This window comes from Phocoena sinus, chromosome 18, assembly GCF_008692025.1.
Source record: "Phocoena sinus isolate mPhoSin1 chromosome 18, mPhoSin1.pri, whole genome shotgun sequence".
Lineage (NCBI taxonomy): Eukaryota > Metazoa > Chordata > Mammalia > Artiodactyla > Phocoenidae > Phocoena > Phocoena sinus.
In genome coordinates, this window is record NC_045780.1 from 35,500,348 (window position 1) to 35,572,436 (window position 72,089).

The 72,089-nt window shown below is 40.3% G+C and overlaps 1 pseudogene; it reads left to right on the forward strand.

The window, feature by feature from the left end:
* Positions 1-1,775: 1,775 nt before the first annotated feature.
* LOC116742949 lies at positions 1,776-14,943 on the forward strand (annotated as a pseudogene).
* Positions 14,944-72,089: the final 57,146 nt, after the last annotated feature.

The following is a 72,089-nucleotide window of genomic DNA, read 5'->3' on the forward strand; positions in this document are numbered from 1 at the left end:
CGATAGGCTCAAAGATGTATTGTACAACACAGGGAATATAGCCAATATTTTGTAATTACTGTAAATGTAAAGTAAACTTTGAAAAGTATATAAATTTTTTAAAAAACGGAAATCATACTGAAAATTGGAAACAATTTAAATGTCCATCAACAGAAAAATGCACATATAAATTATTGTATTTCCCTACATGGGAATCCTACATAGTGAGGAAAGTACATGAACTAGACAGATCTTTACGTGTCAGCATGGATGAACCTAGCAAAGATAACACTAAAGAAAGCAAGTAAGAAGAGAAAACATAGTAGAATACTATATGAGGTTTAACAATACTTAAAAATGTAGCCTAGGGGCTTCCCTGGTGGCGCAGTGGTTGGGAGTCCGCCTGCCGATGCAGGGGACATGGGTTCGTGCCCCGGTCCGGGAAGATCCCACATGCCGCGGCAGCGGCTGGGCCCGTGAGCCATGGCCGCTGAGCCTGCGCGTCCGGAGCCTGTGCTCCACAACGGGAGAGGCCACAGCAGTGAGAGGCCCGCGTATCGCAAAAAAAAAAAAAAAAAAAAAAAAAAAAAATGTAGCCTAAACAGAAAGACATCCGTGACAGTGCTGGAGACCAAGTTCAGAAGAGTGGTTACCCAGGGTCATCTGGGGAGTGGCTGTGATTGGGAAAGTGGTCACACCAGGCTCTTCAACAGGAATGATAATGTTTTACTTCACACGCTGGCTGGAGGACAGAGGAGTGTCTGTGATGTTATAATGTGAGCACGCTGCATGTAAAAGCCATTGCTGACCGCATCTAGGGGATCTGATGCGCGGGAGCTGGTAAGTGGGTGGAGGCATCCAGGTGGTGGTAGAAGAGGAACGTTGTACGCATAACGCCTAAGGCCTGACCAGAGGACGACCACTGTTCTAGAAACGACACAAATCCAACTTCTAAGGCCAATGTTAAAAGACAAACTGAGGCATATTTAAAATGTTAAGACTTTACGTCAGCAAAAATAGATTCAATTCAGGCACCACGAAAGTGGAAGAGGTGAGGAGCACTCCAGCCACAGGAGCTGCAGAGATGTTTCTTTTAAAAGGGCAAGAAGCAAAGCAAGGAAATGACTGACTTGCTATAGCTTTAAAGCCTAGTTGGTGGTTTGTGACTGGTTGTCCTCAGCGGTTTTCGTCACCCTGAGGCGATGACAGGCTTAGATTTTGGTTGATTTACCTAGGCAACCGCATCACTAGAGCCACTGCAGGCTAACGGCCTCCTTGCAGGGTTAATTTACTAACACCAATTGTCTGAGTCCTTCCTCTTACTCAGTCACTTCACTTCCTACGCCTCAGTTTTTCTTCTGTAAAGTGGATATTCAGTAGTAAATTCTCTGTGGAGTTGTCAGTACAAAACAGAGTGATTATTACTAACCACAATCATGTCCTAAATGCACGGAACACGTCACCATTTGCCAAACACCGTGTCAAGTCAGCAGAAACTACAGAAATTAAGAGCTCTCTGCAGAAATTCACACACCCGTGCACCAGGTAAGGGAGCACAGGCAGACGTCCACTCAGACTTTCCTGTGTCCCTCACAGAGTGCACGCTGTCTCCTGGCGGGGCAAGCACAGAGACTTAGCGGGAGTTTACTTTTAAAATGCGTTCATATAACCATGTCTCACTTTTGTTTGGATGATTCAGCAAACGTTTTTTGGAAACGCCAAATTCTCCACACCTCCTTCCTGTCGCGCTGCCCTAGTCACAAAGCTCCAGACCCTACTCCTCAGGCCGCTTCACCATGGGAGACGGGGCTGCGAGAGGACGCGTGGCGAGCGTGCTGACGTCCTCGAGCCCCGCCCCCACGGCCCCGCCCTCGTGGCTTAAACCCCAGCCCCGCGGCGTGGAGGGTGTTGATGCCAGCGCTAAAACCAGTCCATGCGGGGGCTCCAGAGCGCGGCATGGAGGGGCTGGCCTAGCTGAGGCCCGTGACCCGATGTCTTCTGGCTGCGACGCCGGTCCTGCGTACACTGCGGGGCAGCAGCCGCCGGGCGGTGGGCGCCCGAGGGGCCGAGAGGCGAGCCGGGGACCCCAGGAGGGTGTGGGCATCGTGTCCTCAGCCAGCGTCCCCGAGGCTGCGTTCGGGCCATGATCATTAGGTGAAGCTGCGCCGGGACAGCCCGGCCGACTTCTTCTCGCGCTCTGAGGACCTGTGCGCGCTGCAGGGCTCGGTGCCTCTGCCCGCCGTGCGCGCTTGCCTGCGGAAGGCCCTGCTGGAGTTAAGGCCGACCGCCTCCGCGGGGAAGACTGGGTGCCGCTCCTGAGCACCCTCTGCCCCTGATCTGTATCTAGAGCTTCTTCCAGCCACGGCTTGGCGAGACAGGTTTGTATTTCCCGCTTCCGGGGGCTGTCGTGTGGGCGCTGCAAAGCGGGGTTTTAGATGGTACAAGGTGGAGGGTGGGCACTAGAACCGGTGCCCAGTGCCCGGGTATGCATGCACGAGACGGGGCATGCGGTCTAGGACTCCTGCCAGCTCGGTGACCCTGGCCGAGTGCCTTAAGGCTTCAAGGTCTCAGTGTTCTCATCTGTAGCGTGGTCTTAACAAGATCCAGTCTCTGGCGGTTACAAGGATGCACTGTGTTAATGCTTCTAGACTCTACAATGTAGAACACTTAGCACAGTTTGGAGCATCGTTAATGGTTGCACAGATGTTACCTGGTGTGTTGAATGACTTTGCCTGGTACAGACCAAAGCGATTAGGAAATTGATATATCCCAGCTTCATTTCCTTTCCATTAAAACAGGGCTCAGGAAAAAAAAAATTATTTCAATAGTCGTATCATACAGTGCAAAGAGCACCGGTGTGAAGGCAGCTTAGGGTTTGAATTCCCGGGCTTATGCTCTCTGTGGCCTGGGCAGGTTTCTTTTGCACTACAATCTCCACACTTGTAAAATGACATTAATAACCACTCTTTCTGTGGGTTCTTAGAATTAATTAAGCAGGTTATGTGTGTAAAGTATCCTGGCACTTGAATGAGTTGTCAGATCCAAGGGCTGCTGGAGACGATGCTTCTGCCCTAGGTAATCTTCCTTTCTACTGGGCAGCAAGTAAACACAAGCACAGTAGTCAGTGCTCTGGAAGAAGTGAGTTTTGGTGCTACAGAGCACAGAATCTCTTTTTTCTTTAATTTATATTTTTTATTGGAGTATAGTTGATTTACAATATTGTGTTAGTTTCAGGTGTACAGCAAAGTGATTCAGTTATACATGTATCCATTCCTTTTCAGATTCTTTTCCCGTACAGTTTGTTACAGGATACGGAGTAGAGTTCCCTGTGCTATGCAGTAGGTCCTTGTTGATTACCTATTTTATATATAGTCGTGTGGATATGTTAATGCCAAACTCCTAATTAATCCCTCCCCCCCATCTTTCCCCTCTGCAGAGCACAGAATCTTCAAGGGAAAGTTCAGGATAGGTTTCTTGGAGGAAGTGCCATCCTTTATAAGGATATGTAGAAGCTCCTGGGGTGGCAGGAGAGGGCAGTGTGTGTTAAAGTTTGAGAAATATAAGAAAATATGGCAAAACTAATGTACAGGACTGGAACTCAGGGTTTGGGAAAGAAATGAGAGTTGATACTGGAAACCTAGTGGGGACAAACATAAAGGGGCCTTGTTCGTCCTGTCAGAAGTTTGGATGTTTATCCTGAAGGCTGTGGGAAACACCAAAGAACAGTGAAATGGAATTCTGGTTTAGAGGCTTACTGGGACCTCCATGTGGAAGGCAGTTGATTCGGTGCAGGGTGAATTGTTATCTAAGGGTTCCACTTAAGTTATAAATGGTGGGACTGGGTTTTGCAGATCTGAGAGAGAATAGGTGAGGCCTGGTGCCCAGTTAAAAAAGGGAGGGCAGCAAGCGTGGGTGACAGTTTACAGCTGCACCTTTTTGAGAGATACAGAGCACAGTAGAAAGGGATTGGGTGTGGCGAGAGGATCTTACTTCATCTTCAGTGCTTTAGAGGGGCCTGGTAGAGAGTTCTGGGGCCAAGGTACAGATCTGGGCTTTTTGGGAGGACAGGTGTTTGAAGGCATGGGAGAGACTTAGGTTATCCACAAGAAGATCCAGAGAATCATAGGTCTGAGAGTTTTTTAAGTGGGTATATTTGAGCATGTTTATAAGCTGAGAGAAAGTAGCCAGCAGAGGAAGGGTATGAAGATCTAGGAGAGGAAATGATTGTTCATTTGTTTTCAAAAAGCTGAATACTTATCGTGTGCCTGGCCCTTTTCTAGGATCTGGGGTTCACACCATCTGTTATCTCTTCTGCACAGACAGTTCAACTCATTGCCTGGTGAAGAGAAGTCAGATTATTCTTTGCATCCCATTCAGGTGTAAGAACTGTTCTGTACCTCTGAAGGGACTTTACTTAAGCAGAGTAATAAGTTAGAAATCAAAAGATATTATAGCTGGAAGGGACCTGAAAGGCCACAGTACTTAATTTTGCCTAATACTTTACATTGAATGTAAGAAAAATTTATTGTACAGCCCATTCTCTTCAGAGTTCCTTCACTGAACTTTCTTTATGTCTTGCATCCAGTGGGGCTAGCTTGTAGATTTTGGCCTCCTCGTAAATTTGCTTCTTCATCCATATTACATTTTGCCCGGACTATGGCAGAAACTCCTGGGTGGTTTCTTGGCCCCTGGACTCAGTTCCTCTAAGTTCATCTGCCTACTCGGGTTAAGTGATCTTCTACCATAAAAAGATGTGCTTAAAATAATGTTGCTAATGGCTTGCCCACACAGAGTTAGTGCATACTAGCTGCCTAGCATGTGCTCTGCACAGAGGCCTGTAGTCTGAACTGTGTTCGGCCAAGCCTCATAGGGCTCTTTGCCCTGAGGAAGGGGAGCTTTTTGTGATCGCTCCCTTTATCCAATCGGTCCTTCAGCAGCGGGGTGCCTTTTTCTAATCAGCGGAGGCACCCTACTCAGCCAGTGGTAGTCCCAGGCCTCATCTCCTGTGGGATACAAGCCATGCTCTTTCCCAGGCTTGCTTTGGCCAGCATCTCTATTTTCCTTTCTATCTCTTCTCACACTTGGACCCCTGGCCTTTAGTCATCCCCACCTGCAGTATTTAATGTGCCCAGCAGGTGTCAGGCTTGAGTGTCTTTGCACAGATACTCCCAGTGCAGTTAATGCACATTGTACTCCAACTCTGCATAGCCTCATTTTTCTAGATTGTACTTCAGGGTTATCATGAAGCCGTCACTTAGACATAAGTTTTTGCCTCCATAGGAACCTCTGTGCATAAAAGTTATGTTTATTTATCTCATGTGATTGAAATTTTGATTTTATACATCTTCCTCCTTAATGAAGGCTTTAAGGGCAGGAGTCGGTTCTAATCCTTAGCAAAGAGCAGATGCTTGTTTTTTTTATTTAGATACTTTTTAATGATGATAAAATGTATGGTTTAAATCACTCATTTTACAATAATTTTGCTTTAGGTTGTGGCAGAAATAACGTTTACAGAAGTCGTGTTCCTGCAATAAGAAATATAGATGTGACCTTGCAGTTGTGTAAAGCTCTTAATTGCTGTGTAAGTGCCTCGGTGCGCTAAGGAACCGGAGCTAAATGGGCTAGTTCTGAGAGAGAGAGACTTAACTATGTTAACAAAGGTAAGCCTTCATTGTGTCCTGCCAACATTTGATAGTTGCTTTTGCCGCAAACTAAACCAATAAAAGTTTAAACTGTTCCTCCCCATTAAAAGGATTGAATAATTGCCTTCTTTGGTGCACCTTGTCTTGTGAATTGTCCACTTGGAGATGGAGGTTTAGAAAGTGAGTTTCAGTCTTGTTTAAGTCTCTTCCCATCATACTGGTCTCGTGATTTCCTACACACCATGTCTGTCTACCTTTTCCTGTCTACCTTTTCTTGGTGGTGTTCATGCATGGATTGTCTCCTATACCTGCTCAAACCTTGGTCCATTCTCATTTGTACCATGGAAGTTTGTCATGCTGGATACTGTCAGAATTAATCTTACTTAAGTTTGTGTTAAGCCACAAACCATGCGTTTTCTATATTTTCTGTTTTTTGTGTGTGTTTATATTTTTATGGTTTCTCTTCAAGAAATATTATGGGAAGGGAAATAGCAAGATGTAAAGAGCAAAAAAGTCATCATGATCTTTAAATTGTTTGAACATGTATCTGCAATAATAATTATAATGCACTGTGGTATGTGTTAAAATAGGAAATATATGTAACATCCCATAGGAACAGCAAATTCAGTGGTGTTAGTGGGAGTGTGTCATGGAAGTAATCACAAAACAGGTGACTGTTGCTTGGGGTCCTGAAATATTAGTGTGTGTTTTTTGTGTCCAGTAGTGGTCTGGAAGGTTCAGGAAGCCTGCCTTTCAGTTTGAGGGAACAGAGGGTTTGGGGTTCTCTCTCTTCTATTGCTCTAGTATACTGCATAGCAGCTAATAAAATACTGGGTTTATAGTTGACATTTACGTCACTGATTGATCATCAGGATTGGCATGTATCATTGGATCTGAAAATCGGAAGAGTCTTATGCATTTTAGGTTTTTCTTTTTTTTCCTTTGTCTCAAAAGTATGTCGTACTTTACTGAGTGGTTGGCAATAAAGTTTGCAGTATTCAGTGTATTCAGTTTTAGTACCTAAATAGAATTAAAGTGTTGCTGTAAACTGGAATAAGACTTTGTTACTGACAAGTTTTAGAATGTATCTGTTCATCAATTACCCCTTTGCGAAGATTGTTGTTAATGATTTTAAAAATGTGGCTGTAAACCTCCAATTAACTCAAGAGAAGCAAATAAGTCAAGATTGACAAATATATAGGCTCTTCATCTTACTGTGTGTGGGTTTTTTATTTTTCCTTTTAGTTATTTGTCATGGTATAAAGAACTCTGTCACTCTTAAGACAGTAAACTTCATGGGGTATAATCTGACATGGCAGGGAGCAGATCACATGGTCAAGATCTTAAAGGTGATTTTATGTTTAAACTTTCATGAAAACATGTGTGATTGAAGCACATTAACATATTGATACAGATGGCAGTTAATTTTTGTCTTTTAATACATGTGAGTGCAGCTTTTGTTTTGTTGAAAGAATATGACCAAATGGTAATGTGAATTGCTGTTGCATAAAGTATAGTGTTGAATCCCCAGTCTTTGCACTTAAGTTTAACAACTCTGTGGTTTTCTATCTTCTTCCTGAGACACTTAATCTCAGGTTCATCCTCATCACACAGAGTGGTAAATTAGAGAGCGATTAATATCACCATTTACAGAAGTTAGACTGAAATCTCAACCATCCTGAACATAGGAGCTGAAGGGGCCTCTCAGCAGTTCAGAGAGTCATTATGAAGCCAGTCGGTTGAATTCTGTTCACTTTTCTCCGTAGCAGAGCCTTCCCCGTCCTTCTTTTGAGCTTATTTATTTTTGTACACAATTCTATATGGATACTGTACATAATACTAAATAGTTGTATTAACTGGGTTTAACTGGTGATGTATTTACATCAAGATCTAACTTCGTTTTGTTGATATCTTTTTAGGGGCTTTGCATTCATCAAAGCTCGTGATGTATGTAATCAGTTGCTGGTGTGTAGCTATCATATTGATGATATATAGGACTTGAATTGGGAAAGGTGAGTGGTCATTCTTCTTGCTTTTTAAACTGACATAGCCTTACAAGAAGCATTTCCCTCTCTGAAATAAATCCATGTAAAACATGTTTGGTCGCTCTCCCAATGCAACTGTGTAGTTGTGTGGATTTGGCACACAACTGGCAGCCTTGTGGTTGTCTGTAAACAAGGAAGCCTGTTCTCCAGTCCGCAAATCAGCTGTTACCCAGTGAAATTAACTTGACTGCCATTTCTGACCCCTCACATGGAGCTGTCATAATCAAGAATGTTCATGTGTTTTCAAGAAACGTTGTTTGCAGGCTATATGTACAAATTCCTGATCTGAAAGCCAACATAAAGCAACATCTCCCAAACCTCTGCTCTCTCACCAAGGCCACACACATTCCCTCGCTTATGGCCTCATGGCAAGCTAATACTGTCAGTATCAGATTCTCCTTGCCAGTGGTTCTGGGAGACTGCATAGTTGCTCTGTGAGAGGCACCTCTGCTGAGGTTGAGAGAAGAACATCTTGGGTGTCAGTCCTGCCCTTGCATGCCCAGAGAGAGGGGTGTGTGCCTCATTCTCCTGTTGGGATTTTCCTGTGCTGCAGGTTTGCAGCTTGTTGTCAAAATGATGTCCTAGTGACTTGCCTTCTGCGTAGTTACATAATCCCAGCACACTTCTTTATGATCTGTAGACTTTTATGGGGTTGTGGCCAGGTCAGGTTTTAAATGTTAGGAAATGTCCAATTGAACAACATTGCAGTGGCAGTGAAGCTTGATAGAATTGTATTACTGTTACCCTAGTTTTGGCTTCAGGGTGATGAGAAGATGAAATTTTTGATGGGTCAGTTTTAGTTATGTATGTGTATGTGATTTACTTTTTAAAATTCTAACATCTATTATACACAGCTTAGATATGTTAACTTTCTGATTATTCTTCTGATTCTTTATCAGTCCCTTTACTGGTGTATTTTCCTCCAAAAAACTACATTTTCTTCCAGACTGTTTTTGTCTGATAGTGAAAAATAAATTTTTCATTTGCAGTCTAAAGTTGATCTGAGAAAAAATGGTTACCTTGGATCTTCACTTGGCTTTTGTGAAAGAAAAGAAAATAATATGGGCAATTCCCATTACTAATCCTAACCATGTACAACAGAGGCATGTACAGTAACATAGCAAAAATAAGTTACTGTACTTTTACTTAGTCATTGCCTGTTTTAGACTAAGGAGCAGTGAGAGACGTTTATAAGTAATGATATCAGATCACTTTTGTTAAATGTCCTCTAATATTTGGATATTTGGCATCTGGCTTGTGTTGTCTTTTATACAATCTTGTTTTCTTTCTTTGCACTTTAGTTTAACAACTCTGTGGTTTCCTATCTTCTTCTTGTGACACTCAGGTCCATCAGAATTTCCTGTGACTGTGACAGTAGAGAGTCCTTCCTCCTCAGAAAATGAAGAGGTCAATGATTCCTCAGAAAGTGTTCAGGAAGAACCAGAGAAAATCAGTTTGAAACAAGAAGCATTGCCGGTACAAAGTTATCACTTGAAAGCTATAGAGAAGATTATTTTTCAAACGGAAGCCTGATTGCAATATGGCAAAGCTTGTGTGAGGGTTCTGTTTTCTCTTCCCATCTGCATTGTATCCCCTTGAATGGTTCCTTAAGCTTAGACCAGGGTGAATGGTGGACATTTGAACTCTAGGAAATAAAAATCAAAACATGTCGTTAGTACTATATTTTCCTTTCCTTAGAACCTTAGTATATTAGATTTAGGGAGAACCTTAGTGATCATACGATAAAGAAATTGAGTTCTGAATGAATGTAGTCAGCTGATTCAGTGCTCTTGTTTTACAGATGAGAAAATTGACAGTTCTAGTTGAACTCTCTTTTTACAAGGGGAAAATATGGCCTCATTTTAAATAAAAGTAAAGTTGAAAAAAGTTTTCATGTTGATATTCTCCTTTCCTAAAATAAAAAATATCAAGAAGCTACATTCTATTACCAAGTAAACCTGACCTCTAATGTCATTCCATACTTTTGTTTGTATGGACAGAAAAGAAAAATTGATTTTCATAAGAAATTTTTGCATCTAAAAAATAATATATTTATTTTATTTCAACTTTAATGAAGAACTGAACATTTCTAGTAAATAAAGGAACACCATTTGTGAGGGACCTTGTCTTTGTGCTACAAAGTGCATGTTTACTTTTTAAAAATTATTTAATATGATTTTCTTTTCGTATGAAACATGAAACTTGACCGGTTTCAGAGCTAATTATCCCATTATTGTAGGACTATGGCAGTTAACTCTTTGATTTTCAAAAGTTAGATTTTTATTTTTTTAAGTAAAATTAATGATAATATAGAGAAATTTTAAGAAAAAAACTTAGAAAATTATGAAATGTTAGAGTAGGAGAAATCTATAGTTCATGTAGAGTTACCCTCTTTCATTTTATAAATGAGCACCTACAATTTGTAGCACATAAGTGGTTTATTAATAAATGGCAGAGTACGACAAGACCCTAGAGCATCTAACCGCCTTCCTTGTCATTTTAGATGTGCTGTATTCATTTCCTTCACGAGTAGACCAGGAGATTGTATTTCTAGTAGTAATGATAGACACTGGAGAAGACCAAGAAGTTTACACACTGGGACCACAGAATAGCAGATTCAGAATGCACTGAGAACCCTTTCAGCTCTTCTCCATTTTGACAAGACACTACAAGGATGGTATCAAAGTGTTTAAGTATATAAGCCCACAACAATCAAGAGATTTCAACATAGTTTTGAAAGACGGAAGACAAGTGGAAGAGTGTGAAACTGAAGCAGTAGAACAGAGGAAAAGCATCACCTAGAGCATGCACAGGGACCACCTGCAACTGAGGAGGATTCTGACCCCACCTGCAGAAGTAGCCCCATGCTCAGATGCGCATGTAGGAGAGAGGGTGGAGTTAGTTAAAAGTATGACTGAAATAGGGGAAATCATTGAAGGGTTGTGTTTGGAGGAGTGGACTCCCAGCCCCGCCCTCACGCTCCTGAAATGAGATGCTTTCATTTTGAAAACAGTGAAACTGGCGAGAACTAGGGCAGCTGGTGTGAGTTTTTATAACCTAGAAAATTGTGTTTGGGGGGGATCCTATTACAGTTACTCCCCGCTTCTTCCTGGATAAGAAACCAATCAATCGTTGACTTCAGGGAGCTTTCTGCACTCATTCTTAAATAGAAAATAACTGTCATTTGCCTGATAGTTGAGTAAAGCTTACAACATGAGAGAGGGGGAAAAAGTGTGAAAACATATCCTAGTAGGACCGGGGACAATTTAGGGAACAAAATAATTTAAGAAAAAACCCTAATTAGTATTCTGAGGCAGATTTAAAAAGAGCTAGCAACTATAAAATAAGACTAGGGTGTTAATTAAAAAGAGAATGGTCAGAAAGCAAGAGAGGTCTCTTGGAAATGAAAATATGGTTGCTGAAATAACTTCAGTAGGAATTTTTAAAATTTCTCATTATATAAAAAAGAAAGTCACGATGGAAAATGTGATAGCAATATGTTAGAGAGGCTGCATCTGGGAGATACAACATGTTACTATTAGAAACTCCAGACCCAGAAAAAAAATGGAGGGAAGCTGTCAAAGGGCAACAAAATTCCCCACAGCTGAAAGTAGACATCAGGCCTCAGATTGAAAATAGTTACTCAAGTTTTGAGCAAGATGAACAAGAATAGACTCATACCTAGGCACCCTTCATTATGAAACTTTAAAATACTGAAAAAATAAATTAACATAGAATAAAATACTGACAGGATACATCCATTCCAGAGAGAAAAGTACTGGTCACCTAAAAAAGAAAGTTAAAATCTGACTTTATCATACTTGTCATCAGCACCATGGATCCTGGAAGGCATTAGAAAGATACCTCCAAAGTTTTTCAGGCACATAATTTTCACCCTAGTGGTTTGTATCCAGCCAAACTATCAGTCATAAGTGGAGGCTGAAGAAGATATTTTGTACACAAAGAAATTTGAAAAATTGACCTCCTGTGCTACACCTTAAGCTATTTATAGAAATAATCCAGCAAAATGAGTTAATAAACCAAGAAGGAAGGTAATAGGGGATTCAGTGCAGAGAGCAGGTAGTCTAGATTGAAGAGGCTGCTATTGATTGTGTGATTGAGAGCTTAGAAACACCTTGAGGCATATTGTACTTACTAGGTATTAGGCACGGTTGGAAGGGAGGAGGGAGAGGAAGAGGAGAAGGAACTTGAACTCCAGAGGAGAAAAGGCTATACGGACATAAACCTGAAGCAAACTAAGCTATGGTTGATTTTTAACCTACCATTGGTGAGCAAGAGAATAATCCACTTAAACTTGACACTATAGATGTTCCCCTTTTCAGCGACACACATGGGTAATGACCTATCTAATCTGTTGTCCAAACCAGAACTTGTCCAAACTCCTTACACTTCAATAGTGTAAGGAGGCTCTCTAATGCTGTAACATCAGGACAACAGGTATAAACTGGAACAGCCCAAGGCGGCTTGGGGTATGTGGTCACCCTGCACCCTCCACACCCTGCACCCTGGCACAGTATGGAACGAGGTGTAGTCTGTACACAGAGACACAGTACATCTGCAGTGGGCAATATTAATTTCATTGTAATAATGGCAATACTGTCTTGGTTTGCAGCTTTTATTGTCAACTTGCATGTAATAACAAATAACTAACCTAAAATATACTTAGTATGTATTAGTATTAACTTGGTATGTACTGAAATGTATTGTGTACTATTATGTATTTAGTATATATTAGGCTCTAAGTGCTTTTGCATATATTAACTCATTTAATCCTCTGAATAGCCTTATGAGGTTGGTGCTAATATCATTCCCACTTTTGAGAAAAGGAAGCTAAGACAGGGAAGGAACTTGCCCAGGCTGTAACTAATTTAGGGTTGGATCGAGGCTTTGAGTTTAGGCTCTCCGCCTGTTCTCTTAAACCTTACTTCCTACTGACTCTCAAATAACGGTAGATTTAACTGCACATAGAACAGAATATAAATTTCAACTTTGACAACGTAAAAGCTAGGTTTGGAAGGTAGACAGGAGGTAGAAAAAAGGGAAGATGGTATGAATGTCCTCATTTTACAAAGCGTGACGTTGAGAGAGTTTATAGTTGATCAACAATGTAGGTTTTTAAGTATATCACTACAAGTCAAAGAGATCATGAGCAGTGGAATAACTAATGATGACATAACTTTACTGAGCAGTGTGGACATAGGAAAGAGTGTAAAGGAACTAAACCCTTACTTAGTAAAATAGAAAGTGAACAGATAATGCCTCAAATTTAGTGAGAAAATAGTCATGTAAGAGTATTACTTGTAAATGGAGAAGAATTCAAAATAACAATAGTTGGACCTCCCTGGTGTCGCAGTGGTTAATAATCTGCCTGCCAAGGCAGGGAACACGGTTTCGAGCCCTGTTCCGGGATGTGTCCTAGAGGATGAATCTGGGAAGGGCTGAGAATTTAGGGGAGAGAGAGGCTTGTAGTCTGGAGTAGGATGTTGGCTTTTAAGATTTTAGAAGTATTTCATGATTGTAGGTCTGGGGAAATCTAAACTGCTCTTATGTGATTATAATAACCTTTGTCTTTTCTCCTTTCCTCCTCTGGTCCAGGCTTGGGCAGCTGGCCACAATGGCTGGTATAGATCAGTCAGATTTTCATTTACTAGGTCATCCCCAGATGAATTCTACTGTTAGTAGTCCACGTAAAGAAGAAAAGAAGGCACTTGAAGAAGAAAAATCAGAATCAAAACAGGGTGCCCCAGGACAAATGCAAAATATCCAAGTAAGTGGACAGAACAGCACTTAATGATTCTAAGAGTGATTAGCAAAAAGGAAATGACCAAGTCAGGGAGAAAACAATAATGATCAGTCTCTAATAGTTCATATGCTCAGGAGCTAGAAGACTCTGGAATCCTTTCCAAATCTGAGATTAGTAAATGTGTGCCCATTTCATGATACTGTATTGTTGTAAATAAGGAGACTGGAAGTTCTTTAGAAAATTTATGAGTTAAAACAAACTATCCTTAATGAAGAAAGAAAACATTAGAGAAAATATTCTAGATTTTAAGTTGTATAAATGTCTATTCTATTCATATTTTATCTAGGTTTCTATTTGTATGCAGTCAGCTTACAATGAAGGAACACTAATGAAGGTACACATACTGATATAATTTTTAAAATAAGTAATCCAGACATAGCTAATAGGTAACATATTATAGTGAATCACCTGGTTATGGGAATGGGAGGGGAAAACCTGTCAGCTTTTCCTCTAGCCTTACTTGGAGCCCCCATCAACCAATCTCAGACTGGTCTTGGGAACTGACAGCTTGAGAACACAGTCTGGTCACAAACTATATACTGTTTGCATGTGCCTGGAGGATAGAAAAGAAATTATCTTACAGAGTAGGGTTTTATTTTTAGTGAGGGAAAGGAAACGGGTAATAACTACCCCAGTCACCAAAGTCTGAAAATGTAGCGGACATAGACTTGGATATAGCTAGGTTAAGCTGAGAATCACTTGGCAAGATATAATTAGAAAAAAACTGGCTCTGAAATCTTCTGAATATTGACTGTGTTAATAATAAGATTACAGAGTAACATTGAAGTTTTGAACTCTACTTTTTAATGGTTGGCTTTGTTCATCACTGAATTTTTGTCTTGTCTTTTGTTTTTCCCTCCAGTTTCAGAAAATTACAGGTGATGCTAGGATTCCTTTGCCTCTTGACTCCTTCCGTGTCCCAGTGTCTACTCAGGAGGCCTTAGAAACTTCCAAAGACAACCTGGGGGTCCCAGTCACAGAGCAGCAGCAGGAGTCTTTTGAAGATTTCATTGTTAGAACATGTTCTCCTTCAGCAGACGTCATTTCTGGAACTGGAAGTCAAAGAAAAGAAGAGGAATTATCTAGAAATAGCAGGTCTTCTTCAGAGAAAATGAGCAAAGCAGGTGAATATACCAAAAAATGCTCTGCTAAGAAACAACCTGGAAAGGACCTGCATTCCTGCTCTGACTCACCTGTAAAACAGAAAAGCAAAGGAATTGGGCAAAATAATTCTTTGGTTAATAAACCAATTAAAAGTGAGTCTTCGAAAAAACACATTTCTGTTAAGAAAGAGAGTAGAATAGTGACTGTTTCATCAAAGACAACTAAAAGTAAACTCAATCTACTAGAACATTCTGAAAGTGATACTCTTGGATCTGATTGTGTATTTCAGGAAAGCATCCATACTCTATCACTCTATCAGAAGACATTGATGTATTTCAATTCACAATAACCAAAGAGCCTCAAACATTTACCAAGGCCTTTAACCGTGTTTATGGATTACAGCAACGCTCTGATGTAGGGAACTGTTACCATTCCCATTTATAGATGAGGAGTATGAGGAGACATTATGTGAGTTGCCCAGAATTACACAGCTATAAGTAAGTGGGAAGCTGCGATTTGACCCAAACCCATGCTCTTTTTTTTTTAAATGTATGGAATTTATTATGTTTCATTTGTTTCTGATTTATGTGAATTTTTTCTTTAAAGATTTTTTCTGATGTCGACCATTTTTAAAGTGTTTATTGCATTTGTTACAGTATTGCTTCTGTTTTATATTTTGGTGTTTTGGCCACAAGGCATGTGGGATATTAGCTCCCTGACCAGGGATCGAACCCTCACCCCCTCCATTGGAAGGTAAAGTCTTAACCACTGGGCCACCAGGGAAGTTCCCCTTATGTGACTATTTTTCTGGCAATTTTTTTAAATTTTATTTTTTATTGATGTACAGTTGAATTACAGTGTTGTGTTAATTACTGCTGTACAGGAAAGTGACTCAGTTACACATTTATATACATTCTTTTTCGTATTCTTTTCTATTACGGTTTATCACAGGATATAGAATATAGTTCCCTGTGCTCTACAGTAGGACCTTTTTGTTTTTTTAAAAATAAATCCACTTTATAAAAAATAAATGTATTAATTAATTAATTAATTTATTTATGGCTTAATAAATTAAATAATTTATTTATTTGGGCCTTCATTGCTGCACGCGGGCTTTCTCTAGTCGAGGTGCACTGGCTTCCCATTGTGGTGGCTTCTCTTGTTGCAGAGCACGGGCTCTAGGTGCCTGGACTTCAGTAGTTGTGGCATCGGGCTTAGTTGCTCTCTGGCATGTGGGATGTTCCTAGACCAGAGCTTGAACCTGTGTCCCCTGCATTGGCAGGCATATTCTTAACCACTGCACCACCAGGGAAGTCCCATGTAGGACCTTTTTGCTTATCCATCCTGTATATACACCACTTTGCATCTGCTAATCCCAAACTCCCAATCCAACCCTCTCCCACCCCCTCCCCCTTGGCAACCACCAGTCTATTCTCTATGTCCTTGGTTATGTTTCTGTTCACAGATAGGCAGAACCCAGGCTCTTAATTACTTTGTTATCCTGTATCCTTGTTAAGAGTAGAAGGGTTTAAGGAAGGCACCGAGAGAGAAGGCAGTGAGCACTGGAAGTGCAAAACAGTGGGGCTGTCAGAAAGCACACCTGTCTCCTTCCCCCATTGTGAGCCGAATTTTTAAATGGCAGAGTATGTAAGAGTATGTGATGACACATCTCTGGATTAAATTATGTCTCCCTGGTAAAACATGTACAGATAAGTCTTTAGTTCAATCAGAGTGAAAGGTGAGATCAAAGAATAGCTGGAGTGTCAGATTTCTTTTAGAAGGTCCTGCCTGATTGTTACTAAGAGGGCTACTACAGTACTAGTTAGTTCATTAGTCATGGATTGAGTGTTTGAGGAGTGAAACAATGAGCAAGATGTAGCCTTGGCCCTTTAGCAGTGGGGTGAGAGGGGAAGACGCACAGCAGATGTCTCATCCTGCACGTGACATGCTGTGACGGGCATATTCAGGGCGTTTGGTCAGTGTTTGTGGAAGAAGAGGGGGAGCTGTGAGGCAAAGAAAAGTCATCAAAAGAGGCAGTCCCTAAGCTAAGTCTTAAAGGACTCGTGAAAAACTTGTGAGTCAGCCGATGAAGGGCAAGGACACTCAAGGCAGAGAGGACAGCGGAAGTCCAGAGCCGTGAGTGTGCGAGGGGTGTGTTACAGAGCCACAGGCACAGGCTCTGGAGGATCAGTGCAGTGTCCCCAGGCAGTGGCAAGTGCCCCTAACGGAGGCAGCGAGGAGGAGGAGAGCGGGTCTTAACCACCCATGTGCGTGGAGCTGATTTCCTCAGAAAACAGCTAAGAATGGAAAGGACAAGTTCAGGTGGCATTTTAGACCACTGATGTCAGTATGGATGAGGAATTTGAAGAAGCCTGGAGACAATTATGCCCCACTCTTCTGAGGAGCAGTGTTTTTTATTTTCAAGTGGGACTTTCACGCTGCCACCTCCTCTCCTGTCCCTACTGAAAGGTTTATAGGCCGGCAGAAGGGAGAACCTGGCTTAAGTAAAGTTAATCAGGTTTCTTTACTGTACAGCTCCTCGGGGCTGCTGTAGGCTAGTGTTCATTCTGGATCGTCACAGCAGGCGTATGGTACACAGCCATCCTCAAAGCTATTTGACTCTAGAGTCCTTTTTTAACAGAAGTGTCTAACAACTGGTTCCCCCAAACAGCAATTTGGTAACCTCTAGACCAGGTAATAGCAAGAAGAAAGGGGTCTGAAATAAGGTACAGATGAAGGGAGGGAATAAGTTCTAATTGTATTTAGGAAATTACAAGCAAGACTTGATCTTGGGAAATAAGGAAGAAGTAGGAGGTGGAGGCTGAACCCCCATCTGTGTGACTAAGGTTGGGTGGTGGTATCGTTGAGTTTGGAAATAGGGGATAAAGAACTGAATTGGGGAAAAGACTTTAGTTCTGGACATGTAGAATTTTAAAGCACCTGTAGAATTCAGGAGACAAACTGGTAGATAACTGGACATGCACATGAAGACATGGAAAGATAAAAATTTGAATGTCATCAGCACGTATCAGCAGTCATTAAAATCATGAAAATGGATGAGATTTCGGAGAATTGTGAGTACTGACAACGTTTAAGTAATAAGCAGAGAAAGAATTCTGGGAAGGAGAGAGGTGATAGAGTTTCAAGAAGGAGGAAGTAGATGACAGTGTCATCCTTCAGAGAATGTGAGTGTCCATTGGGTTTGGGCAGTTAGGTCCCCAGTGACCTTAGAGCAGTTCAGTGAAGTGGTGGACAAAAAGCCAGATGGCAATAAATTGAGGGTGTAGGGCTGCCTGTGGGGGCCAGGCGGGGCTGGTGAAGACAGTGGGAATAGGCTACTCTCAAGGAGTTTGGATGAAAAGAGAAAATAATTAGCAAAAAATAATTTTTTAGAATGAGAAGGACTTATATTTTATATGTTAAAATGAAGGAACCGATAAAGGAGATCCTGAAGATGTAGATAATAATTTAGAGAATTGGGGAAACATGGACATATGAATAAGAAAAGAACCTTGCACAGTATATAAATATCATTTGTATCCTTCGAGGTGGATGGATACTGGTAAGTTTGGGAGGAAATAAAGGTAAGAAGAGATAGAAGTTAAATGAGTTTATACTGATAGCCTCAGTTTTCTTTGACACAGATTTTTCAGAGACACATATATACACTTACATAATTACAGTTTAAAAATTCTTTCATAGTTACATGTTTTATTAATCATGTCTGAGAAAAGTCATTGATTTTCATTTTGTACAGCATTATCTTGTAAGGACAAGATACAGTGACAACTTCCAAGCTTTTTGCATATCAGAGCTGAAATGGAAAGTATCTCCATAATTGAATTTTCACTTATTTGTAATAAGTTTATCCTTAGGAGGATACTTTCATAGTGTTTGATCACAGATGAGTTTGGGCATTGCTATCACTCAGTAATGTTAAGCATCTGTCAGGTTCTCTCCTATACTATATATTAATTTTTTCTCCGTGAAGCAAATATTTATTGACGGCCTGTGGGAATAAGATACACCTAGGTCCTCTTTCCTTGGTAGATTCACAAAAGCCTCTGAAACTAAATTTCCAAGTCAGGCCATACTAAGGCCTGGCATAATAAGTTTTTATCATTAACAGTTTTTTTGTGTTTATGGGTTTTTTTTTGTTTTTATTGTTTTGAAGCAAGGATACGACACTGTCTTAACACAGTAGTTGTCCATTCCTTAATAAGTCAAAGAAGACATTGATGAAGCATAGTATTTTGAATATCCTTTCCACAGAATAGGTAATGGGCCATCCTGAAACTCTGGTGAGATGCTTATCATTTTCAGATTTTGGAGTGACTGAGAAAACCCTATTACACCTTGAATTATCACTAGAAACATGAATTCAGCCAAATAAAAACAGTGCCTCTGCCTACTGAGGTTGTCAATTTCCATCTCAACAAAAGTGAACATTTCTCTTTTAGTTTAAAGTCAAGAAAATCCCTTCTGTCCAGGATGCAATAATGGGGTTACGAAAGAGGAAAACTGAAGCTATTCCCTCTTTACACCTGAACAGTGAATTCATTCTGATATCAAATATTTGTTATGATTCTGTTATGACCAGGTGCTTTATTGTTTAGAGATCAAGTTACTGTTCATTCTTGGTAAGTAAGAAAAATCCGTTTTAGGACTCTGAATAGTAACTTTATATATTTTATATATATATTAAAAATAAATATATATATTATATGTAATATATATTCCACCTATTCAACAAAATTGTAATTTTCATCATCTCTTATGATTGATGAACTGTATTCACTCTTTGGAAAGAGCTTACAGGGAATTAAAGTCTCCGTATACTTTTTATATAAGACCATGGAAACCAAATTCTCAACTGGGAGCAAACTTAGGTTTTGCTATGAAGGTTTATGCTTGCCTGGCCTTAGAGTGGTAAGCCAGGAACTCAAGGTGGAGTTTTTTTTCCTCTAAGTTACTTTCATTGATGCCACCGTGAAAAAACGTGGAGGGAGTATTTTTTGAAAGAGCTTTATCTCAGTAACCCTTTAAAAATGCTTCAGGGTACGGGGAACTTAACTGTCAAAATGTTCAAGCAACTCTTGTTGATTTAAGTGTAGTTGATCAGGAGCAATACAGGAAGGAACTGGGTACAAAAGACAAAAGACCCGAGGCTATTCCATGTACTGTTTTTGGCTTATTGTACAAAACAGAGAAAGTCTCATACACTCACGCAGCCAAGGTCTCCTACTGTTCTCTCCTTTTAGTAAAAATAAAAGAGAGCTAGTTTCTCAATAGCAGCATTCTATCCTTAAGTGGGTACACAGTGATATTCTAATGGTCTGTGGAGCAGAGAATAATTCCGTGGCAGCTCTGACCTCCAGTCACCGTGTTCTCTGTAACTTAGTCTTTCATGGCCAAGGACTATAATCATTATTTCGATTTATATTGAGCATCTCAAAATTGAAAGCATTCCATGGACAACAAAATAGGAAGTGATTTCATGAAGTGTTTTAGTATGGATAAAATAATAAACTATAAAAATACAAATCATCAGTAAAGCTTTTTCTTTCTGGAGAACTATATTCAGAAATTAATGTGAGCAACTAAGGTGCGCATGTGTGTTTTTTCACCCATGATGTGTGTGTATGTGTGTGTGTGTGTGTGTGTGTGTGTGTGTGTGTGTGTGTGTGTGCATTCCACTGGTACAGGAGACATGAAAACTAATATCAGATTTGCTACTATATGAAGTACTGCTTTCTCCCAAGAACTGTGTGCTCGCATGGTTCGTTCAGGAAGGTGAGTGCCCTACCACCATATCGCAGTCATATCTCATTACCTTTGGCAGGAATAATTTACACTTTAACCTTACATGCTGGCATATTAAATTAGTATTACTCATCAGAACTTGCTTATTAATAAAACAAGCTGAATTAGCTACTGGAGAGTCATATTTGGAAATTCAATGACAATTTTACATTTTTAATAAAGGCTCAGAAATATTATTGCAGAGCAGGTAGTACAGAAAACTGTGGTCAAATTTGACATTCATTAATAATTGAAGTGTGGAACGTGACAGGTGAAAATTGATTTCTTTCCTCTAATATTTGGAAGAGTTCTAAAAGGTAAATAAAATGAGATAACAAGACATATCAAGTCTCACTGATTTCATTGATCACCTCCTCCCTACATATCACTCCTTTGCCTACCATGTTTTCAATAATTCAATGCCCATAGTCTTTCCAGTTCAGTGCATTATAAAACACACTCAAGCTGGGTTTCAATCATATTAGACTGAAAGCTGAACTTTTTATGAAGGATTATTTAAAGCCAAATGCGTCTTGAGCCCAACAGCCTTTGAAACCAAACAATCCTGGGAGTTCAGTAAGGAAATGTCAACACTGTGGAGAACATTTAGATTCAGAAAATTCAGTAGTCCTATTTGATGTATGTTAACCGTATCAATATTAACAACCTTCTGCTTGATTTCAGCACTGATACGAGAGCTGAGTTACTACTGGTCTTGTATTTTAACTAATAGTGAAAGCACTGAGAGAGTTGTTCTTGGTTTGAACTTGACCTGCCTCTGGGAATGCTCTCTGTTCTATCCATCTTGAAAAGCTTTATGCAAGTGCATTTCTCTGCCTTCCTTCTTCTCATCTGCACCCCTTGGGAAAACGACAGATGCTCAAATATAGATGTGAACACTGCAGATGCTCTGTTTGGCAATGGTGTTTTTCAGCCTCCCAATAAAAAATTATATTGCTGACCACCCATTTGACTGAAAAGTGACTCATTTTACTGACAGATATCTGGCTTGAGATGCCAAAAGAAATAGGTCATTTCAAATTTCCTTTTTAATTTTAAGTCATAGCTTTGTGTTGCAACACTACTTGTTCAAAATTTAGATCATGAAGGTACCTTCCTATGACCTCCAAATAATCAAAATGTTCTTCAATGGGCTATATAAAAAGCAAGCAGAAAATTCCTAATTATCAATATTTCTCTTGAGTCATATAGTTCTTGTCATTTCAAGGAAGAGAAACTCAAATGTAAAGTGTTACAATAGCCAAGCATACCAGCACTGTTATCTAACCATTCAGCAACTTTCTCTGCCAAGTCACTCTGAACCTTAGACTACTGAGAATGTGTTTTTAATTAATTTTTAATGTTCTCCTCTTTTGAGTTAAAAAATGGCCACAATTTTATAAGTAAAATTAAAGAAAAAACACAAAATAGAACATCTGAGGTATTTCCATTAGGCATTTTATATATATATATATATAATTTTAATATATATACATATACAAATGCACTGGGATAAATCTCCATCTTCTGTGTCAGTCGGACATAATTCCATTTTCTTAGGAATAGGGAACTCCTTTCACAATGGTAGTGAGGAATTTGGCTGGACCATCCTTTTTTTTTTTTTTAACATGTTTATTGGGGTATAATTGCTTTACGACGGTGTGTTAGTTTCTGCTTTATAACAAAGTGATTCAGTTATACATATGTTCCCATATCTCTTCCCTCTTGCGTCTCCCTCCCTCCCACCCTCCCTATCCCACCCCTCCAGGCGGTCACAAAGCACCGAGCCGATATCCCTGTGCCATGCGGCTGCTTCCCACTATCTATCTACCTTACGTTTGTTAGTGTGTATATGTCCATGACTCTCTCTCGCCCTGTCACAGCTCACCCTTCCTCCTCCCCATATCCTCCAGTCCGTTCTCCAGTAGGTCTGTGTCTTTATTCCTGTCTTACCCCTAGGTTCTTCATGACATTTTTTTCCCTCTTAAATTCCATATATATGTGTTAGCATACGGTATTTGTCTTTTTCTTTCTGACTTACTTCACTCTGTATGACAGACTCTAGGTCTATCCACCTCATTACAAATAGCTCAATTTCGTTTCTTTTAATGGCTGAGTAATATTCCATTGTATATATGTGCCACATCTTCTTTATCCATTCATCTGATGATGGGCACTTAGGTTGTTTCCATCTCCGGGCTATTGTAAATAGAACTGCAATGAACATTTTGGTACATGACTCTTTTTGAATTTTGGTTTTCTCAGGGTATATGCCCAGTAGTGGGATTGCTGGGTCATCTGGTAGTTCTATTTGTAGTTTTTTAAGGAACCTCCATACTGTTCTCCGTAGTGGCTGAACCAATTCACATTCCCACCAACAGTGCAAGAGTGTTCCCTTTTCTCCACACCCTCTCCAGCATTTATTGTTTCTAGATTTTTTGATGATGGCCATTCTGACTGCTGTGAGATGATATCTCATTGAAGTTTTGATTTGCATTTCTCTAATGATTAATGATGTTGAACATTCTTTCATGTGTTTGTTGGCAGTCTGTATATCTTCTTTGCAGAAATGTCTATTTAGGTCTTCTGCCCATTTTTGGATTGGGTTGTTTGTTTTTTTGTTATTGAGCTGCATGAGCTGCTTGTAAATTTTGGAGATAAATCCTTTGTCAGTTGCTTCGTTTGCAAATATTTTCTCCCATTCTGAGGGTTCTCCTTGGGTCTTCTTTATGGTTTCCTTTGCTGTGCAAAACCTTTGAAGTTTCATTAGGTCCCATTTGTTTATTTTTGTTTTTATTTCCATTACTCTAGGAGGTGGGTCAGAAAGGATCTTGTTGTGATTTATGTCATAGAGTGTTCTGCCTATGTTTTCCTCTAAGAGTTTGATAGTTTCTGGCCTTACATTTATGTCTTTAATCCATTTTGAGCATATTTTTGTGTATGGTGTTAGGGAGTGATCTAATCTCATACTTTTACATGTACCTGTCCAGTTTTCCCAGCACCACTTATTGAAGAGGCTGTCCTTTCTCCATTGTACATTCCTGCCACCTTTATCAAAGATAAGGTGTCCATATGTGCATGGGTTTATCTCTGGGCTTTCTATCCTGTTCCATTGATCTATCTTTCTGTTTTTGTGCCAGTACCATACTGTCTTGATTACTGTAGCTTTGTAGTATAGTCTGAAGTCAGGGAGCTTGTTTCCTCCAGCTCCGTTTTTCGTTCTCAAGATTGGTTTGGCTATTCGGGGTCTTTTGTGTTTCCATACAAATTGCGAAATTTTTTGTTCTAGTTCTGTGAAAAATGCCAGTGGTAGTTTAATAGGGATTGCATTGAATCTATAGATTGCTTTGGGTAGCAGAGTCATTTTCATAATGTTGATTCTTCCAATCCAAGAAGATGGTATATCTCTCCATCTATTTGTATCATCTTTAATTTCTTTCATCAGTGTCTTATAATTTTCTGCATACAGGTCTTTTTTCTCCTTAGGTAGGTTTATTCCTAGATATTTTATTCTTTTTGTTGCAATGGTAAATGGGAGTGTTTTCTTGATTTCACTTTCAGATTTTTCATCATTAGTGTATAGGAATGCCAGAGATTTCTGTGCATTAATTTTGTATCCTGCTACTTTACCAAATTCATTGATTAGCTCTAGTAGTTTTCTGGTAGCATCTTTAGGATTCTCTGTGTATAGTATCATGTCATCTGCAAACAGTGACAGATTTACTTCTTCTTTTCCGATTTGGATTCCTTTTATTTCCTTTTCTTCTCTGATTGCTGTGGCTAAAACTTCCAAAACTATGTTGAATAAGAGTGGTGAGAGTGGGCAACCTTGTCTTGTTCCTGATCTTAGTGGAAATGCTTTCAGTTTTTCACCATTGAGGATGATGTTGGCTGTGGGCTTGTCATATATGGCCTTTATTATGTTGAGGAAAGTTCCCTCTATGCCTACTTTCTGCAGGATTTTTATCATAAATGGTTGTTGAATTTTGTCAAAAGCTTTCTCTGCATCTATTGAGATGATCATATGGTTTTTCTCCTTCAATTTTTTAATATGGTTTATCACATAGATAGATTTGCGTATATTGAATGATCCTTGCATTCCTGGAATAAACCCCACTTGATCATGGTGTATGATCCTTTAAATGTGCTGTTAGATTCTGTTTGCTAGTATTTTGTTGAGGATTTTTGCATCTATGTTCATCAGCGATATTGGCCTGTAGTTTTCTTTCTTTGTGATATCCTTGTCTGTTTTTGGTATCAAGGTGATGGTGGCCTCGTAGAAGGAATTTGGAAGTGTTCCTCCCTCTGCTATATTTTGGAAGAGTTCGAGAAGGATAGGTGTTAGCTCTTCTCTAAATGTTTGATAGAATTCGCCTGTGAAGCCATCTGGTCCTGGGCTTTTGTTTGTTGGAAGATTTTTAATCAGTTTCCATTTCAGTGCTTGTGATTTGTCTGTTCATATTTTCTATTTCTTCCTGATTCAGTCTTGGCAGGTTGTGCATTTCTAAGAATTTGTCCATTTCTTCAGGCTGTCCATTTTATTGGCATAGAGTCGCTTGTAGTAATCTCTCATGATCTTTTGTTTTTCTGCAGTGTCAGTTGTTACTTCTCCTTTTTCATTTCTAATTCTATTGATTTGAGTCTTCTCCCTTTTTTGCTTGATGAGTCTGGCTAGTGGTTTATCTATTTTGTTTATCTTCTCAAAGAACCAGCTTTTAGTTTTATTGATCTTTTCTATTGTTTCCTTCATTTCTTTTTCATTTATTTCTGATCTGATTTTTATGATTTCCTTCGTTCTGCTAGCTTTGGGGTCTTTTTGTTCTTCTTTCTCTAACTGCTTTAGGTGCAAGGTTAGGTTGTTTATTCGAGATGTTTCCTGCTTCTTAAGGTGGGCTTGTATTGCTATAAACTTCCCCCTTAGAACTGATTTTGCTGCAACCCATAAGTTTTGAGTCGTTGTGTCTCCATTGTCATTTGTTTCTAGGTAATTTTTTATTTCCTCTTTGATTTCTTCAGTGATCACTTCATTATTAAGTAGTATATTTTTTAGCCTCCCTGTGTTTGTATTTTTTACAGATCTTTTCCTGTAATTGATATCTAGTCTCATGGCGTTGTGGTCCGAAAAGATACTTGATACAATTTCAATTTTCTTAAATTTACCAAGGCTGGATTTGTGATCCAAGATATGCTCTATCATGGAGAATGTTCCATGAGCACTTGAGAAAAATGTGTATTCTGTCGTTTTTGGATGGAATGTCCTATAAATATCAATTAAGTCCATCTTGTTTAATGTATCATTTAAAGCTTGCGTTTCCTTATTTATTTTCATTTTGGATGATCTGTCCATGGGTGACAGTGGGTTGTTAAAGTCCCCTACTATGAATGTGTTACTGTCAATTTCCCCTTTTATGGCTGTTAGTATTTGCCTTATGTATTGAGGTGCTCCTATGTTGGCTGCATAAATATTTTCAATTGTTATATCTTCTTCTTGGATCGATCCCTTGATCATTATGTAGTGTCCTTCTTTGCCTCTTCTAATAGTTCTTATTTTAAGGTCTATTTTTTCTGATATGAGAGTTGCTACTCCAGCTATCTTTTGGTTTCCATTTGCATGGAATATCTTTTTCCATCCCCTTGCTTTCAGTCTGTATGTGTCTCTAGGTCTGAACTGGGTCTCTTGTAGACAGCATATATAAGGGTATTCTTTTTGTATCCATTCAGCCAATCTGTGTCTTTTGGTGGGAGCATTTAGTCCATTTACATTTAAGGTAATTATCGATATGTATGTTCCTAATCCCATTTTCTAAATTGTTTTGGGTTCATTATTACAGGTCTTTTCCTTCTTTTGTGTTTCTTGTCTAGAGAAGTTCCTTTAGCATTTGTTGTAAAGCTGGTTTGGTGGTGCTGAACTCTCTCAGCTTTTGCTTGTCTGTAAAGGTTTTAATTTCTCCATCAAATCTCAATGAGATCCTTGCTGGGTAGAGTATTCTTGGTTGCAGGTTTTTCTCCTTCATCACTTTCAGTATGTCCTGCCACTCCCTTCTGGCTTGTAGGGTTTCTGCTGAGAGATCAGCTGTTAACCTTATGGGGATTCCCTTGTGTGTTATTTGTTGTTTTTCCCTTGCTGCTTTTAATATGTTTTCTTTGTATTTAATTTTTGACAGTTTGATTAATATGTGTCTTGGCATATTTCTCCTTGGATTTATCCTGTATGGGACTCTCTGTGCTTCCTGGACTTGATTATCTATTTCCTTTCCCATATTAGGGAAGTTTTCAACTATAATCTCTTCAAATATTTTCTCAGTCCCTTCCTTTTTCTCTTCTTCTTCTGGAACCCCTATAATTCGAATGTTGGTGTGTTTAATGTTGTCCCAGAGGTCTCTGAGACTGTCCTCAGTTCTTTTCATTCTTTTTTCTTTATTCTGCTCTGCAGTAGTTATTTCCACTATTTTATCTTCCGGGTCACTTATCTGTGCTTCTGCATCAGTTATTCTGCTATTTATACCATCTAGAGTACTTTTAGTTTCATTTATTGTGTTGTTCATCGTTTCTTGTTTCATCTTTATGTTTTCTAGGTCCTTGTTAACTGTTTCTTGCATTTTGTCCATTCTATTTCCAAGATTTTGGATCATCCTTACTATCATTATTCTGAATTCTTTTTCAGGTAGACTGCCTCTTTCCTCTTCATTTGTTAGGTCTGGTGCATTTTTATCTTGCTCCTTTATCTGCTGTGTGTTTTTCTGTTCTCTCATTTTGCTTATCTTACTGTGTTTGGGGTCTCCTTTTTGCAGGCTGCAGGTTCGTAGTTCCCGCTGTTTTTGATGTCTGTCTCCAGTGGCTGAGGTTGGTTCAGTGGGTTGTGTAGGCTTCCTGGTGGAGGGGACTAGTGCCTGTGTTGTGGTGAATGAGGCTGGATCTTGTCTCTCTAGTGGGCAGGTCCACGTCTGGTGGTGTGTTTTGGGGTGTCTGTGGCCTTATTATGATTTTAGGCAGCCTCTCTGCTAATGGGTGGGGTTTTGTTCCTGTTTTGCTAGTTGTTTGGCATAGGTTGTCCAGCTTGCTGGTCGTTGAGTGAAGCTGGGTGCTGGTGTTAAGATGGAGGTCTCTGGGAGATTTTCGCCATTTGATATTATGTAGAGCTGGGAGGTCTCTTGTTGACCAGTGTCCTGAAGTTGGCTCTCCCACCTCAGAGGCAGAGCCCTGACTCCTGGCTGGAGTACCAAGAGCCTTTCATCCACACGGCTCAGAATAAAAGGGCGAAAAAGTAGAGAGAATTAGTAGAAGTATGAAGAAAGAAAGAAAGAAAGGAGGGAAGGGAGGAGGAAGGAAGGAAGGAAGAAAGAAAGAAAGAAGCAAAGAAGGAAAGAAGGCAAGAAGGAAAGAAAGGAGGGATGGAGGGAGGGAGGAAGGAAGGAAGGAGGGAAGGAATGAAAAAAGAAAGAAAGAAGATACAGTAAAATAAAACAAAGTATAATAAAGTTATTGAATTAAAGAATAATTATTTAGGAAAAAAAAAGGGACAGATAGAACCTTAGGACAAATGTTGGAAGCAAAGCTATACAGACAAAATATTACACAGACGCATACACATACACCCTCACAAAAAGATGTAAAGGGAAAAAAAAATCATAAATCTTGCTCGCAGAGACCACCTCCTCAATTTGGAATGATTCGTTGTCTAAAGGAGGGAAGGAAGGAAGGAAAGAAAGAAAGAAAGAAAGAAAGAAAGAAAGAAGATAAAGTATAATAAAGTTATTAAAATTAAAATTAATTATTAAGGAAAAAAAATTAAAAAAAACCATGGACGGATAGAACCCTAGGACAAATGGTGGAAGCAAAACTATACAGACAAGATCTCACACAGAGGCATACACATTCACAAAAAGAGGAAAAGGGGAAAAAATCATAGATCTTGCTTTTGAAGCCCACCTCCTCAATTTGGGATGAATCGTTGTCTATTCATGCATTCCACAGATGCAGGGTACATCAAGTTGATTGTGGGGCTTTAATCCGCTGTTTCTGAGGCTGCTGGGAGAGATTTCCCTTTCTCTTCTTTGTTCTCACAGCTCACAGGGGCTCAGCTTTGGATTTGGCCCTGCCTCTGCGTGTAGGTCGCTGGAGGGCATCTGTTTTTTGCTCGGACAGGACGGGGTTAAAGGTGCAGCTGATTCAGGGGCTCTGGCGCACTCAGGCCGGGGGGGAGAGGGAGGGGCACTGCGTGCGGGGCGGGCCTGCGGCAGCAGAGGCCAGCATGACATTGCACCAGCCTGAGGCCCGCCGTGCGTTCTCCCGGGGAAGTTGTCCCTGGGTCCCGGGAACCTGGCAGTGGCGGGCTGCACAGGCTCCGCGGAAGAGGGGTGTGGAGAGTGACCTGTGCTCGCACACAGGCCCCTTGGTGGCGGCAGCAGCAGCCTTAGCCTCTCCCACCCGTCCCTGGGGTCCGTGCTTGGCTCCCGCCCGTCTCTGGGGTCCGCGCTTTTAGCCGCGGCTCGCGCCCGTCTCTGGAGTTCCTTTAAGCAGCGCTCTTAAACCCCTCTCCTCGCTCACCAGGAAACAAAGAGGGAAGAAAAAGTCTCTTGCCTCTTCGGCAGGTGCAGACTTTTCCCCGGACTCCCTCCAGGCTAGCCGTGGTGCACTAACCCCTTCAGGCTATGTTCAAGCCGCCATCCCCAGTCCTCTCCCTGGGCTCCGAAAACCCAAGCCTCAGCTCGCAGCCCTGCCCGCCCCGGCGGGTGAGCAGACAAGCCTCTCGGGCTGGTGAGTGCCGGTCGGCACCGATCATCTGTGCGGGAATCTCCCCGCTTTGCCCTCCGCACCCTTGTTGCTGTGCACTCCTCCGCGGCTTCGTAGCTCCCCCCTCTGCGTCCCGCAGTCTCCGCCCGCGAAGGGGCTTCCTAGTGTGTGGAAACTTTTCCTCCCTCACAGCTCCCTCTCACTGGTGCAGGTTCCGTCCCTATTCTTTTGTCTCTGTTTTTTCTTTTGCCCTACCCAGGTATGTGGGGAGTTTCTTGCCTTTTGGAAGGTCTGAGGTCTTCTGCCAGCCTTCAGTAGGTGTTCTGTAGGAGCTGTTCCACGTGGAGATATATTTCTGGTGTATCTGTGGGGAGGAAGGTGATCTCCGCGTCTTACTCTTCCACCATCTTCAAGGTTTCCCTGGACCATCCTTCTTGAATATGATTCCATGAAGCCACCATTTAAGGTTGTCTGGATCTTGGTTCTTTCTAGCAATCTACTACTCCAACAGTGTGTAGTTCATCAAATTCAGGTCTTTCTGAAGCCAGGCTAGAAATGCAAAGTGAGGTGGACGACTAAGGTAACTGACCAAAAAGGAGGAAAGAAGATGAGCAAAACAATTTCCCAATTTCATTTTTTTCCCATATTCTCTGTGCTTGACAAAGGAAAAAATATTCAGGTCTGAGTTCCTTTCATTATTAGCCATTGTTGGTTCAAAGTCTGAGGAAAAAAAAAAAAAAGGTAAACACGAAAATATGGAGTCCAGAATTACGTTAGCTCTCTTGCATGCAATATCACAACTTAAAAGGCCTTCCAAAATGGAGGGATAAACTTTTAAAAATATAGCCCAATCTTTTCAATCTAAACAAGTAAACACTAAAAACATATTTTAGAAATCCAGCAAACACACTAACCACAGTCAAAACAAAGGAAGGCTTATGGCTTACTAAATGACAGTGGCTGTCTACAAGAGAGAGAAAAAGAATACTCCAAAATTCTATCTGACCTGGCAGAGCTCAGCACAGCTACTATTCTTCTTTCCTAAAATCAAGGCATAAAGAAATTGAATAAAACTTGCCAAAATGTCACCCGCTGCCTCCAAAAGCAGATTAAAGAAGGGAGTGTCCAGAAATCAGGATGAAGAAAACTACTTAGAGAAGCCACTTTTCTTATCAGTGGACCACCAGGGTTTATCTGGGTAATAAAATGATAATAGACCTTTCTGTCATCTTCTTTTTATAATTTATACATTTAAATTTCAGTTAAAATTTAAAAAATATCCAATCAGAATGACAGGCATTTCCAGAAGTATCAGTTTTTTTAATCCTCACCCTTTTACAAATGTGAAAACTGAGGCTAAGTATAGCTGTCAAGGGATTTTCCTAAATCATTGAAGCTGTAAATTTTGGGACCTAAGTCTAATCATTTTCTCATTTTATCTTGGCTAACTTCTTAAAATTCTGTTTACGGACATGGGGAGGGGGAAGGGTAATCTGGGACGAAGTGAGAGAGTGGCATGGACATATATACACTACCAAATGTAAAATAGATAGGTAGTGGGAAGCAGCCAAATAGCACAGGGAGATCAGCTCGGGGCTTTGTGACTACCTAGAGGGGTGGGATAGGGAGGGTGGGAGGGAGACGCAAAAAGGAGGGGATATGGGGATATATACATACATATAGCTGATGCACTGTTATACAGCAGAGACTAACACAACATTGTAAAGCAATTATACTGCAATAAAGATGTTAAAAAATATATAAGAAAGCTATATAAGAGCTAAAAATATATAAGAAAGCTATAAAATAGATACAGTGATAATATATCTGAGAGGTGGAATTATGGCTGCTTTTTAATCTATTTTTGGATTATTTGATTACATGATTTCTCTATAAAGAATATGAATCTCTTGTGTAATAAAAGTTACTCAAAACCAAAAAACAAAACAAAACAATTGTGTTTAGGAAGAGAGGATAGAATGAAGGTTTGAGCATAGAAATCATCCAGAAATCACTGAAGATAGTGGGTCTGTAGTGCAGTTTCATTTGTAGTGGGTTTGACTTACATTCTTATATTTAGTTTTATTTCTATACAACTATCAAAGAAGGAGAAAGAAGTTGGGTAATATTTGCATTTTGCAAATAATCAAAGCAGAATTGCTTTTAGCTTTAACAAAAAGATCGTTTTGTGATCTCAGATTAACATCTTTATTCTTAAATGGAGCATAAATAACATTTATTGGCTAAGATTATTTGCAATAAACAAGACTGTTTACCACCTAGCAGATGACTATTTGTAAGTCTCACTGAGTATGCTAAAACCTTATACTGAGCTCTCATTTTACCAGAGTGAATTTAAATTAACTTCAGCAGCCAGAATTAATGAAACCGGGTAAATGATGCAAAGATATTCCACAGGGTATTCTGTTTCAATTAGAGATAGAAAATGTGAGTCATTAGAGGTTTTAAAAAATGTTGCATTTTCTACTTTCTCATATTTTAAATCTAGGAATATAGATGAAAACTGAAAAAATGTTAGCCACTTTAGTTCAGTTTTTAATGTATATCATCTCTGAATTTATATTGAGTGAATAGTAAGAGTCTGAATGAAGAACATAATCTGGAGGCCATTCAGGTACAAGTCCTAAATTTTATTAGAAGTTGAGTATCTGTTAATTAGCAGGCAGCTATATAACAACCATAAAGCCACTACAATTCATACATTGTAGCATTACTACATGAATGAACACATATACAAATTAAACAGAAAGAATATCCACAATAGTTCTAAGTATGTCTGGGAAGTTTGATTGTGACAAAGTCAAGGTATAATCTTTAAAATTGATGCCTAAAAAACTACACACCCATTTAAAACTAAAGTCTATACCTCACACTACATACCAAAATAAATTACACCACTTGCACATGTAAGAAGCTTGCAAGTTGCCACTTTACCTTAACAAGATGCGCCTTTTACAAAGTTTTTCTCCCACTCTGTGGCCTCGTATTTTCATTATCTTTTTTTTTTTTATTTTCATTATCTTGACAGTGATTTTCACAGAGCAGAAATTTTCTATTTTAATGAAGTCTAGCTTATCAATTCTTTCTTTCATGGAGTGTGCCTTTGGTGTTATATTTTAAAAGTCATTGCCATACCAAGGTCATCTAGGTTTTTTCCTATGTTATCTTCTGGGAGTTTTACAGTTTTGTGTTTTACATTTAGGTCTGTGGTTCATGTTGAGTTAATTTTTATGAAGGATATAAAGTCTGGGTCTAGATTTTTATTTTTATTTTTTACTATGGACATCCAGTTGTTTCAGCACTATTTGATGAAAAGACTATCTTTGCTCCATTGTATTGTCTTTGTTCTTCTGCCAAAGATCAGTTATTGTATTTATGTGGGTCTATTTTGGGGCTCTTTATTCTGTTCCATTGATCTATTGTTCTTTCACCAATACCATCCTGACTTGATTACTGAACCTTCATAATAAGTCTTCAAGCTGGGTAGTGTCATTCCTTCAACTTTGTCCTTCAATGAGGTGATAGGTATTCTGGATCTCTTGCCTCTTCATATGGACTTTAGAATCAGTTTGCCAATATCCATAAAATAACTTGCTGGGATTTTGATTGGGATTGCACTGAATTTCTATAGATTAAGTCGGAAAGAACTGACATTTTGATAATACCGAGTCTTCCTATTCATGAACATGCAATATCTCTCCATTTATTTAGTTATTCTTTGACTTCATTCATCACGGTTTTGTAGTGTTCCTCCTATAGAGGTTGTACATATTTTATTAGATTTATACTGAAGTATTACATTTGTGGCAATGCTAATGTAAGTAGTGTGGGTTTTTTTTTAACCTATTCAACTTGAGCATTATTGGTATATAGGAAAGCAATTGCCTTTTGTATATTAACCTTGGATACTGCAACCTTGCTATAAGCACTTATTAGTTACAGGAGTTTTGGGTCAACTCTTTAAGATTTTCTACATAGATGATCATGTCACCTGTGAACAAAGACAGCTTTATATCTTCCTTCTCAATCTGTACACCTTTTATTTCTTTTCTTGCCTTATGCATTAGCAAGGACTTGCAGCACAATATTGAAAAGTTATAATAAAGGACGACATCCTTGCCTTGTGCTTAATCTTAGTGGGAAAGCATTGAGTTTCTCTCAAGTAAGTATGATGTTAGCTATTGGTTTTTTTTTTGTAGATCATATTTATCAAATTAAGAAAGTCCCTCTCTATTCCTAGTTTACTGAGAGATTTTCTCATGAGTGCATGCTGGATTTTGTCAAATGCTTCTCTGCATGTATTATATGTTTTTTTCCCCTTTTTTTCTTGGTTGTATTGTATTAATTAATTTGGAAAGTGTTGAACCAGCCTTACATACCTGACACAAATCCCGTTTGTTCATGGTATATAATTGTTTTTATACTTTTTTGGCTTCAATTGCTAACGCTTTGTTGAGAATCTCTGACACAATTTTTCTCACATTTCTACTATAAAGTGTTTGGGATTCTAACTAATTTAAGCAATTAATTAGTCTTAGCAAATTGTGCTTTTTTTTGTGTGTGTGTACGCAGACCTCTCACTGTTGTGGCCTCTCCCGTTGCGGAGCACAGACTCTGGACGTGCAGGCTCAGCGGCCATGGTTCATGGGCCCAGCCGCTCCGTGGCATGTGGGAACTTCCCGGACCGGGGCACGAGCCCGTGTCTGCTGCATCAGCAGGCGGACTCCCAGCAACTGCGCCACCAGAGAAGCCCTCAAATTGTGCTTTTTATTCAAAGATACACCAGAGCAGAACCCTGAGGGAATGGATGGTGAATGGTAAGGCCTGAATTTACACTTCTTTTATTCTTTATACCCCAAACCCGTCTCTCAACAAGTGTTTATGGTTGACGTTTATTTTTTTGGAAATTAGACATAGCTCACTCTATTCCTACAGCAGAAGGGAGGCTTCTAAGGAGGTAGGGTGTATTAGTGGGGCTGTAGGTTATTACAGGGAATCCAAGCAAGGCCTCATAATGGAGATGGTGATATTTGAGAAAAGAGTGAGCGGATGAGTACTGTAGATAGTAAAGAGTGAGTGGATGAGTACTGTAGATAGTAAAGAGAACAGCAATTCAGGTAAAGGGAACAGCAATTGAAAATGTCTACCTACTATACTTGTTGAACATCAAGGACTAAAGAGTATAAGGTGTTTGGAAAAGAGTGAGCAAGGAGTAGAGGTGGAGGAGATGAGATCAAAGTATATAATGTGGAAGGTAATCATGTAGCAAATTTCCAGCATTTTAAGAACTTCAGCTTCAACTATGATGAAGGGGAAGACCCTGAAGTCACATAATTCTTCTGACTTAGATTCTCAAAGGTTTCTCCAGCCACTGTGTTAAGGACACAGTTCAGAGGGATAATAATTAAGATGACAGACAACGAAATCTTAATCCTGAGTGGTAACAGTGGAAAAATCGAGAAACTGTCAAATTCTGGTTCTATTTCAAAGATTGGGCTGACACATTTTGCTTGTGTATTGGATGTGAAAGGAGAGAGAAAGAAAAACGTCAAAGATAAAGCACATTTTGTAACTGAGCACCAGGAAGAATGGAGCTGCGCTTTTCTGTTTTGGAAAGTCTATAGGAAAAGTATGAGTGACTATGTGTGTATTTGATTGCAAGGTATATTAAGTTTGGGATGTCTATTAAATGACAAAACAGAGATATTCTGTTAGTAACCAGTTTTGTTAGGTGGATCCTGTCTGTAAAGGACAACCATCAACCTACCTAATCTGCTCAGTTTGAAGCCCCATAAAGGATTTGGGGGCATTAGTGTGAAGAGGGCTTCCTTTTGCGTTTGTGTGTATGTGTGTCATTTGCTTTGACACTGTGGTTAGGCTAAAGTAGCACTATTCTGGGCTTTCATCTTTGGCAACCTTTTTCTCGCCAAGAAGCTTTTTATTGGGTTGATGCAAATGAGTATTTGCCTGATTCTTCATGTCCTGATTCTTTAACTATTTTCCTAGTTTGGACAGCCACAAATTTGGTTAGTATTTGTTAATTTCACCCTTCTACTTGGACACACTTGAAGCGAAGTGAAGTCCCACCACACTGATGGTAGACTCCATCTAAGCATGCTCAAAAGAGCACAGAAGGGCTTCCCTGGTGGTGTCGTGGTTGAGAGTCCACCTGTCGATGCAGGGGACACGGCTTCATGCCCCGGTCTGGGAAGATCCCACATGCCGCGGAGCGGCTGGGCCCATGAGCCATGGCCGCTGAGCCTGCGCGTCAGGAGCCTGTGCTCCGCAACGGGAGAGGCCACAACAGTGAGAGGCCTGCGTACTGCAAAAAAAAAAAAAAAAAGCACAGAAGGTTGTCCACGGGGAGGGTACTATCAGAGGTTGATTGACAGTCTCTGTGTTGTAGACCAACTTAAGGGCAAACACATATGGTTCTTATGCTTTCCTGCTCCTGATAATAGGCAATGGCAGGCTCTGGATCACAATGTTTGAACCCAGCAGGAATAGTGCTACACTATATGTGGCATGACCATGATAAGGGGTATGTATCTTATCTAGCATGTATCTTCTTTTTTATGCTACACAAATACAAGGCTGTCACTTTCTGAGACAATGAACTTTCTCTGGTTGTGATATATTCAAAGCAGATGCCAAGTTAGAAACATTTCTGAATTAGGTGATTTGGGTTCCTTGACCAGGTTAAAAAAAAACAAAACAAAACTGTTTTTCTTCTTGGTTTCACATTTAAACAATATGAGTTAGTCTAAACTATATGACCAAAAAACAGAACTACTAAAATAACAGGCTCTTACCATTATTATTTTGATATAATAAATAATAGAGGGCTATTGTTTTACTAATAATTACCAGCATTTAGTAATGACAAGCCAAATATTAAGCCTTTAGGAAATTTGTGAACTCCTTCATTTCTTACAATAACTCTGTCAGATTGGTACCAGTATTTATCCCCATTGATGAAGAAACTCAGTTTCAGAGGAAGACACTGAGGCACAGAGAGGTTAAATGTAACTTGCCTATAATTGCCCTAGCTGCTATGCTAGTCGGCTTCATCAACCACTATCCCCACTATCACATTTCTTTAATTGGACTTTAGATTCAGATAAACAATTTTTCCTGGTTGCAAGGAAATCATTTAACAAGCCCAGATTGCAATGCTTGAAATGCAAGTCTGAGCCCAAATCTGAGAACCCTAAACCATGTGATCACTAAAAATACTGAATATCAATTCTGAGCCTTATGAGTTTGAATTTAAAATAACAGGCCCTATTAGGAATAAGTGTACAAATGACATTCTAGGAGGGAATATATCCAACAGGTGTTTTAAATTCCTTTAGTGGCAGTGAAAAAGTATGAAGGCATTTCCTGCAATACTAAATGAGCTGATTTGCTTTTGGTGGGTAAACACTGAACTTTGTTTACAAAACTTAACCTGAAAGTATTTTCTAAGTATCCTGCTATTAATCTACTCAAAGTTAGCCTTGTTATCTCCTTTAACAAACAAGAATGCTAAAACACAGTCTCAGTTAGCATAGTATGGATAAATCATTTGCAGTCTTGGGGAAACTTGTACCTTAACGAGTGTCTTCAATTTGGGGAAGACATGAATTCACAATTGCCATTCTCTATGCATATTACTGCCATATAAACTAATTCCAGCAAAAGAAAGCTATGGTTAGGTAGATCTTTTCTTAAAGTGATGCAGTCACTCAGGAATACTTTATAACCTAAACTGACTGGACAGTCAGTAACCAATGAATTATCCTAATGCTGATTCATCTCAGAGGTCCTTTATTCCAATGACTTTTGCTGCTATCTTTCTCTTTTCCTTTTGGGATTAAGAACTATGCATAAAGTCTTAGTTACTCTAAGGTTCACCTTGTACCTCTTCTGTCATACAACTCATTACTTTCCCCATCATATGCCACCAAATGCCAAAAAGAAATATGATTACTCTGCGGTCATGGCACAGGTATTTCTAAAGAGAGGAATACCTGTTCAAAAATCACTAATCCGAGAATAAATATATGGGGAAATGAACTGGGGACATGACTGGAATCAACTGAAACTGTGAGAGGCCAGCAGGGCAGATATGTGTGTCTGTGTGTGTCTGTATTTGCCTTAAAGAATAATGTTCTCTATGAGAAAAAATGCTTAAATGCCCCAAACTTTAATCCAATCAATATCTGGGAATATATTTCAAGACCACCTGTATATATGTGTATGTACATAATGTTAGCATTGTATAATATTTGTGTTATGTTCTCCCTTATATTCATGGGAATATGTTGCCTTTAAAGTTTAAACCTCCTTGTTGATTTTGTACATGAATGAAGGTTCCCTCAGTAAGATAAGTTCAAGGATTTTTTTCTCCAATACCATTGATATGAATTCCTATTACTGAATTTCTTTTTGATAGATTTTCAGATGACAGTCCAAGATAGTTCTGCCAAAGGAAATCACAGGACTACCAAATATGGAAAAGACTTTAGAACACTTACAGTGTGTTTTCATGGTCTGCATCAGAATTCTACAGAAGGCATTTGGCTGACTTGGCAGTGAAATGAGAATGGAAAGTTAGTGTATCAGTTACTTTTCAGTGTGGTATGTTTTCTTTTCTACTATTCTACTATGTATTAGAAATTACGTAGAAATCAGGAAAAGAGAAATGGTTAAGAAAAAATATAATCTGTCATGTTAAAGACATTCGGCACTTACCTAGACTCACAGGTAACATGAGAGAACATGAGAGCTGGCTTGTGAGAGCTAACCTTGTTCTATTTCCTTCACTGTACTGATGAAAAGCTTTGAGACTCAAAGAAGGAAGTGACCCTGCCAGAAGCATACCATGAGTCAGTGATGAAAGGGAGACTCCTTGGCTTCTGTAGAGCCATGCCTCTGTGCACAAGGTATTAAAGAAGCATTAATTAAATGCCCCTTTACCTAACAATGTGGAGCTTAATCATAAGGTTTGGGCTTCTTGTCTCTTCTTTTCTTTTGCTTTCTCTTTTACATCCTTGGGGGCCTTAGTTTAGTTGCTCTCTTGAACTGGATTTACAAGACATATATTTTCACTAGCCCTTATTTTTTTGGATTGTAAGCTGAATTTTTAAGAAGTTGGGGAAGGATACTGAACTGCCAAAAGTTAACAGATTATTGGCAAAGATATAAAAATAATGCCAATTTCCCTGGGTATTCCCTGTGTACTTTAGGGGTAAAAATAGTATTTGTAAAGTGATTTCAAAATGTGCAAATATTACCTGTGGGACATAACCTACTGGTTAAGAGCACTAACTCTGAAATTAATTTGCCTGGATAATTTTTCCCCAGCTCCACCACTTATTAGTGGTGGGATTTCAGGAGTGGTACTTCTTTGTGTTTCACTTCCTCTTTGAAAAACAAGGGCTTAATAACCTCACCCATTTTACAGAGCTGTGTCGTGGAGTTAATACATGTAGAGTGGTTAGGAATCCATGCCACTCTTAAGTCTTTTAAAATCAATCTTACTATTGTTGTTACTACTATTATTATTTTGTTAGCTATGCTTGAAAAAGTTTGCCAGCAGAACTCACTTGCTTTTCTTTTTGTTGTATATTCTCTACATCCTACTTAAGCATTCTACCAAGCCTTAAGAGGCTCTTTTCAGATATTTTACACCTCTTTACTTGTTTGTCTCAGCAAAAGTAAAAGGAGTGTGGCTCCCCTTGATCAAACAAACAAGAACTTTGGTTTTCTCCCATTCATACACATCGGTGAACAGATGTGAAAAAACGACTCCATGGGGCTTTCAGTCTGGAGCCAAACATCCAGGCTCTGTGTAACTCTACACTATTATGCACACATGTTAGTCCCTTAGGACCCAAAAGAATCTCAACTAAGCCCATCATTATTTCAGGAATATGAAGAATGCTTTTTGTGAAGTAGTTGAACATAACAGAAATACAAGAAAAGGCAGAGCTGTTTCATATCACAAATTTTTGAGAAATGCTCAGAGCTCTAAGATGTAGCTGACAATTCCCCCATCAGCTAATGCTTTCAAAGTAACCATAAATTTCATCATAAATACATTTTTTCAGCAATGGCAATAACGCAGTGATTATACTGCTCAATTCCTCACAGTGTCAGCATTAAAAACATTAAAAGGGTAAGTTAAAATATCTGTCTGATTGCTTCTGACATAACCCCAAGATCTCTTTTATTTCTGTACTCCATCAATTATAATGTGGAATATTAAGACAAATTATTTCTAAACACTAACAAGGAATGTAGTAACAAGTGGCAGACAAGGGGAATTTTGCATTAGCATGGTGCTTATTTTGTTACAAGCAGGAATGCAAACCCAAAAGGATGTAATTTAGAGGAAACTCTGTCCTGTCTATTCTCTAGGAACTAGAACAAGGAGACTGAGAGAAGATGCTTCTGGGTAAATCAAACCGTTTTCTCCTAATTACAGCTGAATAATAGGCAGCAAACTCCCATGGAAGGTTGTGATCTGCTTGAAGAAAGCTATGAAGTTGCCTTGGTTAGGGCCTTTCATACACAGTTTTTCAAGCCCAGACTTGATCATCTGTCAGGGATGCTACAGTACAGAGAGTTTTGCTGTAGTTGTGAGAACCAGCAAGATCACCTCCAACTCTAAAACCTACAATTTTAATTTAATCACCAACACCAGCCATCATTAAGAGCGACCTCAAATAACTCCAAATCTGTTCATCTACTCACATATTCTTTACACAGTCAACAGACCTCGAGTGCTTACTACATGCCAGACACAGTTCTAAGACCCAGAATAAGGGATGAGAAAGGTAACAACCTCTGTCACTGTGGGGCTTGAGTTCTTTGGGAAGAAGTTCATCTAAATACAAAGAGACACCAAAGATAATATTTGTTTTTATTATTATTCTGTGAAAGAAGTAAGGTAATCTGATAAATTGGGACTAAGTTAGGCTGGTAGGACAATCAAGGAAAAAAAATATCTTTAAGAGATGAGTACCAAAGAATAAAAAAGATCATTTATGGACAATTTTTCTGAAAATGATATTTCCAAAACTTGGGAACAGCAAATACAAAGGCCCTGAGGCAAGATGAAGCTTAACTACAATCAAGGAACAAAAAGAAGCTAAAAGGTTAGGTCAGAAGATAACCACACAAATATACACCAGCTGGTCCCTAACTTCAAGTCTACGTGGATATATTCTTGAGGTGAGTTAGACATATATATCATCCAAAAAACAAAAAAAAAGTTGACTCCGAAATTACCCTGGAAATTCTGAGTAAGACTCTTTACGAAGGCACAACCATATTAAAGATCACAGACATCATTCTCCAAACTCCACTCTGGCCATCACTTGCAGGCATTTAACGGGGGTGTTTAATATCCTCTCTAAAATATTGGGCAGGAAGAACAAACATCCTAGCATGTCTGCACCGTGCACCTAGTGTCCCACAATTGAAAAGTAGCTGGAGCTCACCCTGCTGATGGCTTTGCCGGGTTTTTTTTTTAATCTTTTATTAAGAGTCCCATCTCTTTTAAGGACTCGGATATATTTTTTGAGGGAAATAAACTATAGGAAAATTCAACTGACAGAGATCATACTGTACTTGACTTTTCTGTTCTTTGCTACATTTATTTGTTGAGACAAACATCTGTTCCTAGGCTTTTTTTAATGGCTCTATTAAATAGAATGGACACACAGTACACTGCACATCCTTAAAGAACACAATTTAAGTTCTGAAATATGCATATACCCATGGACCTGCCAACACAATTAAGAAAAGGAACATATCCTCACTTGCAAGTGTTTTTATGCCTCATTCATAAAGCCCCTTTTTTCCCTCACATTCCACCCCTCCACATCCCCAAGTGACCACTGATATGCTTTCTATCGTTAGAGATGTGTTTGCATTTTTCTAGAAATTTATATAAATGGATTCACACAGTGAGGACTCTTTTATCTGGCTTCTTTCACACAATGTAATTATTTTGAGAGTAATTCATATTTTTGTGGGTATCAATAGTTGATCACTTTGCTTTGCTGAGTAGTGTTTCACTGTATGAGTATACCACAGTAGGTTTATTCATTCGCCTGTTGATGGGTGCTCGAGGTTGTTACAATTCTGTCTATTAAAAATAAAGATGCTGTGATGATCCATGTACAAGTCTTTGTATGAACATATGCTTTCATTTTTCTTGCATAAATATCTAGGTGCAGAAATGCTGGATCATACGGTAGGTGTATGTTCAACTTATAAGGAAACAGCCAAACTGTTGACTGAAGTGACTGCACCATTTTCCTTCCCACTAGCAGTGTAAAAGACTTGCAGTTCCTACACTGCCTCACCAATACTTGGTGTGGTTGGACTTTTCTAATTTTAGCCATTCAGTACGTGTGTAGTGGTATCACCTGGGGCTTTCATTTTCATTTAGCTAATAATTGATTACTTTGAGGAACTTCATGTGCTTATTTGCATCCGTACACCTCCTTGGCAGGATCTATTTTAAAATATTTTTACCCATATTCATAATTTAAAAAATTTTTTCTAATTACTGAGTTTTGAGAGTTCTATACGTGTTAGAGACACAAGTCTTTTCAGGTATATAATTTGTAACTATTTTCTTCCATCCTGTGGCTTTTCTTTCATTAATAATGTCTTCCAAAGATGAAACCCAATTTATCACTTTTTTTTCTTTTATGGATCTTGTTTGTGGTGTTATCGCTAGGAAATCTTTGCTTAACCCAAGGTCAAAAAGATTTTGTCCACGTTTTAGAGAGTTATGTTTTGATCTACATTTAGTTAATTCTTTATATGGTGTGAAGTAGGGATCAAAGGTCATACTTTTGCATATGGCTATCTATGCACAATATCCGTGTGCTATATGCTTCTGACACCATTTGTCAAGAAGACTATCCTTTCTCCTCGAAATTGGCTTTGCAACTCTGTTGAATAATCAATTGTCCTTATATGTGTGGATATGTTTCTGGGATCTACATTCTATTTGATTGACGTATTATATCTGACTCTTGGTTATAATATATTCTTTCACGATGTCTTTTCACTTGCTCATGTAAATAGTCTCCCAGTAATATAGCCTTACCATTTTACTGGACATACCTAGGTATACCTGAAGTGCATTTGATAAATCGATGGAACTTGCACTCAAACTAGGGTTACTTTCCAAAAACACTAAAAACGTTGAGGTGTAAAAACTATGTACTCTACAGCCTTCCTGCCTCAACCAAGTGTATGTTAACACATCCCCACAAGCTATTTTGCATGTGTATGGGGCTGTAGACTCTGGGGAGTATGAGAGTGGTATGTGCTGTCTATCCCAAAAGATCATCATAGGACGCAAAGGAAACATTAAGGAAATAGATAGAAATAGTCAAATGCCAAATGTTAAAATATTTCTCATGCGTTTTTAATATTTACATTGAGATAAATAAGCAAATTATTATAAAATAAAATACAAAAGTTTAGAGAATATTTCAAAATGCTCTTTTTTGCCAGATGCAACCAGATACCAGGAATAAATAGGGGAATTTTCTGGAACCAGCTTGTCTTTCCTTTTTTTATCACCATTGAGTGATGGGGTTGTATTTTATTCAGTCTATTGTACATGTGGGTGTGAATAAGATGGAACTTCTCTCAGAAAGAGAAATGCGCAAAGAATATATGTTGTCAACTTGTCTAAAACATGTTTTCATGTTCTGACTCATTTTTCTTTGTATTGGCACTTCAAGGGATTTTGTTTTTTAATTTGACTATTAAGAAACCTTGATAACTTCAGTGATATCCCATGAAGATAATATAAACAACTGTAATGGAAAATGAGAAGATGATAATAGCAACCAGCACTGTGATATTTCTTGTCAGTGTTCTTTACTATTTAGAATAGTAACAAATCCCATATTAATATGACTTTTTGAACTTTGGCCTTAACTTTGGTGGAAGAAGTTCCTTTCACTTTGCTTATTATCTGTTTGCAATTAAAAACAATTAATGGGGGCTTCCCTGGTGGCGCTGTAGTTGAGAGTCCGCCTGCCGATGCAGGGGACACGGGTTCGTGCCCTGGTCCCGGAAGATCCCACATGCCACAGAGCAGCTGGGCCCGTGAGCCATGGCCGCTGAGCCTGCATGTCCAGAGCCTGTGCTCCGCAACGGTAGAGGCCACAACAGTGAGAGGCCCGCGTACCGAAAAAACAAAAAAACCAAAAAAAATTAATCACCATACTTTGATATGATCATCTTAGAATTGTATAGAGGGAGGATAGTTATGCAATTATTTATATATCTATGGGTTCAAGGAAGTTTAAAGGCTTGATATTTGAATCCTGTGGAATGTAGCCTCCTTTCCCAGAGGGAAATGAACATATACATGTACTAAATGTAGTTTAAAATAAAGCAACACCTGTTCATAGAGGCACCTTCTATTCCAGGCATGTTTAGGTATAGGGAAGGGGAACAAGAGCTATAAAACATAATTCTTGTCTATAAGGAGTTTACAGTTTAGGGGGTTGAGGGCACTCAATGACTCAACGAAGATGAGCCTGATGCAGGTGGCTACAAAGTCACCCTTGGATAAAGTCTGCTTTAGGAATGACCAGCCTCCTCTTACTCTGTCAAACTCTTTAATGCGGTGTCCAATAAATCTGAATATCAAGCTAAACACCACTTTAGAAATGTTTCCAGGGGGGCTAACAGCCAACAAGTTAATATGATTCCTACACACTTAACACAACTCACCAGAGGTCTTGAATTCGGTGAGCATATTGACTTCCTTTAAGAAAGATTACCATTTAAACTTCGAATGCTAAGTTCTAAGAGAATGAAGTAAGTAATAAGTGATATTCAGGTTCAGAGGTGGAAGAGAAAAGAGGTCTCACCTTGAGTACAACATTTTGTTGGATTCTCCAAAGTGGCAAACAATAAGTAGAACACTGACCAGCTAAGACTCTGAAGAAGTTGAGAATTAAGATGAAAGCCTAAGATGGAGGTCAAAATGTCCCCTAGATTTAAGGATACACTTAGGCTGAAAGGGAAAGTATTGAAAAAGATGTAGAAAATGCTAAACATTTCACAAAAAATTTATTAGAACTAATAAAACAACTTATCAAAGTTTGTTTGCAGAATATGGAATCAACATATACGCATCACTTGCATTTCTGCACATTAACAATGAACAATCCGAAAAAGAAATTAGGAGAACAATTCCATTTACAATAGTATCAAAAAGAAAAAAAATACTTAGGAATAAGCTTAACCAAAGACATGAAAGACTTGTACACTGAAAACTATAGCATTATTGAAAGAAATTAAGGAAAACATAAATAAATGGAAAGACATCCCACATTCATGAACTATTGTTAAAATGTCCATATTACACAAAGCTACCTACAGATTTAATGAATTGCCTATCAAAATCCCCTATTTTGGCAGAAATAGAAGAAACAACTTCAAAATTGATATGTAACCACAAAGTACCCTCAACAACCAAAGCAAACTTGAAGACCTCACACTTTCTTTTGAAATGAAGTTTTCTTGTTATTGTGGGTTAAAAATCCAAAGTCCTAAAAGTCCATAAATTATCCTCCTAAATTTACATTTTGGTTCATTTTCAGTGACAGGCCTTTCAGTGCCTGAGTGGCATTGAGGGCTGCTTCAATATCTGTAGCTTGGACTTCTCTCACTGACATGGTGTGGGTATCTCAGAGCCTTGGCTCTTTTACCAGTTGATCAAGTCCCACATGAACCATGCTCAGAAGGGCCCCACACTTGCTTGGTTTCATGCTCTGCTATTGCTATCTTGAAATTCTTAGTGATTTTATCTTTGAACTTACATTTATAAGTAAACTTTATGGGACAATAAAATATACGCATGAGCAGAGGAAGCATGTGCAATATGTGTGTTTGCTACCATTCCTGCTGCCCCATTCACATCTAGTTTTCACCCTGCTTATGGTGTGCTTTCCATGACATGCTTATTTGGTACCCATTTGGAGTCTTACTGAGTTCCACCAGAATTCTGTGCTACTGGTCACATCCAAGACTAAGTGAAGGTGTTAAGAGCTCCGGGAGGCCATGCTTTCCATTTGAATCTGAACTTACCTCTAATACAGAAAGAAAGCAGTTTGCTTTTTAAGAAACGAGAATGTCCAAGGAATCTTATCATATCCTTTCTTACTCGTGTTACTTCCCAATATTAGCCAAACACTTCTGCTGAAAAAGATGACATATATGAAAAAGAGAAGAGAGAACAACCCACAGAACCCATTTAGGGCTCACCCTAATCTAGTATGATGTCATCTTATCTCGATTCTATCTGAAAAAAGAATGTACGTGTGCACAGAATTCACAGGTTCCAGGTGAACATGAATTTGGGGAGCACACTATGCACCCCAGTGCAAATACTTTAAACAACACCTTTTCTTTGCAGTTTGAACAAGAGGCACTATATTTTCATTTTGCACTGGAGCGCACACATTATGTCACTTTTTACTGTTAGAGCCCATGTTGGAAAATGGGGCTTCATGAGACAGCAAAGTGAGTCTGTCAACTGAATTCTAGAATTATCCAGACTTACCCACTTTATTGCAGCAAGTTGTTTCCAGGCAAACCCATGTGAAAGGGGCATGTCCACAGTGGAGCAGAGAACTTTTGTCTCTCTATCACCAGACTCACTCCCAAGATGAAGGAAAGAAGAGCTTAGCAAAGCATGGCCAGTTATTCTTCCCAACTTTGCCAGTCAAGTAGGTCACCTCACCTAGCCAGTGTCAGTGAATATAAGAGCAGGGAGGTTAAAAGTTATATTACTCAAATTCCCTTCACATGCTGGTACCATTAGGAACGAGAAGGGAAATTGTCATGAATGCTTCCCTGTTTTTTTCAATCTCTTAACCCACTCAACTATGCCTTTAAGCCTGTAATTAATGGAATGTGGCTCTCTCTTCAGGAAAAAAGAAAAGACTTTTATCAGGACAGTCCTGCTCACACTGTTATGGGGCTACTCATTTGAGTGGCCTCTGGGAACTGCTGGTGGATGCCTTAGAGTTTCATCGCAGATGTCTCTGATATGGGTGAGAAATTGCCTTAATTTAAATTAACTCCAGGGCTACTCATATCCAATGATCAGAAACAACTTTTTGTTTTACCAGCCATCCACAGCACAGCTAACCATAGAAAGTTGATGAGGTTAAATGACAAACTAAGATTAAATACATGAAAGCATCCAGTAATACAATTCAGAAATCATAGAAATGTTGCAAATATGAAAGTACACCTGTATCAAATTCTTCACAGAGAAATTAAAAGGGCATACATTAAACGCTCTTATGAATTAAGGTCCCAAAGTATTAAAGCCCAATTGTGAAATCAAGTTTCCTTGTTACTGTGGGTTAAAAATCCAAAGTCTTAAATGTCCATAAACCATCCTCCCAAATGTACATTTGGTTCATTCTCAGTGACAGGGCTTTCATTGCCTGAATGGGACTGAGACCTCCTTCAGTATCTGTAGCTTGGATTTCTGTCACTGACACGGGTGTGGGTCTCTCAGGGCCTTGGCTGTTTTATCAGTTTATCAAGTCTCTCATGAACTATGCTTTTAAAGAGTCTAAAGAGTTACTAAGATACAATTTGATTTTACAGCACTATTCCCCAAATTTGAAAACAACCTCAAAAGCAAGCCAATCCCCCACTCCTAGAAGAGAGGAACTAGGCACATTTTTGTGCCCAGAATCCAGTACAGAACTTGACCAAAGAAGAAAGCAGAAACTCAATGGCATTTGAGAGAAAGATAAAGTCTCTTTCGTTTTAGCCTCACTAGGATGTCCATTAGTCTATGCCATTTAACTGAAATTTCTGACCTGTGAACTTCGATCCAGGAGGAATCTTTGAAGCCTGACGTTGATTTGTCACTATGAATTTTCCATGTGCAGTGCACAGCCCTGAGCATCTGTCACACATGGACTCTTGAGTTATCCTTCCTCTCTGATGACCTTGTGTTTCACACTGCAGTACTGACCTGATTACGGGTTCTGTGAAGTGACACTACACCTCCAGTTGTGATGCGTAGATTTGACAGTCCTAGGCAGCCATGACCAATTTCACTGCCTCCTGCTATGGAACTGCATAGACCAAAGGCGGCTGCCTTTAAGAGAACATTTCTTTCTCCAACATAATTGACAAAACCAGTGTCAGCTTGGGTCCACATGTAAAGGGAGTCACTTCAGCCTACGGTAGACCATATGTGTTAATGCCGACAAGTTCTACAAAACATGTTTTCCTTACAATTGAGTCTTTGTCTCAGTCAAGCCTGCTTGGGAAAAACTGTACCTGAAGAGTAAGGCAAGGTGGACGGCTGCCTGAGACTTTCCTGCCCTGTAAACTCCTGCACACTCTCAAGTCAAGTGCCAGGTAAAGGTCTCTGTATACTAAAGACCCTCCAGGTGCCTTATTCATTCTGCTCCAGGTATTGCTCAGTCACCTGCAACTCCCTAACGCCCCTTTTCTTTATGTCAGACCTTTACCTAAGTGGCTGGAAAGAAACAGCCACTCTCCCACACCATAAGCTGCAGCCATCAGCCAAAATCACAGTATCTTATGGCTGGTATAGTGGGTTGGATGGTGGCACCCAAAAGGATATATCCATGTCCTAATCCTTGACTGTTACCTCATTTGGAAAAAAAAAAGTTTTGCAAATGTCATTATGGATCTTGAGATGGGATTTCCATCCTATATTATCTGGATGGGTCCTAAATAGAATGAGAATTGTCCTTATTATACAAAAAGGGCAGAGGGACATTTGAAACAGACAAAAGAGAAGATACAGACACAGAAAGGGGGTGATGTGAAGACAGAGACAAAAACTGAATGATGTGGCCTCAAGCCAAGGAAGATGGCAACCACCAGAAGTTGAAAGAGGCAAGGGATAGAATCTCCCCTAGAGCATCTGTAGGGAGAGCAGCCTTGCTGACACCTTGATATCACACTTCTGGCCTCTACAACTCTGAGATAGTAAATTTCTATTGTGTTAAGCCTCCAAGTTTATTAGTCTCCCAGCAAGCACGGGACACTTATACAACATGCATTAAACCTTTTCTAGGCTTCAGCAGTTTACTGTACAAACCTAAATATTTTCAAACAGTCAAAGGTCTCAACATCCCACCATACATTAAGAACCAAGGCACTAGACTACCTTCCTTGGCAGTAACTAAATATCTTCCACATGGACATTTTGCTCTCTAAATGTCTGCTCCTTTCTCTTTATTTCTCAGTGTTCCCAGGTAATGCACCAAGTGTTAGGGTCTTTTAATTACCTTCCAGGAAGTACAATGTCTTAATTCCATTTGGTTTGGAATAAATTAGGACATAAGATAAAAGCGGAAAGATGGAGGGCCGAATATTCCTGTTATTGTTGATAGCCCTGGGTTGAGAATCCAGTTCCAATAAGATGATCACATAACAGAACCCCAGAATTGGGCAGATTTACTAACTAGTAATACACAGAATGAGAGAAACAGAAGACACTCACTCACACTCTCAAGGGAGAGGACAGAATTAGTCAAGGCAAGCATGCTCACTTAATTCTTTTCAAGCTTTCTATATAAGTCACTTGATCACCCTGGGGCAGAGTCAGTAAAGAAGCACGGCTGAAAAGAACCTAAGAGCTCTCTTGACAGGACTGAAACATCAGGAGCAGGAAAGGAACATTTTCTCACTCTCCACCACCACCTCCCCCAGAAGTAAAAAATGATCATCCACATTGACAATGTAAAAGAAATCAGAAACAGACCCCTCCACATGCCTCAAAGGGAACATGCAGACCCGTATGCTTCAGGATTTTCTCATGAAAACCCCACACAATTTCTTTATTTTTCCAGCCACGTGTGGCATAGCCCTACCCTCATACCTGTTTTTCTTGGTTTAGTAATAAAGAAACATAGATGGAAATAAAGAAGAGCTATCAGGTAGAAAGATATAAAATAGTGGGAAAATATTATAAGTAGAGTCAAGTACCACCACCATTTACTAGAAGTGAACTTTCAGCACCAACATTAATACTTTTTCTTGTTATATCTGTAAAGTGATAATAAGTAATATATACATAAAAATTTTTAATTTATTCAAATCTCATTTTTATAACTAACTACTTCACAACAAGTAACATGCTAAGGCAACATCAATAGATGAAAAAAGGTAGTCCCTGGCCCCAAGGAATGTTGCCCAGGAGAACACAGAGATATGTAAAAAATACAATCACAATACAGTGTAGAGAGTGCAACAATCAGGCATGCAGAAGTGCAAGGGTAGCAAAAAGGAGGGTGTGATCACAACACTAAAAAGAAGACTGCACAAAAGACATAATATGTAAATTGAGTTTTGCAAAATGAAGTGGGTTTCCCAGGTGCCCCATAGGGAGAAAGAAATACTTGGAGGAGGGAAAAGCATAAATGAAGACAGTGAATTGTTCATATAATCCAGAAGTGAAGTAGGTAATGGCAGGAGAAATGACTGGACACAGGCGTCATGAATACTTGCATGTCTGCATTTTAGCAAGTCCATTCTAAAGGAAACTTTGAGGATCAACTTGGGGCTCAGGGGCCACGGGGGTCAGAACTCGTCATTCCTGCAAGAAACACTGGAACCAGTTTCTACCAACCCACCAGAAAAAAGACTTCAAGGGCAACGTAGTATCACAGGAAGGGCTTGTTTCTGTGTTCGTTTGTTTTTAGTTCATTAGGCCTCACTTAAAATTCTGATTCCACAATGCACTTGCTTTGGGATCTCGAACAACACTCATAACCTCTGCAAGTTTCAGTATAGTAAGTTTATGTGATTACGTTCATCTGTAATATCCCTGTGTTGCAATCTTAATTAATTAAGATTAATTCATCTTAATCTTAATCTCATATTCAGATCAAACACTAGTTCCTCTGTGACATTTCCTCTGAACTGATTCAAAAGCCTTCTCTACCGTCCTCATTTGGCTTCTCTTCTCTTCTGGAATCCCATAAGAACTTCTATGACCTCTTTGGTTTTTTTTTGTTGTTGTTGTCTGTTTGTTTTTTAATTAAAGTATAGTTGATTTACAATGTCGTGTCACTTTCAGGTGTATAACACAGTGATTCCGTTTTCAGATTCTTTTCCCTTATAAGTTATTACAAAATATTGAGTATAGTTCCCTGTGCCATAGAGGAGATCCTTGTTTTATTACTTCTATGCCTTCTTTGAATGACAGTAGCACTTGTTGTCTGTATCATTTTTATGTCTGTTGTGGCTTTGTGACTAAAACGAAAATTTTCTATTTGTTCATGTCCTGGCCCTTCCTTAAAAATGTGTTCATTTATCTATTTCATATTTATTGACTACATCTTAGACACCGTGTTAGCTGCTTGTTCTAGATGTTAGTAAAATATAGACCTTCCTGCTCAAAGGGTCACAGTATTTGTGGGAAAACAAATACTGTGAACAACCTATATCTCAAATAGCTTTGTACTTCCCAAGGAAACACAACTCGTAGGTACAATAAATATATGTATTATACGTAAATGTATAAATAGTTAATGGCATTAAAAACTTGAGATAATTGCTTTTCTTTTCTGAGGAAACGATGATTATATTTCACCAGGAGCTCAATACCACTCTGAGAATGAGGGCTTAACCCCCGTCCTGACTCACTGCATCGCTTTCTTCTATGAAAACAGACAGGTCTGTACATACTCTCTAGAAAAAGGCTTATCTGGCATGAATTTCAGATAGCAAGAAGAAAAATTCAAGAGGTTCAGAGAAGCATCCAGAAGCTCAGATGATTGTCTGGCACTAATACAACTTGCTTGACAGGAAAATAGAGCTGTAAATCTCACAAAATTAGATGATCTTTTAAGAGTTTCAAAACCTCCTGCTATTAATTAGAAATCCTAGAAGAACCACTTCTTTTAAAGCATACTGCTAATATGCTTTACAGCTTAATATTCAGAAGCCTATGTTTTGGCTAAGTGAGCTTCAGGAAGGAAGGAAACTTGTGGTTCTTTTCCATCTACTCTGGAACCTCTGGTCAAAACATCTACTTCTGTGCTCAGCCATCTTATCATCTGTAAAATGGAGGCAACTCTAAGAAAACATAGTTACAGAGATGTTGCACAGTTTCCTGTGTCACTTGTCTTCATTTGTTTCAGAAACCAATAACATCTAAGCTACTACTTGCAAAGAGTGCATTGTTACTTGGGGTCATCTAGTGCAGCTCTGTCAAAGTAAAGAAAAGGAAAGGGGCCTAGAATAACTATAGTTTTCCCGAGAGGACAGTATTATTTTATGGTAAATCTGAGTCAAGAACCCTGATCTCTTTGATGCCATTCCATAGTTCTTTCGTTGGGTTATGAACAACCCAGAGAAAGAAAGAGAAATAAAACTCCTATGTGCTGTGTCACCGGTACAGGACGTGGCAAGATTGGAATTGGAGAGCTACATATTAACAGATATTTGGGAAATTCTTCAAACTAATTAAGATATATACCAGGTACATAAAAAACAGTATGTTTTCTCAAGATGATTATGTGGAATGAACAGAACTGGTAACTGAAGGTGTCTGTGTGCTGCAGTTACAAACAGAATGGGTGAATGCTTGTTTTCTGGCACCTTTAAGACTCCACCCCAATATACACATTAAAATAAAATTAACATTTCAACTGGGTCATATTTAATTCTGCATGCACTTGTAGGCCAGCAAAATATTCCATATATCATTTAAGCTGTCACTCACTTTTGTTTTGTTTTGGTTTTTTTTTTTTTGCGGTACGCGGGCCTCTCACTGTTGTGGCCTCTCCCGTTGCGGAGCACAGGCTCCGGACGCGGAGGCTCAGCGGCATGGTTCACGGGCCTAGCCGCTCCGCGGCATGTGAGATATTTTCGGACCGGGACTCGAACCCGTGTCCCCTGCATCGGCAGGCAGACTCTCAACCACTGGGCCACCAGGGAAGCATGTCACTCACTTTTTAACTTGAGTTTTAATTTCTAAATATCTTTCCAAACACAAAACAGAGGTGGAAAAATGGTATATGGGAAGCTACAGAGATGAAATAAGCTTACTTCATTCGGCATAAAGATGAATACCCAAACAACTTCTTCATAGCTGAAAGTGTCCAAATCTACTATCTTCATTTTGTAGTCAAGGCTTCTGGAAAAATATGCCTACGGATTCCTAATTACCCAAATGCCCCATATCTGTTTCAGTAAGTATCATTATATATTATGGAAAATTTTCTCAGTGACAGAGAAAGACATCCTGGCAGAGCATCCCCCTGCCCATGACACAGAGGTGATGTTCTCAAGCTACGTTGAAGGCGTTGGAGCCCACTTTATCCATTACTAATATTAATGGAGGACAAAATTTCATATTCTGTTTCCTCTGTATTTGTTAAATCATTTCTTCCCTTCATTAAAATGGGTGACATATAATTGAGTCTGTAATGTGTGTATCATTGGAAACTGAAAAAATTTTTGTTGGTTTTATTAACGTCATAGGTTTCTAGGGAGGGTCTACTAAATAACTATGTCTAGTTTCACAGGTTACAAATAAATTACGATGTAACTTTGAATAAATTAAGCTCATCATAAAGGAAGGATACTGATAGTTGCTACTACCCCTTCCTTGAGGGACTCTTGTAAAGCACTGCAATAAAGTAACAGAGGTTTATATGCATGCATATATTTTCAATGATATATGTACACACTTAAAAAGAACTCTACAGAATGCATTATAAAAACCTTGATGCTGTGTGTCCCTAGTTCCCAGCTCTCTCATTAAAACTATTTAAATGAACAAAATGTTATCTATTAGGATAGCTATCAGAGTACTCCAAATACTACTGCTTGCAGTACCCTGTCCCAACAATTTGCCTTCTTCTTCCCATTAGTCCTTAATTCAGAAACCCGAGAGATTTGTTCACTAATTTATGAACATATTTCTTCATTCAGCCAAGAAAATTGATTGATCTTTTACAAAATTTCAGACACCCTTCTTCAGTATGTTTTATAGGTATGTTCAGGAAACACAGCAGTGATTAACACAGATGAATATAGCCTCTCTCGAGCTGAGGGGAGAGACAAAAGTAAAGAAGCAAATATAAAATCATAAGTATAAATACATAAATAAAAATTGAATAAATGGGTAGAATAACTAGTATATCAGGTAAGTGCTGGAGAAAATCAGCAAGCAGGGAAGGGAGATGGAGATTGTTAGCTGGTAGGAAGAGGCTGCGATCTGAAACTAAGTGATCACTGAGGGCTTTCTGGGGAAGATAAAATTTAAGAGGGAACCTAAGGCTGTGAGAGTGAGCAAGGTGCATATCTGGGAAGTGAATAGTACAAGCAGAGGGAACAGTCAGATGGGAAGTCAATGAGGCAAGAGTGGGTTTGGAGTATCCAAGGAGCAGAAAGGATGTAAGTGTGTGGAAAACAGAGGGAGCAAAGTGGAGAGAGAAGGAAACAGTCAAGAGGCCCGGATTTCTAGGGCTGTGGAGGCACTTTGAGGACTTTGCTTTTCCTGTGAAGAAGCCATTGAAGAGACTAGAGTGACATAATCTGACTTATGTTTTAACAGGATCTCTCTGGATGCCATGACGATTAGAGACTGCAGGAGAATAAGGACAAGCCCCAGAAGACCAATAATTGATTCAAAGAAGTGATTTATTCAAACATGCACCTCCTCCTCAGTGAGGACGCAGAGCAGGGATTGGCAAATACTGGTCACAAATCAAATCAGGTGCTAAGCCTGGAACTGTGTGACTGTGAGCTAATAATGGTTCTCTCAGAAAGTTTGTTGAAGAAGAAAGAGGAGGAGAAGTTACAGAAATTGAATATGGCCCACAGAGCCTAAGATATTTAAAATCCAGAAAATGCTTTCCAACACCTGATGGAAGGCATCCAGCTGGTAGGAGGTCCTCAGCAAAATTTGGAAGAGGAATACATGAGTCAGTTAGTTCCTGAAAACACTGTAAAGTGATAGGTGTCAAGAAACATTTATGCCTTCACCCTTAACCTTCACAAATGATGCCATTTCCATTGAGCTATTGAAAAATATAATCTGGCTTTCAAAACAATAAACCAGAAGGCATTTTCTCACATAAGCAAGGTCATAAACAACTGTCAGCTAAAGTTGAAATAGCAACAAATCAAATAATAACAAAAACATTTTTATAGATTTTTAAACCTTACAAAGCATTTTCATGTTCATTATCTAATTTAATCCACAAATCGATGCCATGAGATAGTTATTATTTTCCCATTAGAAATGAGCACATATTAAATGCTTAGTGATTGCTCAAGAAAAGCTGAAATCTTGAGTGTTACCTCTATTAATGCCAAGGTTGGGTGTTTTCCCATGGCAATATTGAATGCTATAATCGCCAGGGATTTTCAGCTCAAGATGGCAGACTAGGAAATATATTTACTTTCTGGTCCTCCTGAAACGATATTTAAATAAAACTGTAGAAATACCAAAAGTTATCAACCAATAAAAGCCAAGATATTGTGGAAGTCATCAACCACAGAAAGATTTCAACACATTTCGAGAAGGCAAACAATGAAATGGAGGGGACATGAATAAAATAATGAAGAAAAGATTACCCTAAGTAGGGTCTCACAAAGCCAGTCAGCTTTTGCTGAGCTCTGGTTATAGTAAAGGGACAGAGGAAAGAAGAGGGGCTGAAAACAAGGAGACAAAATTCATTTTAGGAAAAACAGTTCATTTAATGAGCTCCAGAGAACAGTCAACCTGCTGCCATACTTACTCATGTATTACAGTGGATTGTTGGTAAGCAAGACAAGAAAACAAGGAAGAAACAAAAGAAACAAAAATCAAGACGTTGTTTCTTACTGAACTCTTCTCAAATTAGATCAAGAACTTATGGTTCAATGCCATAGCTGTGAATCATTTCTGCTCCTGGAGAGGTTAGAAAGGGCTTATAATATTTACCCTTTTTTTTCAGACAGAATTTAGGTCTGAGCAAAAGCTTTTTGTGTCTCCAACTTCAAAGTTTATTGGGGATGGAAGTCCAAATTTGCTTTGACATACCATAAACAGAATCTCATGAGCAGAGGGTCAAACTACTTTTGGAATATATGAATTATGCCCAGTGTTATTTTAAATAGATTTTAAACAAAAGTATATAAATTTTTACAGGATCTATATGATTCTGGGTTCTGAAACTTCTACATGTTACATGCCTGATATATAATACACAATGTCAGTCCCAGGAGAGAGAAAACACTCCAATGAAGCAAGCCAAAGAAACAAGATTCGAACAAGGTAAAAGTGATGTGTAGACCAAGACCAGGATTTTTCAATTCTTTCCTGTCATGCTGTAGCTTCCAGCTCCTGAATAACAAAACATGTTTCCCTTGTCCTTAGACACACAAGAGTATGTCTCCTCTATGGGGCATAAGAAGCTCTAGAGTTACATATGTGTAGTAAAGAGTGGACCCAGCCGGCATACTCACAATTACCAAATTGTGTTGATCATACTTTATTTTAAACCAATACATCGCTCCATGGTGAAGTTGCAATAAATGATACACTTGCTTTCTAGACATAATGAGATGCCATACTGGGTATACTCCAGGAAGGCCACAGAAACCGGCTTCTCATCCATACACAATAATTCATTGATGAATTCCTTTCAGGATAGCCCATGATTTATCTAGAATATAAGCTTTACATACCTGGATCCTTCAAACTAGACCAAAGGGAAAATACTAGGCTGCAAGCCTCAATTAGAAATGTGGGGTGGTGCTATGCTGACAACTGGTAGGTCCCCTGACCTATCTTCTGAGATTAGAACCCAGTGTGGTGGATGACCAATTCATGCAGTTGAACAAAAGAACACCTCCTGCAGGGCAGTGTATCTGTTCATTACAGGTATGTCACATAGGGCTAAGTATCATAAGGACTTCAAGAAAAAAAGAAAAAGTATTACATGAAGCATATATGATAAGGAGGCACCAGAGTCCAGAGCACTGAGCTCTGGAATCACACAGGCTTGCTTCAAATCCCGGCTAAGCCACTACCATCTGTATACCCTGAAGAACAGTCGAAGGTTTAAATGTTCTTTTACCAAATTTCGAAAAACAAGTGAAGAAAGAACCTATCTGCCAGGAAGCGACATTGTGGGGTGCAGCACCCAGTCAGGTCAGGGCTCTGCATCCCCTGCTCAGAAACCTTCACCGCCTGGCTCATGGTGATGCTGGCAGCTCAGCAGCCCTGGAGAAGGCGCTCCTGTCTCCAGGGCTCGCGGACAAGCTGGGGAGGTCCACGGAGGAGGCGGGCCACAGCCTGGCAAGCTCTGGGTGCCTCCTGCACTCAGCTCTCGGCAGGCTCTGGCCTCTGGGCCCCGTTGCGGGGAAGGGCTGGCCGATACATACCCAGGGCTGAGGGGCCTGCAGAGCTGGTGCCCAGGCAGGGTGAGCTCTGGAGGAGAAGGCTTCCACAGTCCCCAGCATTCTCCGCATGGTGGCCCATCCGGTGTCAAACCCCTGCCACCCACAGCAAGAAGTCCCAGCTGCTAGAAAGGCCAGAAGGGCTCGGGCTCTTTGTCCTTGGGCTGGGTTTCTCCAGGGGCTGGGCTTGCGTGGGGTCCCCAGCCCACCCCCTGACCTGCCAGCCCTTGCTCTGTGACACGTACAATGGAATGTCAAGACCCAGGCTGAGCTGTCCAGTGTCCAGTGTGTGCTAGACCTCAAGAACAGTGAGAAGCTAGGGAGAAGTTCTCCCACTTTCACTCTCTTTTCTCAGCTCAGGCAGGCAGCACATCTCACCCCTAGGCTATGGACACCACACCTCCTTCCCAGGCTACCTTTTTCCATTCTGCCATTCTTTTCCCTTTCCATTCTGCCCCTCTTTTCCCCAGCCCCCCTTTTACGGCTTATGCCGGTATCAGTGTTTCAGCAGGCAGCAGCTCTGACACCAAAGATATGGACACCACACCTCCTTCCCAGGCTGTCATTTTCCAGTCTGTCCCATCTCCAAGTAGAACCACTACCCATTTCACACGGCTGTCCCTAGTTCTGGGAACACACCACTCACTGGTAGCAATGCCTCAGCCTATGCCTCGACTCATTTACCTGCAATGCTGGCCAACAGATAGACCAACACTTCAAAGTTATGACAGAAAGTTGAGTAAGTTATATGCTTGGAATTGCATTTATTAGTATTAACAAGCACAATTGTAGTGCTTAGACTATAACAAGTAATATTCTAAGTGCTTAGCAAATATTGAGTCACTTAATCCTCAAAATGGAAACACGATAGGTAGGTAATATTCACCTTTTTTGGGGGAAACTGAGGCCCAGAGGGGTTGAATAGCTTGTCTAATGCCACACAGTAAGTAGGGCGCAGAAACCCAGCATGAGAACCAGACCGTCTAGACGTTCATCACTTTGCTGTGTCACCTTATTAGATGTTGTGGTTAGAGAAGGGACTAAACTGACTAGATGAAAATTTCAGCTCAGAAATTTCTGGTGTTGAGACCTGGAAGAACAAGAACATGTTTGGAATATTAACTTGGGGTAGTATCTGAATCCATTGAGAAATGGTTTTGCTTTCTTTTGTTTTTTTTTTAACTTAGAAATGCCAGTTGGATGAAGATTAATGAAAAAAAAAGTAGAAAGTAAAAGAGGAAGGTGCCTGAAGTGAGACATAACCTCTTCCCTGTAAGTACTAGGGGGTGGGCGTCCTGTGGGAAAGGATGGAGCTCTCTCTACAGGTTTGTCACCAGGATGAACAAGGAGAAACATGGCAACCACTGTACTGGTTTCGATGATTCCTCAAAACAAAGGCTTCAGTTTCCAAGAAATACCCACGGTAGCATACCTACTGTGTGTCAGACATGCCACCAAGTGTGTTTCCAGTCACACATTTTAAATGGAGAAATAGTTCCTATGAGGTACGCATTAGTTCCCTATGGCTGCTGTAACAATATGACTACCAATGTAGCTTCGCGTCAAACAAAACACACTTCATTCTCTTATGGTTCTGGAAGACTGGAGGTCCAAAACCAGTTTCCCTAGGCTGGAACCAGGAGTTGACAAGGCCAGTCCATCCTACCTTCTAGAGGCTCTAAGGGAGAATCTGTTTCCTTGCCAGCATTCCTTGACTTCTGGCCACATCAATCCAACCCCAACTTCATCATCACATTCTCTTTGGAGTAAAAACTCCCTCCTGCCTCTCTCTTATGAGAACACCAGTGGTTACAATCTGTGTCCATCCTAGGTAGTCCAGAAGAATCTCCTCATCTCAAAATCCTTACTTTCATCTCACTTGGCAAAGTCCCTTCTGCCATTTAAGGTGATATTCACAGGTTCTGGTGATTAGAAGGTGGACATTTGGGAGCAACGGTATTATTCAGTCTACTACAAGGTAGATACTATTATCTTTCTCAGATGTAGGAAATGAAGTTTAGGGAAGTAATTTGTCTCAGGTCTACAATTTCCAGAGTAGAGATTTAAATTCTGTCCAGTGAGACTTTAGGACACACTCTAAACAACTTTAACCTGTGTCCTTAATTACTGCATAATCCTTGGTTAAGAGTCACACTTAGGTATCAAGACCCAACTGAATATAACACAAGTACTGTCTCCTCTTTCACTATGTTTGCCTGGTGTATTTATGAATCTTGCCCAGAGCAGAAGAGTTCAGAAAATTGTTATGCACGTTTACTAGGAGAAAGCATTTACTGTTTGATGTGCACTGGAGTAACAGAAGGCTATTTAAAATAAAATAAAATAAAATAAAATATGCCACCAAATCGTCAAGTGTCACAACAGAGGATAACCCAGTGGGAGTCTTGAGGAGACTAAAATTATCTCCAATAGTGCAGGTGAGAAAAGTTTCACTAAAGGCAGGTGTAGTTCAGCCAAGCCCTACAGCACAGAAGTAGGAATTTGGATATGTACGAATGGGAAAAAAGACATTTTAGGCATGGGAAACAGTTTAATGCCGAATGGATGAGAAATATGCATTAGACCTTTCTAAATCAACTGGCTTATTAACTCAGTAAATCAGATTTGGTCAGTCAAGCCAGCTTTAGCTGATTACTTATCCAGGGCATAGCTGTTGAGAGTAATTTTTGTCATAGAACAGTAAATAAAATTGTTGAACTATAGCTTTAGGCTTGCTAAGTGAAACAGATTGCTCTAGATGATTTTCAAGTGACTTACTTGGTACTATTCACGAAATTGGGGGTTAACAACTGCTTAAGACAACATAGAGAATTGATCTTAAATAGTACTTGAAGCAGTTACTGTGTAAAGTATCTGTTCAGTAGCTCATGGTAAATAGATGTTTATAATCCCCATTGGACAACCAACTGCTTTTTTGCAAATGGTAATGTGAACTGCTGTTGCATAAACTATAGTAATGACCACCTACCTAATTTGTTGTCCAAACCAGAAATCTTCTAACAATACTGGTCTCCTAATAAAAGTAAGCACGAAGCTAACACACACTGGGTGTCTCCCGTGTGCCTGTGCATGCATCTATATCTCACTGAATCCCCAGTAACAGCCCCCAAGAGAGGGACTCTGAGTGTCCCCATGCTGCTGGTGGAGAAACAGGCACAGGAAGGTTCAATAGTCTACCTACCTAACATCACACAGAGGGTGGGAGAGCCATTTTTAAAACCACCTGCCTCCAATTACAGGTGCCAGGCGCCAGATTCAGCCTACAGGCCTCTTCTGCTCAGTATGGAGGTGAAACCATGTGTAAGAATTAGTCAAATCCTGTCTTCACTCATCAAGGTAGCTTGAACACTTGCACGACCTCCAAGTAGCATGTAGCATAAGCAATAATATGTTGGCCCCAGGCTATTGTCCAGGAACTTGGAATCAGCTGTGTTCTAGTTAGGCTGAGCTGGTTAAGACTGCAGAGGACCACTGATCTTCCACCTGGGCAAGTGTCGTTTGACCTCCTGCCATCAGAGGGCCGAAAACTCCAGCCTGAGAATGTGCTGAGCCCTGTAGCCTAGTTACGCCAGCTCAGAACAATGATGAGCACACCTTTTTCCAATCACCTTTCCTCGTGCTCCCCATGCCTCATACTGCCCTGCTTCTTTATCCTTTATCCCACAGATACCCCAAACCCCTTGCCTTTGGGGAGGTGGATTTGAGACCTATTCTTACGTCATGTCCTCGCTTGGCTGCCCTGTGAATAAACCTCCTCTTTGCTGCAAACCTCAGCATGTCAGTGTTTTGGCTTGCTGCGCCTCAGACAAAATGGTTGGGATCAGTGGTACAGGTCCCTTGCCTGTGAGGGAAGCTGGTTCCTAGTAGTCACGTTGCGGATATTTTCTCCACCTGGGGGGGGGTGGGGGGTCGGGGCAGACGTCCTGCTCTTCCGGAAAGGGAAAAACACAGGTGCTGGACCCTTGCCCTCAGCGTCACTGTCACCTAGGAGCTTGTTAGAAGCACAGAATCCAGGCCCCACCCAGAACTACTGAATACCAGCCTGCATTTAACAAGACCCACAAGAGAGGCATACCCATATTAAAGTTAGAGAGGCACCAACCTGGAGTCCACATAGCTCATCCCTAGGGTCATCCTCTTCTCCGCAGCTAATGAAAATGAGGCAAAGATTCATCCCGAGCCTACTCTGCCTCAGTCACTTGGGTATCACATGAGCTCTTTTAATCCTCCCGAGAGCATGCAAATGAGACTGAGGGTCAGAGTGGTCAAGCACCCAAGGTTCCGTAAAAGAACATGACCAAGGCTCACTGGAGCCCAGACCTCCAAAGATGAAGGCCCCTGAGTACAGCATGGCACCACAACAGCCCAAACGGTGGGCCTGGAGGGTAGGCCAGGGTTCCCACGCAGAGTTTACACCATTTGACAGATGCCCACAGCAGACCGCAAGGCAATATGAGAAGTAAGTTCTGAGTGTGGAATCTCTGAATTTTGAGATTTAAAGGAAAAAATCTGTTTTGGGGGGCTGGTTAAAACAGTTCTACCAAGGAGTAAAGAGAGGGCATCTCAAGGCCCCTTCTGGACTTACAATTTAATGACTACTTATTGAGAAACGCTCTGTGCATTTGCTCATTCCTACGTCAAGATGAAGTTCTCTGTGCCCTAGAAGCTTAGGTTCTAAGAAGGCCGCAGAAGTGTGTGAGACCTAAAAACTTCCAGAACAATGCAACGGCCTTAATCAGACTGTCTTTACTTTGCTTTGCTTATAAGTCACTGACTTTAAACTGAATATGGTGTCATGTCTTTATTTTTCTTGAAGTATATTTTTTTAAAAAGATCATATAAAGATTTTCTTCCATGGTAAGACTTTTATATTGAATTTTGCTTAAAATGGATTGTGGTACATTTATCCTCCATCAGATGATTGCTTATAACTCAGATTGCTTATAACTCACCTTGCTTTACTAAGAATACTGCTAGGGGCTTCTATGCACGTAGTAATAAAAATGCATTTTCAGGATCATTCAAACCAATGACAATCCAACTTTACAGAGCGCAAGGATAATGAAAATTCTCTCAACCAGCATCTTTTACTATTTTTAATCTGTTAACAGACCCTAAGTGTCTCAGATGAAAGGTACTGTAGCAGGAATTGCCATCGTTAACAGCATTCCATACAGGGCAACTCTTGATTGTTCCAATTTCTCAAATATTTGGACACTTTGACTGTCCTCTATAACCTCTGTAGGGTGTGTGAAAGATAAAAAAGAGGCCTGTACAATTTATTTCTCAAAATATACACAGAAATATTTTGCACATACAAACAGGGAAACCTTATAAATAATGTATGGGGAGCAACTGTAATGTCGATAACAGAACTACTCATTTCGAAAGACAATACTGTCACCAAGTATCCCCTCACCAAAACTGACTGGGAATTTTTAGGGGCTGCCAAACCAGAGGTGGAGATTTATAGGAACCTTGGATGTTTGAAAAATGGTTTTGGACGACCTCCTCGAGGAAGGCACCAAGCCACATCCCAGATTGCAAAAATAGGCTCCAGGTTGACTCCTTGTGTCCTCACTCTTTGCAATATGACATTCCTAACTTCTCTCATCAAGAGGCAGAGTTGATTTCCCCACCCTTGAAGTTAGGTGACATTGCCACTGGCCAATAGAAGGCAGAAGAAACAATGGTGTGCCAGTTCAGAGCTAGGTCCCACGATGCTTCTACTCTCCCTCTCGGAGCCCTGCTACCCCCATGAGCACAAGCCCCAGTTACTAGCTGGGGCATAGGAGGTATGTAGCCCAGTCAGGCCCCAAGCCCAGCTACAGCCAGCCCCCAGCTCACAGCCAGCCCCCCACAGGTGTAGCAGCAATTCCAGCCATGATAAGCAGGGTTGTGATGAAGAATTATGAGCATAAGCGTATTCTATAATTTATAAACCACTCTGTCAACCTACGACATTATTTTTCAAAAGCATTTTTGTTATTTTGAATCCCTGTGTGGACATATTGAAAACAGCACTCCAATGATTGTTGGAGAGCAAAGGATGCAACCTGAAGTTCAGAGTAAAATATATTAGTTTATCCAGATTCACGTATTTGTATAAATTACTAGAAAATCATCTGAAGAAAGACAGACATGAATGAAGAAATCAGTCCAAAGAACACAGGTGAAGAAATATGTCAGTTTAACACCAACTAAGTACATCAAAGATGTAATCGAAAGTATATGTTTGGTTCTCTGTATAATGTTGTATAATTTTCATCACAAAAGCATTATTTGATTTGTACATACTTGGAAGAAAACAAAGCATTAAGATTATCTGCTGGTGTGAAGACTGGACCCCTATACACAGAGGGCAATGAGAGACTGAAGAAAGAGGCAGCCCGCTCCAGACTAGTCAGTAGCAGTTTTACCAAGCAAGGGAACCGTGCTTACAAGGCTTGCCTTGGTCAGTTGAAAGACAAATAGATCTCAGCACTCAGCCCGCCAAGAATCTTGAGTTTACACAGAGACCTTAACAGGGTATATACTCACGTACACTGTCCACACTGGTTTCAAGAATACATTACTCTGTCAAGGTTGAGTTCTTGAAAATGGTTCCCACTGTGGGAACGGTGGGTAGAATGTATATTCCAAGGTCAGGGGAAGGGGGTGAGGAGTCTCTGATTGCCCGGGTCCATCTCTCGGGTCTACTGGCGGTTATGCCCTCTCAATGGCCTCCTCTGACATTTCAGCAAGGAAGGATGCCAGAAAAGAGAGCCTAGTGGCAGAAACCACTCAACTTGATATCATGAATGCCAGGGCAACCCAAGCAAGTGGATATACAAGCCTACGATAGGGCCTTGGAAGTTAGGAAGTATTTGGGGACTACACCTGGGCTGGTACTGGACCTCCCTTCCCCTAAAGGGACAAGGAGAGCAGAAACGATGGATGCAGTCAAGAGAGAGAAGAAAGAAAGGTAAGGCTCGGATATGGAGCAACGTGTGGATCCAGGAGCATGTGTCTCAGAACTGCCGGGGCTCTGCAGACCATCTGCATCCCCATTCTCCTTGACCCTCATTGGTATAATTAACTCAGGGTGGGCTCATTCCGGCTGCCAAGTCACTTCCACCTGTCCATGGAGTTGACAGTTACTTGCTCACCAGTGAACCAACCTCCCTGGACCTAACAGCTACTGCAGGAGGCAGGTAGTGGAGAACAAGGTGACGAACAACGACCAGATGTGAAGGAGGAAGAGACTGCTCAGGTGGACCGACTGAGTGGATTGATGGTGTGAGGTTAAGTCTGCAGAGCTAAAGGGGCCAGATGTAGAAAAGGGAAGGGGAATCATGAGGATACTGTTCAAGCCCCATCGTATGGATATTTCATCCATATGTTGTATGCAAAATTCCATTAAATTTGCTCTGAGTGAAAAAGAGAGAACAAAATTATGCTTTAAACCATGTCAGTGACTTTATTTACCATCTCATTTGATGAGCGCATAGCCCAGGGTCAGATGGAAATGGGAGCTGCTGAGTCTGCCATCTCTCAGGAAGTCTCAGGCCTCATGAGGCCCCTCATAGCCAAACTACTTCACCTTTTGCACTTTTCAAGCAACGTTATTCCTAAGTGCAAGTCACCCTCTTCATCGGGTTCTCCAGGAAACAGCAATCTCTCCCAATGAGAGAGGAAAAATGGGCTACTTTGGCTTTTTGAGGCACAATATGTAGTTCTCCAAAATGGTACCTGCCCTGGGGGATTTTTCAAGAAAATTAATCATCAGTGCTGATTTGTTTGTCTTCACATAACTTATGACCAAGATGTGCCTGAGAAATAAGAAAAGGACGAACGAATCAATGGCAGCTGATCCAAGGAGGCAAGGGGCAACTTCCACAGCCTACGTGGAAAGCTAGAGAAAGGGAACATCCAGCTGGTGGGAGCTGAAGACAGTGTCCAGTCCTCCTTGGGCTCGGGATGCCACCCTCTCTTCCTACATCTTCACGCTCTCCTTCTCTGTTGGCGCCTCCCAGCCAGAGATAAAGAGCCACAAGGAAATGCCCTCTTCCATTCTATTCTCCTGTCCTTCTATCCACCCCTTCCTTCTTTCCCTTTGTCATCAATTTCTTGACTTGCCCCGCATTTCTCCCCTCTCATCTACACTGCGATCTGGTTTCTGTCCCACTACTCTCATGAAACTGATCTCCTTGAAGCCCCTGATGATTTCTCATGTTGACAAGTCCAGGGAACTACTTCTCAATCCTTATCTATGTGACCGCCAAGCCAAGCTAGATCTTAAACAACTGTCTCTGTCTTGAAAATCTCTTCCCTTGGCCTCTGCACCACCCAACCCTCCTGACAGCTTTCTGTCTCTCGGCACCCTTACCAGTAGTCTTGCTGAGCTGATCTTCCTTGGGGTATTTATCGGGGCTCTGTATTAGGCTCTCTGCTCTTCATCTGCTATGCCATCTCCCTGAAGGACCTCATCCTCTCGCCTAGTTTCAATTACCAGATAAGTCTGTCTCCATCTAAGACCACTCTCTGCACCTTTCAATCTATATATGACTTCCTGTAAAACGTCTCCATTTAAATGTCTCATAAGGCATCTCAAATCCAACACGTCCATATTGCTGAATGTCCCCTCAGAAAAACAGCCCGTGACAGGTAGTTACAATACGACAAATTTCATATGGTGATGAAAAAGCTAAAAGGCCAAATGGGATGGTGAGACATCACAGGAACTCACAGCAGAGGAAACCACACCCACCCCACTGCTGGGCTGGGGGGCAAAGAAGGAAGTGGTATTGCCACAGCTGCCAGGCAGGAGCTGGAAGCACAGAGGGAGTGGCTTCGTGGTGGGGCAGCCACTCAGAGCAAAGCGGCCACCAGTCCCTGCTGCAGCTGCCCGAACAGAGAGCGGAGGGCGAGGGAAAAATACGTTGGCTTCTCCCATCCCTCTGCCCTCCAACTTCTGGCCAATGTTTTCCATTGGCTGAACGTACCTCGAAAGAGTTGGCGAGGAGATCTGGGCGATGGGGTTTGCAGGATCAACCCTGTGACACTGAAGCAGAGCAGTGGAAAGGCAGGGAGCCGGTCTGAGGCAAACAGGCAAATTGCAGAGCAGTATCCACTTCTCCCTGCCTCTCCTGTCCCACTGAGTGGAACCATCTTCATGCACGACCTTTCTCTTTCCTCATCTCCCACATCTACCCATCCATCCTCTAAGTAGCTCATTCCATTCCTCTCTCTTCCTCACAGTCACCTGCCATCACTCACTATCCTTTACTGCAGCAAGCACCTGCTCTGCCTTCTCCTGTCTCCAGACTCCCTCTTCTAATCAGTCACTACACTCAGCCAGAAGGATTTTTCTCAAATGCGTATCTTACTGTCACTCTGCCGCTTCAAGTCCTACAATGGCTGGCCCGTTGTGCTTAGGATACCAGTCCACATTCCATGGCAGGACTTCATCGCAGTCTCCAGTCTCCCCTCCCCGGACATACTCCTCCACCCTCCACATTCCCACATCCTGAACCTCAGGCCCCTCGAATTTCCTGGGGCAGCCTCTCAAGTCAGGGCCTTCACACGTGCTACTTCTCTGTCTTCACATAGCCCTCCCCTATCCTGCACCTCTTCTGACTTAACCCCTCTCGTGTTGGCCTCAAGTGGCAGATGCTTCTAGGAAGACTTCCCTTGTCCATCCTCATCCTGTGTTCCCTTGCACCCAACACTTTCCCTGGTGGTAGGGTTATCAGATTTAACAAATAAACCATACAAGTTTAACCTGGGTGTCCTGTATTTTATCTGCAACCCTACCTGATAGGCACTTGTCTCAGAGTATGACAACTTGCATGTGGACATTTTAATTTCCCTACCTAGCCTCCAAATCGCTTAAGGATAATGATCTTGTCAATACGAATTCCCCAGTTTTGCCTAACTAGCTAGGTAAGGTTGGATGAATGGATGCAGTGACTTGCTGGATAGGAGCTTTTACTTGAAATCGTATAGAACTAGACTTCAGCCCTAAACAGGAGAGATGCTTAAGAGACTAAAGGGAGGCTAATGACAATTACTCACCCAAGTCGGAGTCTCCTAGGTTAGTTCTGGGCCAGCCCTCTCAGAGTGTAAGAGAAGAACTTGGAGGTGGAAACTGTACACTAAAGGGAAATGACCAGAAGGTATGACTGGAAATGATTATTTAAAGCTTTCAGCCTGCACAAAGCTAACAGACTAACTTCAGCTGGTTTGGGGATTGCTCTGGCTCAGTTCTGAGTCCTTCACACATCCTTTCCAGGAGCTGGAAAGTTTATGCTCCTGCTGCTGGGGTTAAAACAGTGGAAAAGGCCAGAAGGGTGATGCCAAGGATCATCGTACTCTTTTTACCTTGCTGATGGTTTCCTAATAGAAAGCTTAAATCTTGCTACTTTGCAGACCCGGTACCCAAGGGACAAGTACATAACAAATATGAGAAAAGTGAGAAAGGTGGAAGAAAGGCAAATTAGAGCACACCATATAAAGAGGCAGCCTCTACTGGCTGCAGACAAACCTCCATGCTGAAATGCAGGCCCAAATTTTCTCCCCCTTCAAGAAAAGACAGGAATCAAGATGTTAATGCTTCAATCTCATGATTTTTTTTTAATGTGCCCATTAAGTCAATAAGTATTAAATGGTTCAAAAAGAACACAACTATAAGTTTATTACTCCATGTGGGCTTCCAACACTGTACCTGTGGAATCGACATGTGTCTCCAGGCTGAGATTCCCCTCAACTTGCAAACCTCAGGCAGATGCTGATTCAAATCCCAGAAGGCCTCTAGTTGAAATACCAACGTCTGAGATGCTCTGCAGGAATCTAGGGAAGCCATTTGCTAATTTGCTCTGGGGCGAAATCTTCTATCAATATCAATCAGGCATGAATGTAGATCATTTTCCCATGCTATCAATATAGTCATCTATATGTCTTAGTCAACATTTATTGAATATTGCATAGGTAACGGTTTGGTGGTCAGTAAACAGTGGAGAGAGGCCCAGAAAAAAAGGGGGTACACTCAGGCTTGAAATCCAGCAGGTACACGCCTCTGCTGCCATACCAGTTATTTATATAATTATCTACTACTTCCATCCTAGTTGGTTAACAGTCTCTGCCCCAGCCCTAGCCCTGTGGGCCTCAGACGCCAGCAGTGGGCAACTCATCTGTGGCCACCTACGGCAAGGTGGTGCTTTTCCTGTAGTCATCCTCCTTTGGTCACTTGTACTTTTGCCCTCTTTAGGGTACCATACTAGGTTGCTCAATATTTTGAGCATCACACACCAAGTCTCCTAAGAGAAAGTAAAGTGATAAATGTTCCCCCAAATGCTCACTGTGGCTTTTGTCTCTCCCTAACCTCTTTTCTTGATTAACTCCTGCTCAACCATTCAGATCTCAACTCAAATGTCACTTCCCATTTCGTCCATCCTGGACTGTGTCTCCCTGACATTTACTCTCACAGCTCTGTTCTTTCACTTCATATCTTGTATCCATTTGCTTATTTGTTTGTCTGCCTCCCTGATGAAGCTATAAGCTCCATAAGGGCAACAAAAATCAGAACTGATTTGGCAAACTGCACAGGCTTCTATATGATTTACGTGGGATTGGCCACCTACCCAGCTCCAAGGATGGGTCCTGTTGTATTCCAGCCAGTTAGCATGTCCCTTCCTCCAGGTCCTACTCATTGGCACAGGAATGAGAACCTGACCTAAGGCAGCCCAATCAGAGTGAGGCTGGACACTCTGGCGATGAAAGCAAAGCTACAGACCTGTTCTGAAGAGGCAATTACACCAATGTGGTTATCATGAAGCATGACATGTAAGGGGGACAGAGATGCAGAGGTCCCAGAAAGGTGGCTCCAAAGAATACACACCATGGGCCTCTGGAGTAGACCAGATCTGGGCTTGGCCCTTGTCTTTGGAGTGTTCATTTACATCAACCAATAATTTTTTTTTTTTTTTTTTTTTTGCTTTAGGCAGTTGGGACCAAGGTTTCTATGTATTGTGACCAATAAAATCCTAACTGATACTATCTTGCCCCTGAATCCACAAGCACCTTGCTCATGGAAGACACAATATCTTGAACAATATGCCATTGGGAGAACTGGAGATGGCTTAAATGGGGGAGGCGACTGGGTAACATCAGCTGGAGCCTTAATTTGAACATAGTTCTTTAGCAAATATGTTAGACTGCCCTAGATTTAAATTCATCAGAAATTCAGGACTATTTTCCCCATGGTGTGTTTTACAGCAGAATTGTTCCTACCTGAGGTTATTAACCTGCTCACCTGTCATTTCCTAAGAACTCCTAAAGATTTCTGCTTCAACCCCTGGACTTTCAACCTAAAGAACCTATGGTTTTAAACTGGGGAAGGGAACAGGAAAGAATGATTCAGCCTCTAGCCACTTTTTACTCTGCTGGATAAAGATCATTATTTTTTTCCCCGAGAATGACCTGTAACTTCCTACATTTCTTACATTTCAACATTCAAGTTTCATTTCTCGGGATGCCTACAGCTTTTCACCTGGCTAGATGGAAGCCAAGATTTTACTTTTCTCTTCGGGGTATATTCTGCTGGGCTAAAGTCATTAGAAGTAACTTTAACCTTCAGGTTGTTATATATATCACATCTTTTAAAGCATAATTCAGGCTATGTGGTTCATGATCTGGTTATTAGATTAAAGGTCTGTGTGGCGAAAGTGCTGTACTTCTACAACTATTGAGAAATAAACAACCTTCGACTAGACAGGGAAGGAAAAGTCTGCAAGTTGGTCCCTATATCCTGATCAGGGGATTCTTTTCCTCCTTCCCTGATTCAGCCAAAAAGCACACTTGCCCATACTGTTCACATTCTCAAAATATGTTTGTTACTCTCAGAGCTCCTGGAATATATATCCTCCAACGGTTGCCTTTTGTCACTGAACTGTTCTGCACACCTCCACTGCTTATATTTTAGGAATTTTTTTTTCCTTTGGGAGAGAGAAGAGTGGCTTGTAAAACTACTAGTGGAAAGTAAGCATTAAGAATCACTTCACCTTCTTCATCAAATAAATCCACCTGAATTACTGGTTCTATGACCTAGTATGTAATTCAAATGTTTGATGAAGAACAGAATACTCTGAGTCTCAAAATATCTCTCCATAAATTACTTATTAAGCTACAAAGAGACAAATAATAACTTGACAGTGGAGAAAGTTCGTGGGCACCACCTTAACCAAGACTGCTAATGAGACAGATGACCATCAGGGGGCTCCTGTAAGGATGCACAGAGAGACACACCGTCACCTCTGTGGAACCCCATCCAAAGCACATAACATGAAACAACCATGAGGAAACAGGACAAACCCAGAATGAGGATCATTCTACACAACAACAGCCTATACTCGCCACAAACTCTCAATAATATGAAGAACAAAGAGGCTGAAGAATTATTTCATATTTAGACCAAAGTGACATGAGAACTAAGCGCAATGCATGATTGTACACTGGTTCCTGGCCTGAAAAAATTAGTCATTAAGGATGTTACTGGAATACGTGCCAAATTTGAATATAGATGGTAGATCAGTGAACAGTATCAATGTTAAATTTCTGACTTAGACCACTGTGCTGTGGTTGGTAAGAAATGTTGTTTCACTTAGGAAGTAATCACTGTTTCCAGGGAAAAGGGCACAATGTCTCCTTATCCTTAAGGGATTCAGGAGAAAAAATCATGTATATATGGAGAGACAGTGAATGCCAAAGCAAATAAAGCTAAATATTAATAATTGGTGAATCGAGGTAAAGCACATACAGAGTTCTTTGTACTAATCTTGCAACTTTTCTTTCAGTTTGAAGTTATATCTATAACTATATATCTACATCTATATAGATATATAAAATCAACACACACCATTCAAAATAAAATGCATCCACCTAAAATCCAGCCTATTCTTCAGGTATTGTTGGCAATCTGAAGAGAAACAAAGGCTAGCATACCAAAAGGGATTGGGTCAGTAGATTCATTCATTAGGACCCCGAGTACATTTCTACTAACTTAAATTAGGCTTTCATTTGAATAAAACATTTTGGACTGCCTTAAACTTAGTGCCAATTACTTATACATTTAAACGCTCAAAGTATGAATTCCATACTTTTCCCCAAGTGAGGCGCAAGGCTGTCAGTATTCTCGTGTGCTAACAAGTAAGCAAGGGGCAATTTCTATAACCTAACTATAGGACCTCTGGGTACGTAAACTTTTTCTCATATGCCCAGTTCCCTATTTTCTTAGAAAATCCAATTTGCTCTGGGATTTCAAATATCACCGGCTCTTGTTTTTGTCACAACAAATGAAATATTTTATTCTTTAGATTCTTAAAAAGAAATTCAATGAATCTTTGCTCACTGCTAGCTTTTCTAGATCTCTCTCAATATCTCTTTGATCAAGCTTTTCCAGCCACTCTGGAATACTCCAGGGGTAATTAGAACTTCTTACCTTCTTTAGCCCAAATGGAGCCAATTCATCACAAGCTGTCATGGATTCTGATTCTAAATTACCAAGAGCCCAATTACTAACAGAGGCAGGGAATCTTCTTTGCAAGTAAGTGATTGATTTCTTTGCAGATGCAGTAGCATTTCACTTTTTAATTATGTTCATTCGGACCAATGTGAGAAAATTCTTCCTCATTTTATTTTCCTTCCAAAGAACACGATACAAGAAACATTAATCCCAGAGTGATACAAGTCCAGACCTGTAAGGGCCTTAGGCAGAGCTGGACATCTACCAATGGGTCTTGTCCATTTTACGGGATCTTAGCGGCTCCTTAAGCTCTAAAGGGGTAAAAAGGGACTAATTATTTGTTACATCACATACTTCACCTAAGGGCCTGCCAAACCTTCCAACATCTGCTAAGTTGTGATGAGACAGCATAAGATGTTTAGATAAACATAGACTAGCGCAGAACAGAACAATTTTGTTTCTTGTGCAGGCAAAGAACAGAGCCACAGTGCTGGGGATGAAGCAGTGTGTGCAGGTAAACATAAGCAACGTGGGAACAAATCTGTTTTTTCTCACTTAGGTGATATTAACATGATTACGTGTTGTCAAATTTTGAAAGAGAAAAAATAAACAAAAACAGTTTGGGAGAAGAAGGAGGACACTCCAGAGGATTGGAAGGAACATGAGGCCACCAAGGTTTACACAGATTTCCCAAGGCCTGAAAGACACCTGTCTGTCACTTTGCTTTTAAACTTAAAGACTGGCCAGTTGTGGCTCCCACAGCCTATAGACCTGGGGCCTGCATCCTTATCTCCCCTTCCCCTCTCTCCACGTGGTCAGAAGACTGATGTCCATTCACTCACTTGAGACATTCAAAGGTCAAGGTTTGCACTCAGTGAGTATCTTCCAACGATCTGTGCTCCAGACAACAGTGACTACCCTTTGTCCTGGTATGAATGCAGTTGCTCACCGTTTTCCAAACACTTACACAT